Source organism: Oratosquilla oratoria, chromosome 34 (genome assembly GCF_046742065.1).
Source record: "Oratosquilla oratoria isolate Oo_2021 chromosome 34, ASM4674206v1, whole genome shotgun sequence".
NCBI lineage: Eukaryota > Metazoa > Arthropoda > Malacostraca > Stomatopoda > Squillidae > Oratosquilla > Oratosquilla oratoria.
In genome coordinates, this window is record NC_134810.1 from 42,425,928 (window position 1) to 42,498,016 (window position 72,089).

At 40.9% G+C, this 72,089-nt stretch overlaps 3 protein-coding genes across 5 annotated transcripts in view; 2 read left to right on the forward strand and 1 right to left on the reverse strand.

Moving 5' to 3' along the window:
- Positions 1 to 24,353: 24,353 nt before the first annotated feature.
- APC7 (anaphase-promoting complex subunit 7) lies at positions 24,354 to 46,169 on the reverse strand. Of its 2 annotated transcripts, XR_012965740.1 has the most exons (13): positions 45,981 to 46,169; positions 42,427 to 42,646; positions 42,076 to 42,257; positions 40,759 to 40,871; positions 39,508 to 39,691; positions 36,485 to 36,688; positions 34,826 to 34,966; positions 33,983 to 34,084; positions 33,357 to 33,485; positions 32,364 to 32,509; positions 32,149 to 32,263; positions 30,965 to 31,091; positions 24,354 to 24,855 (listed from the first exon to the last, which is right to left on the reverse strand). XR_012965740.1 is itself a non-coding variant. In XM_076173513.1 (12 exons), the coding sequence occupies exons 1-12, from the start codon at positions 46,044 to 46,046 to the stop codon at positions 31,023 to 31,025; spliced, it is 1,671 nt and encodes a 556-aa protein (XP_076029628.1). In that variant the 5' UTR covers positions 46,047 to 46,169; the 3' UTR covers positions 30,675 to 31,022. The 2 variants fall into 2 exon arrangements, 1 of the variants encoding a protein (XP_076029628.1); XM_076173513.1 differs by lacking the exon at positions 24,354 to 24,855 and having other exon boundaries at positions 30,675 to 31,091.
- Positions 46,170 to 46,509: 340 nt separating this feature from the next.
- LOC143018252 (UV-stimulated scaffold protein A-like) lies at positions 46,510 to 52,884 on the forward strand. 2 transcript variants are annotated; one of them, XM_076173512.1, is made up of 2 exons: positions 46,510 to 46,637; positions 50,564 to 52,883. In XM_076173512.1, the coding sequence occupies exon 2, from the start codon at positions 50,608 to 50,610 to the stop codon at positions 52,531 to 52,533; it is 1,926 nt and encodes a 641-aa protein (XP_076029627.1). In that variant the 5' UTR covers positions 46,510 to 46,637; positions 50,564 to 50,607; the 3' UTR covers positions 52,534 to 52,883. The 2 variants fall into 2 exon arrangements, with proteins under 2 accessions (XP_076029627.1, XP_076029626.1); XM_076173511.1 differs by lacking the exon at positions 46,510 to 46,637 and adding an exon at positions 47,487 to 47,649 and having other exon boundaries at positions 50,564 to 52,884.
- A 14,637-nt stretch (positions 52,885 to 67,521) lies between these two features.
- The window catches only part of LOC143018254 (uncharacterized), a 7,693-nt gene continuing 3,125 nt past the window's right edge, over positions 67,522 to 72,089 (forward strand). Inside the window, exons 1-3 of the mRNA XM_076173515.1 lie at positions 67,522 to 67,623; positions 68,960 to 69,013; positions 70,184 to 70,378. Of these exons, the coding sequence (XP_076029630.1) occupies positions 67,621 to 67,623; positions 68,960 to 69,013; positions 70,184 to 70,378 (252 nt within the window). The 5' untranslated portion in view covers positions 67,522 to 67,620. The remainder of the gene's footprint in view (positions 67,624 to 68,959; positions 69,014 to 70,183; positions 70,379 to 72,089) is intronic.

The following is a 72,089-nucleotide window of genomic DNA, read 5'->3' on the forward strand; positions in this document are numbered from 1 at the left end:
CCCGCCGGTCGGCTTGGAAAGCTTGATTGGAATGTTTGGAAATCCACAAGGAGGTCGGTCGGCCTGGAAAACCGAAGAAGAAATCAGGCCGACCGACTGGGAAGAAAGTAAGTTTTAGCGGATTGGAAAGGAGGCCGACTGGCTAAGGAAGTTAAACAAAGGAAAGATAGCCAGTCGGCCTGGAAGGTCGAAAAGAAACGATTAAAAGGACAGGAGAACGGTCGGCCTAGGAACGATATCGAAAAAAAAAGAAAATGAGGCCGACCGTTCGGGATAGCTGGATTGAAATTTTGAAAGGAAATATAAGGAGGTCGGCTGGCCTAGAAAGCGATATAGAGTGAGGCCAGCCGACCGGGTTATTGGAAAGACATAGCAGTTTGGAATGGAGGTCGGCCGACTGGCATGGAATGCGAAAATAGGAATGGAAGCCAGTCGGTCGACCGGGTAGCGCGGCTCTTCCCTCAGCTGAATAAAGTCTCTTGGTGCTGACCAGAATGATGCATATATATATATATATACAGATGTTGACTGGACGCAGTGGTGTTTTAATCCGTCGATTCAATATGTACGTGAAGAACTTCTGTTCGTCGGGTTCCGTCGATCGATCAGGAAACAAAAAAGTCTGCAGAGACATTACGCCAGAACCTGCCAGCTCCAACCGAAACAATTTTTTTTTTTTCCCACGGGGTTACAAAGCGTGTTGGAAGCTCACCGCACAACAACGGCGACCACGCGCGCACGCACACACACACACAACAATCTTAACTAGCAGGACCCGTGGAAATTCAACGGTTATTCAACTTTGATGGCTCCTAAAGGAGCCTTCTAGGTCTCCCGAAGGAGCATTCAAGGCCTCCCGATGGAGCCTTCAAGGCCTCCCAAAAAAGCCTTCGAGGCCTCATGAGGGAGCCTTCTAGGTCCCCCGAAAGAGGAGCCTTCGAGGTCCCACGAAAGAGGAGGAGCCTTCGAGGTCCCCCGGAGGAGGAGCCTTCGAGGTCCCCCGGAGGAGGAGGAACCTTCGAGGTCCCCTGGAGGAGCCTTCGAGGTCTCCCGGAGGAGGAGCCTTCAGGGTCCCCCCGGAGGAGGAGGAGCCTTCGAGGTCCCCCGGAGGAGGAGACCTCGAGGTCCCCCGGAGGAGGAGTCTTCGAGGTCCCCCGGAGGAGGAGCCTTCGAGGTCCCCCGGAGGAGGAGGAGCCTTCGAGGTCCCCCGGAGGAGGAGGAGCCTTCGAGGTCCCCCGGAGGAGGAGGAGCCTTCGAGGTCCCCTGGAGGCGGAGGAGCCTTCGATGTCCCCCCGGAGGAGGAGGAGCCTTCGAGGTCCCCCCGGAGGAGGAGGAGCCTTCGAGGTTCCGCGGAGGAGGAGGAGCCTTCGACGTCCCCCGGAGGAGGAGCCTTCGAGGTCCCCCGGAGGAGGAGCTTTCGGGGTCCCCCGGAGAAGCACTACATGTCCCCCGGAGGAGGAGCCTTGGAGGTCTCCCGGAGGAGTCTTCAAAGTCTCCTGAAGGAGTCCTCAGTCTCCCGAGGTGTATCATTGCCTATAGCTACAGTGACGGTGTATTCAAGAGACGGGAAGGTAGAAAGAATATGAGCATTTTTTTAATCAAGGCTCTCAAAAGTCCTTTATACTCAGGGATTTAGTTAATTAATTAGAGATTAAAACTGTAAACAGTCATGGATAGGACTTTGGATTGCTTTGATAAGCAAGGAAGACAGAAGAATTATGAAATAATGAAACTCCGCATTATCTTAGGCAGACGCAAGAAGAAAGTCACGATGGCTGTAGTGGAGGAGATGCCCAAACAGATAACCACTCAGGGTCTACTGACAAATAATACAAAATTAAAGCAACCGGTCATTCGACTGACAGATAAGGATATACACTTCGATGTAGTGGATAATATTCAACTATTAATAGGAGCAGGTTTCATCGGACGTTTCCTGTATGGAACTACTTTGAACAAAGTCTGTGTGATTCACATGGACTTTGGATCACGTGTTGGACTCGTGATCGACAGCTATTTCCCACCCGGAAGAGAGCTCATATATGACCGATCTATGGGTAATCATGTGACCTTACACGCACACACACACACACAACTCCCTTAAGGCTCCCTCGGGAGACCTCGAAGACTCCTTCGAAGACTCCTTTAGAAGCCATCAAAGTTGAATAAGCGTTGAATTTCAAAGGGTCCTGGTAGTTAAGATAGTTGTGTGTGTGTGTGCGTGCGCGCTCGTCGTTGTTGTGCGGTGAGCTTCGAACTCGCTTTGTAACCGCGTGGGAAAAAAAGAAGAGATTGTTTCGGTTGGAACTAGGCGGCTTCCGGCGCAATCTCTGCAGATTTTTTTTTTTCTTTTTTTTTTCTGATCTATCGACGGGACCCGACGACCAGAAGTTCTTCTCGTATATGATGAATCGACGGATTACAACACCTCTGCGTCCAGTTGACGCTCTTTATGTATATCATTCTGGTCAGCACCAGAAGACTTTATTCAGCTGAGGGAAGAGCCGCGCTACCCGGTCGACCGACTGGCTTCCATTCCTATTTTCTCATTCCATGCCAGTCGGTCGACCTCCATTCCAAACTGCTATATCTTTTCCATGACCCGGTCGGCTGGCCTCACTCTTTATCGCTTTCCAGGCCAGCCGACCTCCTTATTTTTCCTTTCAAAAATTCATTCCAGCTTTCCAGGACGGTCGGCCTCGTTTCTTTATCACCGTTCCTGGACCGACCGTCCTCCTGTCCTTTTCAGCGCTCCTTTTCGACCTCCCCAGCCGGCTGGCTATCTTTCCAGTGCTTTATTAGCCAGCCGGCTTCCATTCCAATCTGATATATCTTAACCAATCATCCAGGTCGGTCGGCCTCGTTTCTTCTTCGATTTTCCAGGCCGACCGACCTCCTTATTCATTTCCAATTCTTCGTACTATCCAAGCTGTCCAAGCCGACCGGCGGATCTTGTCGTCTCGGCTCCTTGCCATCGCCGGTCGGCCTCCAATCCTTACAGGTCACGAACGCCTCCCCCAGCCGTCGGGGAACCGGAGCGGAGCGAACGATTCCTGGCCTCACCGAGGACGACATCCGAGATGAGGCGACGACTCTGACCCGAAGACGGAACGGGTCCGTCTTGCGTACTCTTTTGCCTCCTGTCGCCAGGCGATTTTATTCAGCTTGAGTCGAGCCTCGCGGGTGTTTCTGGGTAGAAAGCTCGTCTCCTTTAACCCCTACAAGACTGAGGCTGTATTTTTATGTGTTTATGTATTATCTATACTCGTATATATTTTGACGTATTTTTGTATATTTACGTATATGTTTCTATGTATTTTTGGTTGGCGCCAGGCGATTTTATTCAGTTTAAGTGAGTCCTTCCGTAGTTTTAAGTGTGTGTGTATATGTTTGCGTGTGTATGTATATTTGTTTATATGTATGTGTTTGTGTGTTTATTTATGTGCGTGTGTGTATATCTTTGTGTTTACCTAATTGTATTTATCCAAATGTAGTGTACAGGCAAGAAGCAATGCTCGTGGGGTACCGTCCTTTATTTTCCAAACTACCTTCAAATGTGTGTGTGATTCACCCTGGTCTTGGATCACGTGTTGGACTCGTGATCGACAGCTATTTCCCTCCCATAAGAGAACTCATAGCCCATATATGACCAATCTATGGGTGACCTCACACACACACATACACACACCCAACTCCCCGCCCACGAGAATTGGAGTAATAACTCGCAGCGCAGCGATACTGATAATATTTCAGCCCTTGGCGGGATTCGAACTGAGACCACCGTAGTGGCAGCCGGGAACTCTAACCACTGCGCCACAAGATGTATGTGTGTGAGTGTGTGTCATAAGTAAGTTTGAAACTCACAAATTCTAAATTTGTGAGGCAAAAGACACTGCAGTTGGATTGTGTATATATATATATATATATATATATATATATATATATATATATATATATATATATATATATAACCTAACCTAACCCCAACCCCCCACTGAAAGCCTCCAAACCAAACCTATTCCTAGCTGGGTCGATGTGATGCACCATCTTCTGATAGAGTTTTTGGGGAAGTGGGAATCAATGGCACCTTTCATTGGTGATGGAACATCTCTATGGACAGTTTGCTGTAATGTCAAGTCCACTAGTGAGCGTAAAAAGTTCTTTTCTTTACGCCTTATTGAGAGCCTCTGACTTCAGGACTGCGTGGCAATGCGGAGCCGCTTTTCCCGAACATATTCAGAAACATCACATCTCCCATCGAGCATCATTTGGTTGACTGAGTCCGAAAAAAGATGTCGATATTTGCTGGAAGAACACTGACGTATTCATCTGTCATTCATAGAGCCAGCACGAAGGACCTGTGGACTCTTGATCATGTATGTCTACATGTTCGTCTCTGTCATCGTCCTTGCAAATAATTTGCATGTGCATGATGAGATTGTAATACCTATATAGTTTCCGTATACTATTCTGTTCCCTTTCCTTATTATTGGAATGATTATGCCTTTTCCATTTATTTAGAATTTTTTTCTTCTGTCCACATTCTTAAGATAAGTTGGTGTGTTTTATTCTTCAAGTATTCGCCTCTTTTCTTTAGCAACTGCCCCACTACTCCATCTTCTCCAGGCGCCTTATTATTTTCAAGTACTTTCATGGCTGCTCTCGCTTCTTTAATCATTGGTTCTGCTTCATTCTCATTAGCGCCACCACTCTCGTCTTTAAATGGTCTTTCCGGTTCTGGTCTGTTCAACAATTCCAGAAATCCTCCCAGCACCTTAATATGTCCGTTTCTCCAGTTTCTACAATGTGGTCAAGAATTAAATTCACACGAAACCTGTGCCCGTTTTTTACGTTTTTGTTTATTATAGCAATATGTTCTTTATCTGCTTAGGGCTTCAATGTTGTCAAGGTTATTGGTCATAAATGCTCTATTCTTCCAGAAGTTCCAGAAGATTGGAAAAAAGCAAATATAGTACCTATACATAAAGGGGGAAATAAAGAAGACCCTACCGACTATAGACCAGTCTCTCTAACAAGTACAATAGCAAAAATTTGTGAAAGAATTATCAAAAGTAAATGGGTAAAATATTTAGAAGAAAAAAAAAACAACGTGCTAAATTCAAGGCAATTTGGATTCAGACAAGGACGATCATGCGTCACTAATTTAATATGTTTCTATTCAAGGCTAATAGATATAATACAAGAAAGAGATTGTGCATTTCTAGACCTAAAAAAAGCTTTTGACAAAGTACCACATAAGAAGTTGCTCAAGAAATTAGAAACTGAAGGAGGAATACAGGGCAAACTGCTTAAATGGATGGAAGACTTTTTGCAAGAAAGAAAAATGAGAGTAGTGATAAGAGACAAACACTCAAATTGGGATGAAGTAATAAGTGGTGTTCCACAAGGAACAGTTCTGGCCCCAATAATGTTTGCTATATATATTAATGATATGGATGAAGAAATGGAAAGTTATATGAGCTTCTTTGCAGATGATGCAAAACTATCCAAAAAAGTGAACACGGAAGAAGATTGTGAGTCACTACAGAGTGATCTAAATAAAGTATGGGAATGGAGTAGGAAGTGGGAGATGAAGTCCAACACTAAAAAGTGTAGTATAATGGAATTTGGAAAAAGCAAAAACAGAATAACAGGATCATATAAATTGGGAGAAGAAGGAATAAAAAAAAAAGTAGAAAATGAGAAGGACCTGGGAGTCACTGTTATGAATAATATGTCACCTGAGAAACATAAATATGATTTTTGGAGAAACCTATAATTTAATAACAATCAAAGTGGCATTTACATACCTGGATGAAGAAATGGTGAAGAAAATCCTAATCACTCTGATAAGACCAAGATTGGAATATGCAGCAACGATGTGGTCACCAAGTACAAAAAATGTATAAAAAAAAATTGAAAGAATACAAAGAGCAATTACAAAATTGGCACCAACACTCTCAAAACTATCATATGAAGAGAGACTAGCAAAACTTGAACTACAGACACTACAGTAGAGCAAAGAAGAGAGAGAGGAGATTTGATAGCCATTTACAGAATCATGAAAGGCATAGAAATTATTGATAGAGATAGAAATACAAGAGAGCACAGAAAGAAAATCAAGAAAGACAGCTATAGAAGAGATCTGAAAAAGAACAGCTTTCCTCACAGAGTAATAGACAGTTGGAACAAGTTAGATGAGAAAGTGGTGTATGCAAAAACAATACATGAATTTAAAAATAGTTTAGATAAAATGAGATATGAAGACGGGACACTACGAGCATAGCTCACCTTCCCGTAAAATACAACTAGGTAAACACACACACACACAGTTGTGCAGTGGTAGATCCCAGCTGCCACTACGGTGGTCCGGGTTCGAATCCCGCCCAGGGCTGAAATAATTTCAGTATCGCTGCGCTGCGAGTCGTTACTCCAATTCTCGTGGGCGGGGAGTTTGGGATGTGTGTGCGTGTGAGGTCACAATATTACCCATAGATTGGTCATATATGGGCTCTGAGCTCTCTTCCGGAAAGAGAAATAGCTGTCGATCACAAGTCCAAAACGTGATCCAAGACCACAGTGGATCACACACACACACACACACACACACACACACACACACACACACACACACACACACACATTTGAAGGTAGTTTGGGAAATAAGTAGCAGTATCCCACGAGCATTGCTCCTTGCCTGTATATTACACTTAGATAAATACAATAAGGTAAATACAAAGATACACAGAAACTCACTCACACGCACACACACACACACACACACACACACACACACACACACACACACACACACATGCACACACATACACCCAAGCACACACACACTCGAAACTACGGAAGGACTCACTTAAACTGAATAAAATCGTCTGGCGCCAACCAAAAATACATACAAACATATACGTAAATATACAAAAATACGTGAAAATGCATACGAGTATAGAAAATACATAAATACATAAAAATACAGCCTCCGTCATGTAGGGGTTAATGGAGACGAGCTTTATACCCAGAAACACCCGCGAGGCTCGACTCAAGCTGAATAAAATCGTCTGTCGACAGGAGGCAAAGGAGTACGCAAGATGGATCCCTTCCGTCTTCGGGTCAGAGTCGTCGCCTCATCTCGGATGTCGTCCTCGGTGAGACGAGGAATCGTTCGCTCCGCTCCGGCTCCTCGACGACTGGGGGAAGTGTTCGTGACCTGTAAGGATTGGAGGCCGACCGGCGGAGGTAAGGAACCAAACCGACAAGACCTGCCGGTCGGCTTGGAAAGCTCGAATGGAATATACGTTTGGAAATCCACAAGGAGGTCGGTCGGCCTGGAAAACCGAAGAAGAAATCAGGCCGACCGACTGGGAAGAAAATAGGTTTTAGCGGATTGGATAGGAGGCCGACTGGCTAAGGACTCAAAAGGAAAGATAGCCAGTCGGCCTGGAAGATCGAAAAGAAACGCTTAAAAGGACAGGAGAACGGTCGGCCTAGGAACGATAATGAACCAAAAAATGAGGCCGACCGTTCGGGAAAGCTGGATTGAAATTTTGAAAGGAAACCTAAGGAGGTCGGCTGGCCTGGAAAGCGATAAAGAATGAGGCCAGCCGACCGGGTCAAGGAAAAGGTAAAGCAGTTTGGAATGGAGGTCGGCCGACTGGCATGGAATGAGAAAATAGGAATGGAAGCCAGTCGGTCGACCGGGTAGCGCGGCTCTTCCCTCAGCTGAATAAAGTCTCTTGGTGCTGACCAGAATGATATAAGTGTACAGAGCGTCAATTTGACGCAGAAGTGTTGTAATCCGTCGATTCAATATGTACGTGAAGAACTTCTGTTCGTCGGATTCCGTTGATTGATCAGAAAAAAAAAAAAAAAAACTGCAGAGAGATTGCGCTGGAAGTCGCCTAGCTCCAACCAAAATCATCACTTCTTTTTTCCATGTGGCTATAAAGTAAGTTGGAAGCTCCCCGCATAACAACGGCAGGACCCGTGTAAATTCAACGGTTATTCAACTTTTATAGCTTCTAAAGGAGCCTTCGAGGTCTCCCGAGGGAGCTTTTGAGGCCTCCCGAAGGAGCCTTCGAGGTCTCCCGAAGGAGCATTCGAGGTCTCCCCAAAGAGCCTTCGAGGTCTCCCCAAGGAGCATTCGAGGTCACCTGAGGGAGCCTTCGAGGTCAACCGAAGGAGCCTTCGAGGCCTTCCGAAAAAAGCCTTCGAGGTCTCCCGAGGGAGTCTTCGAGGTCTCCCGAGGGAGTCTTCGAGGTCTCCCGAGAGAGCATTCGAGGCCTTCCGAAGGCGCTTCAGAGGCCTCCCGAAGGAGCCTGCGAGGTCACCCGAGGGAGCCTTCGAGGTCTCCCGATGGAGCCTTCGAGGTCTCCCGATGGAGCCTCCGAGGTCTCCCGAGGGAGCCTTCGAGGTTTCCCGAAGTAGCCTTCGAGGTCTCCCTAAGGACCTTTCAATCTCCCGAGGTGTGGCATTGCCTACAGCAACAATGACGGTGTGTTCAAGAGAAGGAAAAGTAGAAAGAACACGAAAGAAAAATTCAATCAAGGTTCTCAAAAGTCCTTTATTCCCAGGGATTTAGCTAATAAATTAGAGATTAAATATGTGAACAGCATGAATATGACTTTGGATTGCTTTGATAAGCAAGGAAGAGAGAAGAATGATGAAATAATGAAACTCCGCATTATCTTAGGCAGACGCAAGAAGAAAGTCACGATGGCTGTAGTGGAGGAGATGCCCAAACAGATAACCACTCAGGGTCTACTGACAAATAATACAAAATTAAAGCAACCGGTCATTCGACTGACAGATAAGGATATACACTTCGATGTAGTGGATAATATTCAACTATTAATATAAGCAAGTTTCGTCGTAATTTTCTTGTATGGAACTACCGTGAACAAAGTCTATGAGATTCACCATGGACTTTGGATCACGTGTTGGACTCGTGATCGACAGTTATTTCCCTTTCGAAGGAGAGCTCATATATGACCGATCTATGGGTAATCATGTGACCTTACACACACACACACACACACACAACTCCCCTAAGGCTCCCTCGGGAGACCTCGAAGACTCCTTCGAAGACTCCTTTAGAAGCCATCAAAATTGAATAAGCGTTGAATTTCAAAGGGTCCTGGTAGTTAAGATAGTTGTGTGCGTGTGAGTGTGCGTGCGCGCTCATCGTTGTTGTGCGGTGAGCTTCTAAATTGCTTTGTAACCACGTGGAAAAAAGAAAGAAAGAAGAGATTGTTTCGGTTGGAGCTAGGCGATTTCCGGCGCAATCTCTCTGCAGATTTTTTCTTTTCTTTTTCCTGATCGATCGACGGAACCCGACGAACAGAAGTTCTTCACATAGATATTGAGTCGACGGATCACAACACCTCTGCGTCCAGTTGACGCTCTTTATATATATCCTTCTGGTCAGCACCAGGAGACTTTATTCAGCTGAGGGAAGAGCCGCGCTACCCGGTCGACCGACTGGCTTCCATTCCTATTTTCTCATTCCATGCCAGTCGGCCGACCTCCATTCCAATCTGCTCTATCTTTTCCTTGACCCGGTCAGCTGGCCTCATTCTTTATCGCTTTCCAGGCCAGCCGACCTCCTTATTTTTCCTTTCAAAAATTCATTCCAGCTTTCCAGGACGGTCGGCCTCGTTTCTTTATCACCGTTCCTTGACCGACCGTCCTCCTGTCCTTTTCAGCGCTCCTTTTCGACCTCCCCAGCCGGCTGGCTATCTTTCCATCGCTTCATTAGCCAGCCGGCTTCCATTCCAATCTGCTATATCTTGACCATCATCCAGGTCGGTCGGCCTTCTTCTTCGATTTTCCAGGCCGACCGACCTCCTTAAATGTTTCCAATTCTTCGTACTATCCAAGCTTTCCAAGCCGACCGGCGGGTCTTGTCGTCTCGGCTCCTTGCCATCGCCGGTCGGCCTCCAATCCTTACAGGTCACGAACGCTTCCCCCAGCCGTCGAGGAGCCGGAGCGGAGCGAACGATTCCTGGCCTCACCGAGGACGACATCCGAGATGAGGCGACGACTCTGACGCGACGACGGAACGGGTCCGTCTTGCGTACTCTTTTGCCTCCTGTCGCCAGGCGATTTTATTCGACTTGAGTCGAGCCTCGCGGGTGTTTCTGGGTATAAAGCTCGTCTCCTTTAACCTCTACAAGACTGAGGCTGTATTTTTATGTGTTTATGTATTATCTATACTCGTATGTATTTTCACGTATTTTTGTATATTTACGTATATGTTTCTATGTATTTTTGGTTGGCGCCAGACGATTTTATTCAGTTTAAGTGAGTCCTTCCGTAGTTTTAAGTGTGTGTGTATATGTGTGCGTGTGTATGTATATTTGTTTATATGTATGTGTTTGTGTGTTTATGTATGTGCGTGTGTGTATATTTTTGTGTTTACCTAATTGTATTTATCCAAATGTAGTGTACAGGCAAGAAGCAATGCTCGTGGGGTACCGTCCTTTATTTTCCAAACTACCTTCAAATGTGTGTGTGATTCACCCTGGTCTTGGATCACGTGTTGGACTCGTGATCGACAGCTATTTCCCTCCCATAAGAGAACTCATAGCCCATATATGACCAATCTATGGGTGACCTCACACACCTCACTGTGACCTCACACACACACACATACACACACCCAACTCCCCGCCCACGAGAATTGGAGTAATAACTCGCAGCGCAGCGATACTGATAATATTTCAGCCCGTGGCGGGATTCGAACTGAGACCACCGTAGTGGCAGCCGGGAACTCTAACCACTGCGCCACAAGATGTATGTGTGTGAGTGTGTGTCATAAGTAAGTTTGAAACTCACAAATTCTAAATTTGTGAGGCAAAAGACACTGCAGTTGGATTGTATATATATATATATATATATATATATATATATATATATATATACATATATATATACATATATATATATATTTGTATATATATATATGTATATATATATATAACACCTAACCTAATCTAACACCCCCCCCCCCATCGAAAGCCTCCAAACCAGACCTGTTCCTAGCTGGGTAGATGTGATGCACCATCTTCTGATAGAGTTTTTGGAGAAGTGGGAACCAATGCCACCTTCCATTTGCTCTAATGTCAAGTCCACTGGTGAGCGTGAAAAGTTATTTTCTTTGCGCCTTATTGAGAAGTCTCTGCCTTCAGGACTGCGTGGCACTGCGGAGCCGCTTTTCCCAGACATATTCAGAAACATCACATCTCCCATCTTCCATTATTTGGTTGACTGAGTCCGAAAAAAGATGTCGATATTTGCTGGAAGAACACTGACGTATTCATCTGCCATTCATAGAGCCAGCACGAAGGACCTGTGGACTCTTGATCATGTATGTCTACATGTTCGTCTCTGTCATCGTCCTTGCAAATAATTTGCATGTGCATGATGAGTGTCATGCCTATATAGTTTCCGTATAACATTCTGTTCCCTTTCCTTATTAGTGGAATGATTATGCCTTTTCCGTTTATTTAGAATCTTTCTTCTGTCCACATTGTTAAGATAAGTTGGTGTGTTTTATTCTTCAAGCATTCGCCTCTTTTCTTTAGCAACTGCCCTACTACTCCATCTTCTCCAGGCGCCTTATTATTTTCAAATACTTTCATGGCTGCTCTCGCTTCTTTAATCATTGGTTCTGCTTCATTCTCATTAGCGCCACCACTCTCGTCTTTAAATGGTCTTTCCGGTTCTGGTCTGTTCAACAATTCCAGAAATCCTCCCAGCACCTTAATATGTCCGTTTCTCCAGTTTCTACTTCTCCAATTTGGTCAAGAATTAAATTCACACGAGGTCTGTGCCCGTCTTTTACGTTTTTGTTTATTATAGCAATCTGTTCTTTATCTGCTTAGGGCTTCAATGTTGTCAAGGTTATTGGTCATAAATGCTCTATTCTTCCAGAAGTTCCAGAAGATTGGAAAAAAGCAAATATAGTACCTATACATAAAGGGGGAAATAAAGAAGACCCTACCGACTATAGACCAGTCTCTCTAACAAGTACAATAGCAAAAATTTGTGAAAGAATTATCAAAAGTAAATGGGTAAAATATTTAGAAAAAAACAACAACGTGCTAAATTCAAGGCAATTTGGATTCAGACAAGGACGATCATGCGTCACTAATTTAATATGTTTCTATTCAAGGCTAATAGATATAATACAAGAAAGAGATGGATGGGCTGATTGTGCATTTCTAGACCTAAAAAAAGCTTTTGACAAAGTACCACATAAGAAGTTGCTTAAGAAATTAGAATATGAAGGAGGAATACAAGGTAAATTGCTAAATTGGATGGAAGACTTTTTGCAAGAAAGAAAAATGAGAGTAGTGATAAGAGATCAGCACTCAAAATGGAATGAAGTAATAAGCGGTGTCCCGCAGGGAACAGTTCTGGCCCCAATAATGTTTGCTATATATATTAATGATATGGATGAAGGAATTGAAAGCTATATGAGCTTCTTTGCAGATGATGCAAAATTACTGAAAAGAGTGAAAACTGAAGAAGATTGTGAATCACTACAGAGAGATCTAAATAAAGTACAAGAATGGAGTAGGAAGTGGGAGATGGAGTTCAATACAAAAAAGTGTAGTATAATGGAATTTGGAAAAAGCAAAAACAGAATAATAGGATCATATAATTTGGGAGAAGAAGGAATAAAAAAAGTAGAAAATGAGAAGGACCTGGGAGTCATTGTTATGAATAATATGTCACCTGAGAAACATATAAATAAGATTTTTGGAGAAACTTATAATTTAATAAGAACAATCAAAGTGGCATTTACATACCTGGATGAAGAAATGGTGAGGAAAATCCTAATCACCCTGATAAGACCAAGATTGGAATATGCAGCAACGATATGGTCACCAAGTACAAAAAAATGTATAAAAAAACTTGAAAGAATACAAAGAGCAATTACAAAACTGGCACCAACACTCTCAAAACTATTATATGAAGAGAGACTACAAAAACTTAAACTACAGACACTAGAGCAAAGAAGAGAGAGAGGAGATTTGATAGCTATTTACAGAATCATGAAAGGCATAGAAATTACTGATAGAGAGAATCTGATAAAATGGGATGACAGAAATACAAGAGGACACGGAAAGATATAGATATAATACAAGAAAGAGATTATGCATTTCTAGACCTAAAAAAAGCTTTTGACAAAGTACCACATAAGAAGTTGCTCAAGAAATTAGAAACTGAAGGAGGAATACAGGGCAAACTGCTTAAATGGATGGAAGACTTTTTGCAAGAAAGAAAAATGAGAGTAGTGATAAGAGACAAACACTCAAATTGGGATGAAGTAATAAGTGGTGTTCCACAAGGAACAGTTCTGGCCCCAATAATGTTTGCTATATATATTAATGATATGGATGAAGAAATGGAAAGTTATATGAGCTTCTTTGCAGATGATGCAAAACTATCCAAAAAAGTGAACACGGAAGAAGATTGTGAGTCACTACAGAGTGATCTAAATAAAGTATGGGAATGGAGTAGGAAGTGGGAGATGAAGTCCAACACTAAAAAGTGTAGTATAATGGAATTTGGAAAAAGCAAAAACAGAATAACAGGATCATATAAATTGGGAGAAGAAGGAATAAAAAAAGTAGAAAATGAGAAGGACCTGGGAGTCACTGTTATGAATAATATGTCACCTGAGAAACATAAATAAGATTTTTGGAGAAACTTATAATTTAATAAGAACAATCAAAGTGGCATTTACATACCTGGATGAAGAAATGGTGAAGAAAATTCTAATCACTCTGATAAGACCAAGATTGGAATATGCAGCAACGATGTGGTCACCAAGTACAAAAAATGTATAAAAAAAAAATTGAAAGAATACAAAGAGCAATTACAAAATTGGCACCAACACTCTCAAAACTATCATATGAAGAGAGACTAGCAAAACTTGAACTACAGACACTACAGTAGAGCAAAGAAGAGAGAGAGGAGATTTGATAGCCATTTACAGAATCATGAAAGGCATAGAAATTATTGATAGAGAGAATCTGATAAAATGGGATGATAGAAATACAAGAGGGCACAGAAAGAAAATCAAGAAAGACAGCTATAGAAGAGATCTGAAAAAGAACAGCTTTCCTCACAGAGTAATAGACATTTGGAACAAGTTAGATGAGAAAGTGGTGTATGCAAAAACAATACATGAATTTAAAAATAGTTTAGATAAAATGAGATATGAAGACGGGACACTACGAGCATAGCTCACCTTCCCGTAAAATACAACTAGGTAAATACAACTAGGTAAACACACACACACACACACACACACACACACACACACACACACACACACACACACACACACACACACACACACACACACACACACACACACACCGACTCGGTGGCACAGTTGGTAGAGCGCTGAATTGGGAAGTAGAAGTGCTCCCAGTATCCAGTTCGAATCCTGCCCAGGGCCGAAATTATTTCGGTATCGCTGTGCCTCGGGTCGTTACTCTGACTGTCGTGGGCGGGGAGTTGGGTGTGTGTGTGTGTGCAAGGTCATAGCATTACCCATAGATCGGACCTACGAGCTCTGAGCTCTCTTCCAGGAGGGAAATACCTGTCGATCACGAGTCCAACACGTGATCCAAAGACCAAGTCAATACACACACACAGTTGTGCAGTGGTAGATCCCAGCTGCCACTACGGTGGTCCGGGTTCGAATCCCGCCCAGGGCTGAAATCATTTCAGTATCGCTGCGCTGCGAGTCGTTACTCCAATTCTCGTGGGCGGGGAGTTTGGGATGTGTGTGCGTGTGAGGTCACAATATTACCCATAGATTGGTCATATATGGGCTCTGAGCTCTCTTCCGGAAAGAGAAATAGCTGTCGATCACAAGTCCAAAACGTGATCCAAGACCACAATGAATCACACACACACACACACACACACACACACACACACACACACACACACACACACACACACACACATTTGAAGGTAGTTTGGGAAATAAAAAGCATTACCCCACGAGCATTGCTCCTTGCCTGTATATTACACTTAGATAAATACAATAAGGTAAATACAAAGATACACAGAAACTCACTCACACGCACACACACACACACACACACACACACACACACACACACACACACACACACACACACACACACACACACACACACACACACACACACACACACACACACACACACACACACACACACACACACACACACACACACACATGCACACACATACACCCAAGCACACACACACTCGAAACTACGGAAGGACTCACTTAAACTGAATAAAATCGTCTGGCGCCAACCAAAAATACATAGAAACATATACGTAAATATACAAAAATACGTGAAAATGCATACGAGTATAGAAAATACATAAATACATAAAAATACAGCCTCCGTCATGTAGGGGTTAATGGAGACGAGCTTTATACCCAGAAACACCTGCGAGGCTCGACTCAAGCTGAATAAAATCGTCTGTCGACAGGAGGCAAAGGAGTACGCAAGACGGACCCGTTCCGTCTTCGGGTCAGAGTCGTCGCCTCATCTCGGATGTCGTCCTCGGCGAGGCCAGGAATCATTCGCTCCTCTCCGGCTCCTCGACGACTGGGGAAGTGTTCGTGACCAGCAAGGATTGGAGGCCGACCGGCGGAGGTAAGGAACCAAACCGACAAGACCTGCCGGTCGGCCTGGAAAGCTCGAATGGAATGTTTGGAAATCCACAAGGAGGTCGGTCGGCCTGGAAAACCGAAGAAGAAATCAGGCCGACCGACTGGGTAGAAAGTAAGTTTTAGCGGATTGGAAAGGAGGCCGACTGGCTAAGGACGTTAACAAAGGAAAGATAGCCAGTCGGCCTGGAAGGTCGAAAAGAAAAGCTTAAAAGGACAGGAGAACGGTCGGCCTAGGAACGATAACGAAAAAAAGAAAATGAGGCCGACCGTTCGGGAAAGCTGGATTGAATTTTTGAAAGGAAATATAAGGAGGTCGGCTGGCCTGGAAAGCGATATAGAGTGAGGCCAGCCGACCGGGTTATTGGAAAGAAATAGCAGTTTGGAATGGAGGTCGGCCGACTGGCATAGAATGCGAAAATAGGAATGGAAGCCAGTCGGTCGACCGGGTAGCGCGGCTCTTCCCTCGGCTGAATAAAGTCTCCTGGTGCCGACCAGAATGATGTATATATATATATAAATACAGATGTTGACTGGACGCAGAGGTGTTTTAATCCGTCGATTCAATATGTACGTGAAGAACTTCTGTTCGTCGGGTTCCGTCGATCGATCAGGAAACAAAAAAGTCTGCAGAGACATTACGCCAGAACCTGCCAGCTCCAACCGAAACAATCTTTTCTTTTTTCCACGGGGTTACAAAGCGTGTTGGAAGCTCACCGCACAACAACGGCGAGCACGCGCGCACGCACACACACACACACACACACACACACACACACAACAATCTCAACTAGCAGGACCCGTGGAAATTCAACGGTTATTCAACTTTGATGGCTCCTAAAGGAGCCTTCTAGGTCTCCCGAAGGAGCATTCAAGGCCTCCTAAAGGAGCCTTCTAGGCTTCCCGAAGGGAACTTCAAGGCCTCCCGAAGGAGCCTTCGAGGCCTCATGAGGGAGCCTTCGAGGTCCCCCGGACGAGCCTTCGAGGTCCCCCGGAGGAGGAGGAGCCTTCGAGGTCCCCCGAAGGAGCCTTCGAGGTCCACCGGAAGAGGAGACCTCGAGGTCCCCAGAAAGAGGAGCCTTCGAGGTCCTCCGAAAGAGGAGGAGCCTTCGAGGTCCCCCGGAGTAGGAGGAGCCTTCGAGGTCACCCGGAGGAGGAGACCTCGAGGTCCCCCAGAGGGGGAGGAGCCTCCGAGGTCTCCCGGAGGAGGAGCCTTCGAGGTCCCCCGGAGGAGGAGGAGCCTTCGAGGTCCCCTGGAGAAGGAGGAGCCTTCGAGGTCCTCCGTAGTAGGAGGAGCCTTCGAGGTCCGCCGGAGAAGGAGGAGCCTTCGAGGTCCGCCGGAGAAGGAGGAGCCTTCGAGGTCCCCTGGAGGAGGAGCCTTGGAGGTCTCCTGGAGGAGTCTTCAAAGTCTCCTGAAGGAGTCCTCAGTCTCCCGAGGTGTATCATTGCCTACAGCAACACTGACGGTGTATTCAAGAGCTGGGAAGTTAGAAAGAAAAAGTGCATTTTTTAAATTAAGGTTCTCAAAAGTCCTTTATACTCAGGGATTTAACTAATTGATTAGAGATTAAATATGTAAACAGCATGGATATGACTTTGGATTGCTTTGATAAGCAAGGAAGACAGAAGAATTATGAAGTAATGAAACTCAGCATTGTCTTAGGCAGACGCAAGAAGAAAGTCACGAAGGCTGTAGTGGAGATGCCCAAACTGATAACCACGCCGGGACTACTGGCAAATGACAATAAATTAGACCAACTGGGCATTCGAGTGGCAGATAAAGGTCTAGACTCCGATGTAGCGGATAATATTAAACTGTTAATAGGAGCAGATTTCATTGGACGTTTCCTGTGTGGAACAACTACTGTGAACAAAGTCTGTGTGATTCACCATAGACTTTGGATCACGTTTTGGACTCGTGATCGACAGCTATTTCCCTCCCGGAAGAGAGCTCATATATGACCGATCTGTGGGTAATGCTGTGACCTTACACGCACACATACATCCAACTCCCCTAAGGCTCCCTCGGGAGACCTCGAAGGCTCCCTCGGGAGACCTCGAAGGCTCCTTCGTGATATTTCGAAGACTCCTTTAGAAGCCATCAAAGTTAAACAACCGTTGAATTTCCAAGGGTCCTGCTAGTTAAGATAGTTGTGTGTGTGTGCATGCGCATGTGCTCGCCGTTATGCGGTGAGATTCCAATTCCCTTTGTAACCATGTGCAAAAAGAAAAAAATATTGTTTCGGTTAGAGGTAGTCGGCTTCTGACTTTTTTTATCTGGTCGATCGACGGAACCCGACGAACAGAAGTTCTTCACGTACATATTGAATCGACGGATTACAACACCTCTGCGTCCAGTTGACGCTATGTACATTTATATCATTCTGGTCAGCACCAGGAGACTTTATTCAGCTGAGGGAAGAGCCGCGCTACCCGGTCGACCGACTGGCTTCCATTCCTATTTTCTCATTCCATGCCAGTCGGCCGACCTCCATTCCAATCTGCTATATCTTTTCCTTGACCCGGTCGGCTGGCCTCATTCTTTATCGCTTTCCAGGCCAGCCGACCTCCTTATTTTTCCTTTCAAAAATTCATTCCAGCTTTCCAGGACGGTCGGCCTCGTTTCTTTATCACTGTTCCTTGACCGACCGTCCTCCTGTCCTTTTCAGCGCTCCTTTTCGACCTCCCCAGCCGGCTGGCTATCTTTCCATCGCTTCATTAGCCAGCCGGCTTCCATTCCAATCTGCTATATCTTGACCATCATCCAGGTCGGTCGGCCTTCTTCTTCGATTTTCCAGGCCGACCGACCTCCTTATTCATGTCCAATTCTTCGTGCTATCCAAGCTTTCCAAGCCGACCGGCGGGTCTTGTCGGTTTGCTTCCTTACCTCCGCCGGTCGGCCTCCAATCCTTGCTGGTCACGAACGCCTCCCCCAGTCGTCGGGGAGCCGGAGCGGAGCGAACGATTCCTGGCCTCACCGAGAACGACATCCGAGATGAGGCGACGACTCTGACGCGACGACGGAACGGGTCCGTCTTGCGTACTCTTTTGCCTCCTGTCGCCAGACGATTTTATTCGGCATTAGTCGAGCCTCGCGAGTGTTTCTGGGCATAAAGCACGTCTCCATCAACTCCTACATGACGAAGGCTGTGCTTGTGTATTTACCTTTTTTATGTATTTATGTATTATCTATATGTATAATTTTCACGTTTTTTTGTATATTTAAGTATGTATTTTTATGTATTCTTTGGTTGGCGCCACACGATTTCATTCAATTTAAGTGAGTCCCTCCGTAGTTTTATAAGACATAAGAACATAAGAAATAAAGGAGACTGCAAAAGACCATAAGGCCTACACTAGGCAGCTCCGTATCCATCACCACCTGTCATCCCCATCCATAAAGTTGTCTAATCGTTTTTTAAAACAACTGATAGTTTCAGCGCTTACTACATGGTTACTAAGTTTATTCCATTCATCGACCACCCTATTAGTAAACCAATTCTTGCCTATTTCCTTCTTAAATCTAAATTTGTCCAGTTTATACCCATTACTGCGAGTCCTGCCCTGTGTGTGTGTGTGTGTGTGTGTGTGTGTGTGTGTGTGTGTGTGTGTGTGTGTGTGTGTGTGTGTGTGTGTGTGTGTGTGTGTGTATTTACCTAGTTGTATATTACGGGAAGGGGAGCTATGCTCGTGGGGTCCCGTCTTCATTTCTCATTTTATCTAAACAATTTTTAAATTCATGTATTGTTTTTGCACACACCACTTTCTCATCTAACTTGTTCCAACTGTCTATTACTCTGTGTGGAAAGCTGTTCTTTTTCAAATCTCTTCTATAGCTGTCTTTTTTTATTTTCTTTCCGTGTCCTCTTGTATTTCTGTCATCCCATTTTATCAGATTCTCTCTATCAGTAATTTCTATGCCTTTCATGATTCTGTAAATAGCTATCAAATCTCCTCTCTCTCTTCTTTGCTCTAGTGTCTGTAGTTCAAGTTTTTGTAGTCTCTCTTCATATGATAGTTTTGAGAGTGTTGGTGCCAGTTTTGTAATTGCTCTTTGTGTGTGTGTGTGTGTGTGTGTGTGTGTGTGTGTGTGTGTGTATGTGTGCGTGTGTGTGTGTGTGTGTAATATATATAATTATAGAAAATTATTAATCAATCAATTGCAGTTAGAGAAAACCGAATACATTGGAGAAGTATTATCGACATGTGGATTTTTGAAACTCGAAACTCTGAAGCTTCGAATCTCCTAAGCTTCGAATCGCGAGGATGAGGAGGAGCGAACCACATGTCAGTCGACACTCTGAAGTAAAAGGAGGCGGTGAACGTCGGAGCTGGAACGCATCCTAGCCGGCCGTGTCACTACATTATCAACACCACGAATTCGTTCTGCATCTAATCGTCTGAGTGATTTTGGAATGGTAATATGGTTCAACAGAAAGGTTAGGGGGTGCTGGCTTGTACGACACGAGACTCTGAACGTAGAACTGCAATACTGGACCAGTTGATTCACCTCATTGTTCGACCGTACACATGAATCCTCCCATCCAGTGTTAAGTATCGCCGCTACTAAATCAAGGTATTGACAAGTACTCTCGGCTCTGGAAGAGCCTGTGAAGCACTGATTCACAAATTTTATCTGCCAAAGTGTGTTACTAAGTGTGACTGTGTGACCAAGTGTATAACTAAATGTATGACAAAAAAAAATCTATGATTATTTTGTGTAGTGCCTTGTTACTGTCGCCCCCCTCCCCTCCCCACCCAGTTGTGAGATTCTGTTGTCCTGAGCAATGAAGCTATTCGTTAAACTCGTTACTCATAAGATCATTAATGTATTTATATATGTGCACGCACGTGTGTGTGTGTATGGCATTGATTTATCATTATTATTATTATCATCACCATCATTATCATTTTCAACATGATCATTTTTATTATCATCATTACCATCATCAGCTTGCAGGTTTTTGCTGTCAGATCCCTAACATCTGGGTTGACAGTTCATGAGTAATGCAAGGCCAAGAATTGTTAGGTCACCTTCTTACACAAGCAGGTGACCTAACAATTCTTGGCCTTGCATTACTCATAAACTGTCAACCCAGATGTTAGGGATCTGACAGCAAAAATCAGCAAGAAAATAAAACTACTCTAATACATACATAGGTGGTCCAGAACAGTTCATATATATACACGGTTTGTTGCTCAAACGGTGTCACTATTAAAGCAATGCTATTGTCATTAGTAGGGGCACCCCGATCTCAGGGAAAGGGGGCACCCCTCAACCGCCGGCAGTGCCAAGTGGAGAGTGTACCGCCAAGCTGAGGGGGTTGCCTCGGTGAGGGGGGGGGCTGAGTCCGAGGCGAAGGACAGCCGTGGTTCTACACACTAGAACAGTGTTTCCCAACCTTTTTTGGCTGCGACCCTAAATCCACTCTTAGCCTGGAGTCGCGACCCTAATTGTAATAATAAATTCAACCATTTCATGTTATATTTCTACGTACTTGCATAATGTTTATAAACTTTCGTTTTTTAGTTCAGTTTATATTTACTAGCACAATGAATTTAAATACATTTGAAACTTGAATGAAAAAAAAAGTTAAAAAAGAAAGGAAACTTTATTTCATACCCTCTGGCGACCCTCAAAAACACCCTCGCGACCCTAGTTTGGGTCGCGACCCTGGGGTTGGGAACCACTGCACTAGAAGGTAGTGGTGGAGGGGCTGTTGCGCCTCAGCCCTATAGAGTTTGCAGCATTGGTAATTGTTTCTTCCCGCACTTAGAACTTACCATCCATAGCGATATCCTAGGGAGATCCTGTGGACTGTAGATTCTGCCTTTCTTCCCAGAGGCAGGTGGACTACCTACCTTGTGACAAGGTAGGACCACTGCGTTGATTCAGTTCGCATTCACTGCATGGGTCTTCCAGGAGTGACGAGTGAGGTCTCCCTCGGCTTCTAAGGCACTCAAGAAGGAGGGCTTTACTTCACTCATCCATTAATTTATGCAGTATAGTGTAAATATAGTCATGACTGTCTTCATTTAATATATAGGTAAAAAAATTGATTTTACATGATGACTCCAACATCAAAAGTATTTGCATTAGTTCTTTGCTGTGATACATTCTCAAAAGGACTGTTTGTAATTAATGTCTATATACCAAGGGATTTTTCCCCCTTGGAGGAAACCAAGTAAAAAGGCATGCATCCACTCCTATCCACCATACTTACCTCACTCTCATCGTAGCTCCTAAATAAGACTAATATAAAAAATATATGTATATATAAGCAGCAATGTATGTAGTAAAGTGTAAATATAAAAATATGAATATAAAGACTGAACATGCTGTAGCTGAGTCAGGACTCGAAGGTGCTTTATCTCCCCATGGTGTGTAAATATGCTGCCCTATATAGTTAGTTAGTTATATAGTTAGTATAGTTATATAGTTAGTTTAAAAAAGGAGGTACAATGATGGTGGACTGGTTGGTGAGGTTATTTAATGTTTGCTGGAGAGAAGGTAGAGTGCCAGAGGACTGGAGGAGTGCTTGTATAGTTCCACTTTACAAGGGAAAGGGGGACAAGTGTGAATGTAGTAGTTTCAGAGGGATTAGCTTGTTAAGTGTAGTTGGGAAGGCTTATGGGAGGATCTTGATTGAGAGGATTAGGAGAGGAAGAGAGGGAGTAATTGGTGAGGAACAGTGTGGATTTAGGACAGGTAGAGGTTGTGTAGATCAGATTTTTGTGGTAAGACAGATATGTGAGAAAGCTATAGGAAAGGGGAAGGATGTTTTTTGGGCCTTTATGGATCTGGAAAAGGCTTATGACAGGGTAGACAGAAAGGCACTGTGGGAGGTTATGCGGATATACGGGATAGGAGGAAAGCTTCTGGGAGCTGTCAAGAGTTTTTATGAGAGTAGTAGAGCTTGTGTCAGGATTAGAAATGGAGAGAGTGAGTGGTTTGAGGTAAAGGTGGGACTTCGTCAGGGATGTGTTATGTCACCCTGGCTGTTCAACTTATACATGGATGGGGTAGTGCGAGAGGTAAATGCAAGGGTAGTGGGTCAGGGATTGGAGATGGTTAAAGAAAATGGAGAAAAGTGGGAGGTGAGCCAGCTGTTGTTTGCGGATGACACTGTGCTTGTGGCAGGATCGGAGGAGGGATTGAGGAAGTTGATGACAGAGTTTGGGAGAGTGTGTGATAGAAGAAAGCTAAAGATAAATGTGGGTAAATGTAAGGTGATGAGATGTTCAAAGGGTGAAAGTGGCAGCAGACTGAAAGTGAGCATTAACGGAAAGCAACTGGAAGTGGATAGTTTTAGATACTTGGGTGCAAATGTGGCAGGAAAAGGTAGAGTAAAGGTGGAGGTAGAATGTAGATTGAGAGAAGTGAGTAAATGCCTTGGTGGATTAAAAAATGCAATGAGGAATAGACATTTGGAATGGATGCTAAGAGGAGACTGTATGAAGGAGTGATTGTGCCAACAGTACTGTATGGAGCAGAAATATGGAACATAAGAGAGGAAGAGAGAAGGAGCTTGAATGTGTTTGAGATGAAGTGTCTGAGAAGTATGATGGGGGTTACTAGGCTGGATAGAGTGAGAAATGAGGAGGTGAGGAGGAGAACAGGGGTGGAAATGGAGTTGGGAGATGGGGTTGATGAAAGAGTATTAGGATGGTTTGGACACATGGAAAGAATGAGTGAAGAAAGGCTAGTAAAGGAGGTATGGAAGGCAGATGTGGAGGGAGTGAACATGAGGGGATGTCCTAGGATGAGATGGATGGATGGGGTGAAGGGGGCTTTGGGGAAGAGGGGAATGTCTGTTGAGGAAGGACGGGAGAGGACAGAAGACAGGGGTGAATGGAGAATGGTTGTATATGGAAGATGTTGTGATGCATGAGGTAGTGTGTGTGAGCAAAATTTTGACGCAGCCCGAAGGGATTTCTCCCCGTCTTCTCCTTTATATGGGGGGACAGAGGGGGGGGGGTTGCCGATTTAATGAAGTGGCCTTGCTGTGGATGTGCTGTGTCTTGCGACACTGCTTCTGACCCAGGGCAGTGGACAAGGTGCAGGGATGACCCGTCATCTAGGAGGTGCTAAGATGGGAGGGAGGGTGGAGGGGTGTGGAGTGTTTTCAGGGATGGAATGGGTGGGAATGATTTTATGCCTTTTCCTTTTTGGCTGCCTCCCTAGTAAGGGGGAAAAAGCCTTGGTATATGTATGTATGTATATAGTTATGTATGTATCTATATGGGAAGTTGTATATACCACAGCACCTGTAACAGTTAAGGTTGTCTCCACTATTCTCCTTTATTATGTACAGTAAGTCCTCGTTATACGGTACTTCTGTGTTCCTGAAAACCTTACCGCAATTTGAAATTACCGTATACCGAACCCATTATAACATGTAATAATAGGATATGGCAGATGTACTTTCTCCCTCCTCTTTCCTCTTCAAAATATCTAGTGGATACCGTATCTGTGAATTTTTCTTACCATAAATAAAATTGAGGGTAGTAATTACCAAACACCGTAACTGTGAATTTATCGGATAAAGAATTACCGTATAAGGAAGACTCACTGTACTCTGTTTTCATTTTTTTTTTTCTAATTTCACCAATGTTTATCTTAGGTTGAATGAAAATACTCTTGGCATTAACACTAGTTTACTGTTCGAGCAAAAAGTACATTACACATGATAATTACACTGTACAGGAATCACAACAGAAATATATTAAAAGTACTCATATTTCCACAGAAAATAATATATACAAACATTAATGCAAAGAAAATAAAAAAGTATAAGACTGAAATCCATGACCACTTTCACTTGTACAAGGCTGGGATCATCAGGATTGTCAGCGTGAGTAGTCACACAAGGATTTTGTATAAAAACATATTTAACTTAGGCTGAAACAGTTTGTTTCTTCTTTTCCACATCGATTTCCTGATAGAGACATGCAATTTCTCTCGTTGATCAACTTTGACAAAATTTTCAGCATTCAGGTCCATGTTTTCAAGGGTAACAAGAGCTTTCTTGATTAAAGAAAATGCTTCCACTAACACTTTGTAGCCAAACAGTGGAGTGAGGTGCAGGTCTCATGTTATGGTTTTCACTTAACTCCTTCAACCCAGTTGTTTGCTGACACCACTGTACCTGTAGCAGGATCAGAAGACGGATTAACAAAGTTAGTGATGGTTTGGGAAGGTGTGCAAAAGGAGGAAGTTGGAAGATAAATGTAGGTGAGGTGATGAGGTGTACAAGGGGAGAGGATGGAAGCAAATTGGAGGAGAGTATTAATGTAGAGAGGCTGAAAGAAATGGATAGCTTTAGATACATGTGGCAATAAAGGGAGTGGAGATGGAGGTAAAATATAGATTGAGAGAAGCAAGTAAATTCCTTGGTGGATTAAAAAGTGTAATGAGAAATAGATATTTGGGAATGGATGCTAAGAGGAGATTGTATGAAAAGGTGATTGTGCCAACAGCACCGTATGGAGTAGAATCATGGAACATAAGAGAGGAAGAATTTAAATGTTTTACAATGAAATGTCTGATAAGTATGGTAAAGGTTACTAGGCTGGATAGAGTGAGAAATGAGGAGGTGAGGAGGAGAGACGGGATAGAAAAGTTGGGAGATAAGGTTGATGAAAGTATTGGGGTGGATTACACATGGAAAGAACGAGTGAAGAAGATTAGTAAAAGAGGTGTGGAAGGCAGAGGTGGATGGAGTGAAAATGAGGTGGTGACCAAGGATGAGATGGATGAATGGGGTATAAAAGGGCATTGAGAAAGAGGGGGATGTCTGTTGAAGAAAGAAGAAAGAAGACAGAAGATAGGGGTGAATGGAGTATGTTTGTGTATGGATGATGCTGTGATGTATGGGAGTGGTTATGTGTGAATGATATTTTGATGCAGACTGAAGGGATTTCTCCCTATCTTCTCTTTTTCTGCATGAGGGGACGGGGTTGCCGATTAAATGAAGTGGTCTTGCTGCATTGGTTCTGACCCAGGGCAATGGGCAAGATGCAGGGATGACCCATCATCCACGAGAAGCCAAGAAAAGAGGGAGGGTGAATGGAAGTGGTGAATGGAAGTGGAGTATGTATAGATGAAATGGGTGGGAGTGGATTTATGCCTTTTGACTTTGGTTACCTCCCTTGTAAGGGGGGAAAAGTCCTTGGTATATGTATGTAACTCCTTCAAACTACTTGATTTGCAACTGTAAATAACCTTCCTCTCATTTTTGGCTGGTCTATTGGTAGAAGTACTAACCTTCCTTTACCCAGGGCAGTGGACAGGATGCAGGGATGACCCATCATCCAGGAGGTGCCAAGATAAGAGGGAGGGAGGAGGGTGGAGGGGAGTGGAATATATAGGAAATGGAATGGGTGGGAGTGGTTTCTATGCCTTTTTCTTTTTGGAGGAGAAAGCCTTTGGTATATGTATGTATGTATGTATGTACTAATCTTCCTTTTTATTGACATTTTAAGTGTTAGAGATAGAAAAAGGGGAATGCTGGCAAGAGGTACATATGGGACTGTGGCTTCTGTGAAACTGAGGAGAATAGTACCACTCCAGCTGTGGCTTTCCTCAGGGAGATGGGACTGCTCAGCCATGTAGTCCAGGGAACAACAACTGACTGCATATCCTTACAACAACAAATATGCACTCCTGTCACATAAGTTTACCATGACTGAGCACCAACTACCCCAGACATCAGTTCTATTGAAAAGTTCCTTTCATGATGAGCAAAGACCATAACCGATGCCTCTGAATTCAAGATACCATCCGGCCTTTAAAAAATACCAACAGAGCCAAACCATAGATACAATCACAGCACAGAAGACAGTGAATATCTCTTACATTGTCCTACTCTCAGTATAGTGTAGATATTTGACATGTTGTAGTGCAGTCAATGAGGGAGAGGGAATGGGTGCCCTTGATAAAGATAGTTATTCATAATGCTTATTTTTTTTTCCCCCATTTTCCGTTGTCCATATCCAGCACCTGCCATTCCTATAAGTATATTCAGTTTCTTACTTGCCTTCACTATGAAGTCTTTAAACATGTAGAATGAAAGTCATATGTATCAAAATATTTGTGTTTTTGTCCTATGGGAGAGGTTGACCATTCAATCTGACTGGGCATTTCTTACCAATTCATCTGTTGCTCCCAGGTAACTAACAACAGCTACTAGGCAGGACCATAAGTCACTCAAGAAAGAAATATTGTTATCAAGGCATTTTTAGTGTAGGGCAGTGTAGGATGAGGTGCTCTATGCTTTCTTTTTTTTTTTTTGGTGGCTGTACCTTAGGGAGGTTGATTCTGTGGCCAGGCCTATTGTGTGTTGGATGGTTTTCTGAATGCAAGCATGCCATTGTAGTTGTTATTCCGTTGAGGTGTTTTCTGTGGGGCTGATGTCTGAGGGGTTTTTGTGAAGTACAGAGTTTGGTGGTCGGTCTTCAAGAATTTTAACGATCTGGGTGTGAACAATTTTTATGTATTGTGTGATACAGGTAGGTTATTGTATACATTTGAGTAGTAATCTGCTTCTTTATGTATATAATCAGATGAGTGAGGAGTTGAAGGCTCTTGTACAGAACTGTGTTCCTTTAATTTTTGTGATGTTCTAGGTGGAGAATTTTGGTTTGTGTGATCCACGAGGTGCTAAGATAAGAGGGAGGGTGGAGGGGGGTGGAGTGTATTTAGGGATGGAATGGGTGGGAATTGTTTTATGCCTTTTTCTTTTTGGCTACCTCCCTTGTAAGGGGGAAAAAGCCTTGGTATATGTATGTAATGTGTAGGTGTAGAGTGAAGGGAACAAATGCCTTGGAGGAATGAAAATTGTCATAAATAGGTATCTGGGGATGGATGCAGAGTGGGAAGGAAACTGGCAGATAGGGTAATTCATAGAATGCTAGGATGGTTTGGACATTAAACAAAAGAAGAGGGGGGAGGCTAGCCAAGTGAGTATGGAGAGAATTTGAGATGACCGAAAATGAAATGGATAGATAAAGGGGGCACTGGGTAAAAGAGGAATGTCTGTTGAGCAGGGAAGGAAGAGGGCAAAAGATAGGTACAAGTGAAGAATGGTTGTGAACAGATGGTAAATTGATATGGCTCAAAACAGATTTCTCCTTGTCCTCTCTCATTACATAAGAACATAAAGAATGAAGGAGACTGCAAGAGACCATAAGGCCTACACTAGGCAGCTCTGTATCCATCACCACCTGTCATCCCCATCCGTAAAGCTGTCTAATCGTTTCTTAAAACAACCGATAGTTTCAGTGCTTACTAAGTTTATTCCATTACTCAAGAGTGGACAAGGAGGAAGGGTTTCCATATAGATGAAGCAGTGGAGGCTAACCAGCTTCGACTGTCGGGCCCCGTTGTGGAGGTGCCAAGTTTTGGTTCAAACCCAGAAAGTGAGGAAGGGGAAGGGATTGACCTTCATCCACAAGGAGCCAAGATACATACATACCAAAGGCTTTTTCCCCCTACATAGGGGGTAGCCAAAAAGAAAAAGGCATAGAAACCACTCCCATCCATTCCATTTCCTATATATTCCACTCCCCTCCACCCTCCTCTTATCTTGACACCTCCTGGATGACGGGTCATCCCAGCATCCTGTCCACTGCCCAAGATAAATGGGGAAATAAATAGGTGTGGGATGGGTGGAGGGTGAGTGCCTACCTTGGCTCCTCCTCATAAGGGCGAAGAAACCTGGTACAACGAGTCCTCCTTATATGGTAATTCTTTATCCGGTAAATTCGCAGTTACGGTATTTGGTAATTACTACCCTCGATTCTATTTACCGTAAGAAAAAATTCACGGATACGGTATCTGCTTGTGTTTTGGAGGTAAAATTAGATATTTTGAAGAGGAAAGAGCAGGGAGAACATACGTCTGCCATAAGTCTAAACTTGGGTTTGGTATACGGTAATTTCAATTTGTGGTAAGGTTTTCAGGAACGCGTATGTACCGTATAATGAGGACTCGCTGTACAAAGATATTTTCTTGTTAATTTGTGATGATATGGTTTGTCACAAACTTCCCTCCTATCGGAAGGCTAGGATGGTACCTCTCACAGGGCACTTCGTAGCGTGGAACTTAATGAACCATGTCCTTGGTTCAACTTCCCCGGTGGCAGGGTTCGAACTGCCATCCGGAAGTAACGACACCCTAACCTGCTCAGCACAGTCAATTTCATGTATAGGCTGAAAGTCATGAGTGAGGCCTAGAATTTTAGGGTTCTTTCTCAATGGAATGGTTTGGGTGTTTAATTTCACCGTTGTGTTTTTGATCACTTTTTTTTTTTTTAGGAATGTCCCCTGTGGGGCTACAGGGTGAAGGATGCCTGGTCCCAATCCTTCTTCCATTTTTGGAGTGTATTTAGGGATGGAATGGGTGGGAATGGTTTTATGCCTTTTTCTTTTTGGCTACCTCCCTTGTAAGGGGAAAAAGCCTTGGTATATGTATGTATGTTTTTGATTCATGGTTGTCAGGAATGAGCAATGTTAATGATTATATTATTTATGGAGCGAGGTTCCCATTCTATTATTTCTGAACTATTGCTCTAATGAAGTGGCCTTGCTGTGGGTGTGCTGTGTCTTGCTGCATTGCTTCTGACCCAGGGTGATGGATGAGATGCAGGGGTAGCCTGTCATCCAGGAGGAGCTAAGATGAGAGGGCAGGAGGGAGGGAGTGGTGGTGAATGGGAGTGGAATACCTTTTGACTTGGCTACCTCCCCTGTAAGGGGGAAAAAGCCATTGGTATATGTATATATTGCTCTAGTTTGTTTCAGTAGGCTTGGGTGTTTGTAAGCCTTGTTGTCATGTGGCTAGTTTAGTAACCACTAGTGCTAGTTAACTTACTAGGATAGTTTGGAGGCAAGTTTACTAAATTTCCATTGACAATGGGCAAATAGAGGGGTAGTTTACAAGTTACTAGCACCTACTTAACTTGCCCCATGTCAAAGAGGTTTTAGCTACAATTTTGTAGATTCTATGCAGAGTTATACATCAGGTCATCTATGTAGACAAGAGCTATGGGGTTAGATCACCTGAGAAGAGGTTCACAGGCGAGTATTCTTGTGGGACTCCATGAGATGTTTCTTGGATTTGTAGTAGTCAAGGGTAAGCAATGTCACTGAGGACCTCTGAGAGTATGAAGACTTTGTTTGCCATAGATCTTTTACTAATTTGTAGTTGTGGTGTTGGACTATTGTTAGGTCAATCAATCTGCTGCCCCAGGCAGCATAGTTGACGAGTATTTTTGCGAATTATTTTAAAATTTATTAGTGATAGTTATTTAATGAAGCAGCCTTGCTGTGGATGTGCTGTGTCTTGCGACACTTGCCTCTGACCCAGGGCAGTGGACAAGGTGCAGGGATGACACATCATCCAGGAGGTGCTAAGATAAGAGGGAGGGTGGAGGGGAGTGCATTTAGGGATGGAATGGTTGTATGCATTTCTTTTTGGCTACCTCCCTTGTAAGGGGGAAAAAGCCTTGGTATATCTATGTATGTATTAGAGTAGTTTTACTTTCTTGCTGATTTTTGCTGTCAGATCCCTAACATCTGGGTTGACAGTTCATGAGTAATGCGAGACCAAGAATTGTTAGGTCACCTGCTTGTGTAAGGGCTTTGATGTTATCTGGATTAGGTGAAGGGAGGTCACTTTGGTTATCAAAAATGGTAAAACTCCATGTTATCTTAATATACAATCTTTGTCCCCAACAGCTTGCTCTGTGACACCATTTTCTGTTGGTCAGAAGGTTTATCACTAAGGACCGGAGGTCTCCTGCGAGAGAGAACCTGGGCAATAGACTGATTACCACAAGGCGAGTTGAATTAGTGGCTGAAGCTGGTTTTCTATGGACTGCAGGTCTCTTGTAAGAGACCTGGGGCAACAGCTATAGTGATTTACTGCCTATGTTGAGTAATGCAAAAATGTTCAATATTTTCACTCCCGAGTTTAGGAAAATGAAGAACCAGATTTCCATTTTTTCCTTCAATTCTCAAGTTTATTATTCTTTCAACAAAGACCCGAGAGAAAGAGCAAAAATTAAATTAATGAAATTTTCTGGACATGAACTACCATCATGATACCCCCCTCTTCTAGAAAAAAAAAAGTTTCAGTATTTAGATAGTAAGAAAAAGAAATCTTCCAATACTACCCAAAATGTTAACCTTCACCATACAAGATTTTTCACAGATCTGTCTTGTCCAGACATATTAAGTTGGAAGCAACTTAATACTTGCCTTTTTAACCATAAATATCAGCGTCTTCATTTGGCTTTTCTTGTGTACAATAGGGTCTTCACTGGCCACTAAATGAAAAGTCTACATCTGACCAGACGGCCTCTAGATCACTTTCTTCTACCTCACCCTGTAGGGAATAAGATATACAAAGAAATGACAATTAGAGACAATATGCAATTCCTTAGGTTAAATTTCATTAATCATTTTTGAAACCATTGCTTAAGTCTACAGGCACCCAACGTTCATTGTTAACTTTCCACCAGATTTTCTTCAACCAGCCCAACGTTTGGGGGCCCCCCCGATCCCACTTCGCTGATCGCCAGCCACCACTTGATCTGCCATTTGATGCCCTACACTCGCTTACCACAGGTGTCAGCCAGTTTGCCTACCGCCACAAGAGCTGTGAGCGTCTCCACTTTGACCCAGCCACATGCTCAATGGAGATCACAAAATCCTCCACCTCAACTCCACTAAAGCTGACTAAGACCTCCACTGTCAATTCCATGATGCCCTGGGTGGCCTAATGTCCCACCCACTAACCACAACCATTTTCAAGTGTTTATCTTTTCAGGGAAGTTTTGTAACCACACTCTAATGCCGCCATACAATGTGATTCCAGGATACGAGATCCCCTGAGCAATGTCATCCCTGTGGCAAATGGACTGCCACCTGCTGGTGCCCCTCCAGTCTGAGGGCCAGCTCCACCCCTGCCTAAGGACAACTCCCTTAACTATATCTTGTCAAGGCTCTGCATGACTTCACTTCCATAGGGGCATGTTAGGAGTAGTCCTCACCTCGGCGTCTCATGACCTTACTGACCCACAAGACACGCTCACATCTCCCAGCTGAAATGCAACCCAATGTATTGGCCAGCCACGTGACGTGGAACACTGGACCTATTGAAGAATGCATACTATGTCTTTGTAAATCACTGGCATCAAACATTTTGTCTCTTGACTTCCCCATGCAGCATGCGTGATCTCACGCTAATTAGGGGCATGGGTCATGACCTGCCCATATATATATGAGCTGAACAGACGCTGAAGATTCAGATCGTCTCAGAGCTTCTGAGCCTGGCTCACAGCTCCTTGTAAGTAGGCAGATCACCCGGGGTCGGACGGACACACACAAAAAAAAAAAGCCTAACTGGCACACAATATCAGAACAGTAAACTGAAGATGTACCTCTGAATCAGCTATGTCTTCTACTTCCATGTCATATGGCGTTGTGTCTATGGCATCTGTTGCTGCTTCCATCTTCTGCATTCCTTCTATGACTCTGCTATTACCAGGATCCAGGCTGCAAGAAATACGAGATACAGTAAAATAGAGATAATAGAAGGGGTGGACAGATAAAAAAAATATATATATGAAAGAGGGTAAAAAGAGGGGCCACTTACTTTAGAGCAACACTGTAATGGTATGCTGCCTTTTCTTCTTCATGCACTCTAGACAAAAGGTCAGCAAGCATTTGGTGTAACCGACACGTGGACTGGACTGCCACTTGTTTACGTAACAACTCAATAGCTGCATCAAATCTCATGTCCTGAAACATATTACAATAATCCACTACAGTCTTGGATCATGTGTTGGGTTCATGACTGAGCTATTACCCTCCCACATGAGAGCTCAGACCTCATGTATGGCCTAATCTATGGATAGCAACCTTACACGCAATGTTTATCTCCGGGCAGAACTTGAACTCGGATCACTGAATTAGTGGTTGAGAGACCTGGGGCAACTACTTGTAAAAATCTAGTCATGAAAAAAAAAGTACACCAACCATTTTCACACAAAGAACATTCCAATGTTGCAAGATCCTTGATACCCATAGATAACCTGACCATTCTGTTTGAAAAACACAATCCCTGACTGCCAAGGATGGAGAGTTGGGAATTGTTATGCTAATAATCTATTTAATGTAACCAAAGATTTTCAATAAGATTTAGAGACATCTAAGTCTCCTAATCCAACACTTCCGCAGATGTTTGGGCCCAGGACATAAACACCACCAATTCCCAAAGTGGGTTTATGTCCTGGGCCCAAATGTCCACACAAGTGGAGGTTGGATAAATAGAACTTGGTGTAAGCAGATCCATTATGCCAAGATTTCATGGGTATGTATATGTACAAAAAATAAGTAAACAAATCTTGTACAATGGACTTTCATTAACCCCATAACCCTCCTGATATGTAGTCCAAAAAGGACAAAATTTCCCTGTCATGAAAGAATGCTGCATGACAGTCTAAGTGGTCACACATGCCTAAAATCTTGACATCAGTCAAAAACCCCATATGGGAATAGAGTCCAGACTAATAACTAATGACAATTGTAAAGATCCACTCCAAATTTCTATTCACTACTCGCTTACCTGACTGATTGTGGTACTGACCTGTTCATAGATATCACAGAGGAGATACACAGCAGGCAAATAGTATGGATCCTCCTTCAGGGCCTTCTCAAGCAAGCTCTTGCCTTTGCTCACAGTTAAAGTATCCTTGAGCAGTACAGAGGCATACAACTACAAGCAGCATGGAATAAGAAATATATTAGACACTTAGGTATCAAGAGTAGAAATACTAAACTTGTTGATATGGGTGTTCAATGTGACATCCCTGACGCAATTCCACCTTTACCTTTCACACTCTCCATTTCCAATTTCAACATAGGCTCTACTACTATTGTAAAAATTCTTGACTGCCCTCAATAGCTTTTCCTTATCCCATATATCTGCAAAACCTCCCACAGTTCCTCCCTGTCCTTCCTACAGACCAGAGCCTCACATTAATCAAAGTTCAAAATATCGTAAAACAAGTCGAGCCAATTTCACATTAACGTGACATTGTTTGATATTTTAAACTTTAACATGTGATGCTCTGGTTTGTAGGGGTGCCTAAAACAGTCTCTAAAGTAATGACTGCAGGTTACCATGCAATCAATAGCTCTGTATAGGGGAAGACAAGAAATACAAATGACAATCACTATATAATAACTACACTTAACAAGAAGATAACTTACAGTTAATGCTCTAGGGGTCTGTCCAAGAAGCTTACAAGCATTACTTGCTATAGTGACTGCTTCTCGGGAACGATGCATGGCCAGGTAGCAATCGACAAGGCCCTGGTAGAGTCAAGAAGCAGTAAAACTGTCATTTTGTTTGTATAAATTTATTTCATAACTCGGAACCAGATTGAATATAGAATGTGGTCTTGATTAATTAACAACTACCCCACAACACTTTCAATGTGATCAAAATGATCTGGCAAACAATGTGCTAGGAAAAAAGTAATGTTGAGAGAAAATTACGTGGATGTGCTCCGAAAGAGAGCTGATAATAATAACTTTAATAATAATAAATAATAAAAATTTATTAATAATAATAAAGTTTAAGAAATAAACAAATAAATAAATACTAATAATACATACATATACCAAGAGAGCTAGCCTATGTCAAAGGCATAAATCCACTCCCACCCATTTTATCCCCATATACTCCACTCCCATTCGCCACCCCTCCCTCCCTCTTTTCCTCTTGGGGTAGTTTGTGGGAAGATAATTGACAAAGCATTAATTGACTGAAGTGATGACAAAGTTCTGGATGAGGCAACAAATATTTAGCTGATTAATAAATAGTTCTTTTCTGATGACAAATTCTGATCTCAGATCACATCCAGTAGGAGCCAAGATAAGCCGGAGGGAGGGGGTTGAATGGGAGTGGAATATGTGGGGATGGAATGGGTGGAAGAGGATTTTATGCCTTTGTTTTTTGGCTACCTCCCTTGTATGGGGAAAAAAAGACTGTTATATGTATATGTAGATCACACAATTCCTATTTACTGTAAATATAAAATGCTCACAAACCTTGTGTGGCTCAAAACGATGCGGTGCAATCTGCATGGCTTCTCTGAAATGCATAACTGCTTCCTGAAGTTTCTTAAGTTCGAGTAGTAGCGTTCCTTTCAGCAGTAAACCCTCAACACTGCGTGGATTGATTGAACATGCCTTGGAAAGAAAATTAAATAATAAAGCACATGTATTGTATACCTAATTTGTGTATCAAAACAAATTCTCATTCCAAAGCACAGATAAGCACCTAGATTTTCCTCTAGATCATGCCTTGATTTAGTCAATATGGTGATCTAGCAAGAGTTCTACACAGAACAAACTTCTCAATATTTCTACCATCACTACAGCTGTCCTTGAAATGTATTCTACATTACCTCAACAACAGGAAAAGTAATTTGGCACTGCTAAATATTACACCATATTCTGTTAATCTATATACCAATAGACTTCATCTTTGACCTGAGGAAATCTTATCAATACACCTGTCTCTATACCCAAGGCTTTTTCCCCCTTATAAGGAAGGTAGCCAAATCAAAGACATGTACCCACTCCACCGCCCTTTCTCCCTCCTCATCTTAGCTCCTCATGGATGACGGGTCATCCCTGTATCCTGCCCACCACCTCTGTCCGAGGCAATGCAGCAAGGCACATCATATCCATAACAGAGCCACTTCACTTACATGGCAAGCCCCGCTTCCCCTCATTGTGAAAATGGAGGTGAAGAGAAATCCCTTTAGGTTGTGTCAAAAATATCATCCATCCTCCCTGCCTTGCTCAAAGCCCCTTTCACTCCATTCATCCATCTCATCTTCAGTCATCCCATTAAATTCATTCCATCCACCTCTACTTTCCATGCCACCTTAGTTGTTCTTTCCTCACTCTTCTTTCCACATGTCTAGTCTCCCTTAATACTCACTTCCAACTTTCTGCCATCCTCTCCCTTTGTATATCTCATCACCTTACTTTTACCCACATTTCTCTTCAACTTCTTTTGCACACCTTCCCAAACTCCCTCACCAACTTCCTTAATCCCTCCTCTGATCCTGCTACAAGCACAGTGTCATCAGCAAACAACAATTGGCTTATCTCCCATTTTTCTCCATTTTCTTTAACCATCTCCAATCCCCAACCCATTCATGTATAAACTGAACAGCCAAGGCGACATAACACATCCCTGGCGAAGTCCCACCTTTACCGCAAACCACTCACTCTCTCCATTTCTAATTCTAACACAGGCTCTACTTCTCATAAAAACTCTTGACTGCTCTCAACAGCTTTCTTCCTATCCCATATATCTGCAATACCTCCCACAGTGCCTTCCTGTTCACCCTGTCATAAGCCTTTTCCAAATCCATAAAGGCCCTCTTACCTTCCCTGTCTTGGGTATTGGCTGCATGTTATTGTGGGGTTAAGTGCTGCTCAGTAGCATGCAACTGACACTTTAGGGTCTATATGGGGTGCCCCTATGGACCAGAGTCACACATCATTTTGTCTGTGATAGAGGAAATCTCTATTCATAGAGAAATTATGCTACTTTATTATACTATGACTGTTCCCCAACTGTCCCGTTCCACTTCTCTGAATATCCATTTCCTTTTTTGCCGAACCCTGTGGTAGGGAAGAAAGGTTTAACTGAACCAGTTTATAAACATTTCCTATTTCAGCTACTATCACCTTATGTGCAAAGTAGATAGCTTTGGTGGGCCTTTTGGTTAAATGGCAATAGTAGCCAATGGTGATCCAGGGCTGGGGCGCTGAATCAGTGACTGAGGTAGCAGCCATGGACAAAGCTTCAAGCTCTCGCTGTTGTTTCTCACTTGCATACAAGCAGGCCAGAAGGTCAATGCCACGTAGATTTAAAGGATCTATAGTGTGAGCCTGCAAAAAGTAGATATTATGTCAGCCTACATGGTATGCAAATTTCTTACACGAGTATACAATATGTGTAAGCCCCTTTAAACACTTACACAGGAGGTAGCCAAAAGATAAAGGCATAGAAACCATTCCCACCCATTCCATCCCCTACATACTCCACTCCCCTCTACCCTCTTCCCTCCCTCTTATCTTGGCGGCACCTCTTAAACACTTGCAATTTGATTAATGATTTGCAGGGGTACTCCGTATTCTTAGTTTATGATTATTGTATACACATTATTCTTAACCTGAAATTATTTTCAATATGGTTAATAATTTGCAAGGATACTCTTTATTCATAATTTATGGTTACTGTATATACCTAAAAGTAATACATAACCTTCATATATTAACTATCTATGCAATGCATCATCACCCATAATAAATTACCTACCCCATACCAGAGTAATTCTTGTTAAGGTAGTCATGACTGCCAATGGGTTAACTGAGAACATACATGAAAAAGAAAACAAAGGGAGTGCTATACAAGAAAAAACAAGACTAAACTACCTGTGACCAAAGTTCAATGAAAATTTGAAAAGTAATCCATGTAAACATCCTACATATACTTTAGGGACCATTTTAGGGTGCCCCTATGGACCAAAACCACACATCGTTCATCTACATAGTTAATTCCCTATTCGTAAGAGAATGATAACACTTTTACACTGCTGCCCCTACTTTATAGTTCCCTTGAACCTGTCTGATAAAACTTTCAGATTTCACCTCTTCTTCATCATACAGTGAGCGAGTGAGTGAGTGTGAGAGAGTGAAAGGGTGAGAGAGTGTGTGTGTGTGTGGGGAGGGGTTAAAAAAAATTCTTCCACTTCACTCACATGCATATCATAAATAGTGACAATATGGGCCAGGGTGACAGGACTAGGGATTTCTCCCCATCTTTTTCTACACGAGGGGATGAAGTGGGGGAGAGGGTGTCACTGATTGAGTGAAGTGGCCTTGCTGTGGATGTACTGTGTCTTACTGCATTGTGTTTGACACAGGCCAGTTGGCTGATGCAGGGATGATCTGTCATCCATGAGGAGCCAATATAGAAGGGGTGGAGAGGGTAATGGTTGGGAATAGGTATGTTCCTCTGACTTAGCTACCTCCTTTATAAGAAGGAAAGAGCTTTTGGTATATAGATATAATAGAAAGTTTTGAGGACCCTATCTCGTGTTAAAACGATGTTTTACTGTAATGTATAATCATCAAAATGCTCACCTAGTGTAGTGATGCAAAAATCTTTTTTTTAATCTCATTAGAAAAAAAAAAGTGTTCTTTTAAATGTCCAAATTTGTTCAGATATTAAATATCAAGTATATGAAAATGGGTGTAAGTACTTGATTCATCCCTCCACATACGTGGATCTACCTTATCCAAAAAGACATCAGACATGTTAAAAAAAAATTTTTTTAGTTGCATCTATAGTGCAGTCCTAATCCAAAACTGGAAAATGCGTCAATGGTATAGTCCCCAAAGAATGAAAGATATAAACAAGATTAACACAATACAAAAGGCTGCAATTAAACTAGTGACCACCCTGGCAGATAAACTATACGGAGAGAGACTAACGGCACTGGATTTATCAGCACTGAAAAAAACTAAAGACAAAGTTGTGATGTGATTACACTATTTAGGTTGCTAACGGAGATGGACTAGATTGATAGGAAGGCTTCGAGAGGTCATGAGAACATAATGAGAAAGACTAAACGTGTAAAGGATGAGAAGAAATATAGTTTTCCATACAGAGGCATAAATACAGTGAGTCCTCCTTATATGGTAATTCTTCATCCGGTAAATTCACAGTTACGGTATTTGGTAATTACTACCTTCAATTCTATTTACGTGAGAAACATTCAGTTATGGTATTTGTTAATTACTACCCTTGATTCTATTTATGTAAGAAAAATTCAGATATGGTATCCGCTTGTGTTTTGAAGAGGAAAGAGCAGGGAGAAGGTATGTCTGCCATATCCTATTATTACATGTTATAAAAGGTTCGGTATGCGGTAATTTCAATTTGTGGTAAGGTTTTCAGGAACGCATATGTACCGTATAACGAGGACTTACTGTACTTAGAATAACTTTACAGGCAATACAGCCCAAGCTGGAACAATATACAAATTAAATTCTTGGTACGGCAACAAGGGAATAAGGAGATATGGCCCAAATTGGAATTATACATGAATTTGAAGCTAGCTAGGCATGACCATTAGAGAACATCACACATAATGATCAGCAACGGGTGCTTACAAGTGTTGGTCCTAGAAGACAGATATGAGAATCATCTCCTTGCTGCTCGTCTTCACCTGTCGACACCCTTGCCTCCACCTAGAGGTTCGGCTAAAAGGTGCCGACGTTCAATCTCCAGATCAAGCCCAAGATTTCGGTTGTGATTTCCTCCCTCTTTTTACCCATGTTCCCCCTAATATAAAAGAAATCGGAAGCTCGCTGGCTGAGCGGGTTAGGGTGTCGTTACTTGCGGTGAAGGTCGAGGTGAGGGCGGTTCGAATCCTGCCACCAGCGAAGTTGAACCAAGGGCATGGTTCATTAAATTCCACGCTACAAAGCCCTCTGTGAGGGGCACCGTCCTAGCCTCCCAATAGGGGGAGTGTGTGACGTTAAATCATATCATAAAAGAAATTGGTCCAATGTTCCTCCCTAAATAGATCTATGGGAAGGCATGAGAACTGTTCCTGGCCACTACGAGGCTTCCAGTCCCTGAAACTTGATAAAACAAATAACACATCAAGTAATATGGTTGCCTTTTCATGGTAACTTACCCTTTCTAAAGTTGACAGGGCATTTTTTGTGTCACCAGCTAAATAATGAGTTTCTCCTAAGGTTGCAAGGATATCTGCATTGTGCCTAAGAGGTGAGTTCTCTTCTAACTGCCTGAAGGAAGTGATGGCACTGGTGTAATCCCGGGCATGTAAGTGCGCATGACCTTTCACCCACAACGACAACCTGTAAGAGAAACGAGGAACGAGGTACTTTTACAATAAACCATAGACACTTATTTTACAAGTTCCAGTACTAACATGTGATCATCTATTTTGGCAGAACAATCACCAATTGACCCTTCTGAAGTGAATGGAGCCATTACATACATACATATACCAAGGCTTTTTCCCCCTTACAAGGGAGGTAGCCAAAAAGGAAAAGGCATAAAATCATTCCCACCCATTCCATCCCTGAATACACTCCACACCCCTCCACCCTCCCTCTTATCTTAGCCATTTTGAAGATTTATGCCTAGACTTAGGGGTTAGAATCTTTTATTAATTCGGCCTCAGGAAAGCTTCTGTGCTTAGTCTAAACAGCAGATTGTGTTTTCATTGTGACACAGTCTCAATTTGATTCAAGAGGTGTGGCGGTTGTCAGGGCCCATCACTCACCGGGTGCTAAGATCAAAGCCATTACAGGCATACATAAATATACCAAGGGGCTCTTTTTGTTATAGGAGGGTGTGGCCAAGCATACAACCATTTTACATCCTTCCCACACCCATCCAAAATACCTGTTCATTGTTAGAATTCATATTCATTTGCATTTTTTTTCTTCAAAATAACTACTTTAGTAGATCCACAGCCTAAATTTCTATTACTATTTAACTCCACTTAAAACCCACTATCGGAGAAATAATATCAGAAGCACAGGAGATCCATATATTTCGACTACTATCTGTAGTCCTCTTCATTCTGCTGAAGAGGACTACAGACAGTAGTTGAAATATACGGATCTCCTGTACTTCTGATACATTTCTCCAACAGTGGGTTTTAGGTGTACATTTACTAATGTGTTATAAAATTAGCTTCCCATATTTAACTCTTGTATATACTAATAAATTACTCACTCCAGATGGGTCCACAAAATTCCTTCACCGAGTGACTAATAGTATGATCTGGTGGTCATGGCTAGTTCCCTGCTGGAGAGAGCTGGGGCAACAGATTGACTGACTGATAAACATTATCCCATGTTAACACAGTCAAAATATCTGTTATATACAAAATATAAAATACAACTTCACTTACCATTCCGTGCACATAGTATTATTTGATACATTAATCATCAGTGAAGCAACTTCGGCACCCCGGACTCCAAGGCTAAGAAGACCCTGAACTGCTTCCAAGGCCAAAGGACATTCCTGTTTAAAGAAATATTAAAACATCAATGTTCTCAAATTATACTCTCAAATTTTGAAGGCAGATACAAAGCTCTTCCTACCTGCATTTGCTCATGAACCTTACAAATGCATTAACTGTTGTCTTTAGTTTCATTGACTCAAAGGTTGTGGCCCTAAAGTGGCTGACTACAGGCCTTGGGCCCTATAACTTTAGACTTTAGTCTCTATTACACCAAACTCAACACTCCACTAAAGTACACTCCCCTCCCACCATCAACATCTGTCCTACAGTCATTTCTCCTCCCATCACAGTCATCTTCCTAGATCCTACCATTGCTACAATCAATCAATCAATCCCTAATCTCCTCAGCATTCAACAACTTTATGAAATACTCTACCCATCTTCCTCTTACTGTCTTTTATATATCTATATACCAAGGGCTTTTTCCCCCTTACCAGGGAGGTAGCCAAAGTTAAAAGGTCATCTCCATGGTAACATTCTGTCTTCACTTCCATTAACATGTCTATCTGCATCTTTCACGTTTTCTTTTCTACCTGATTCACCCATCTTCCCACTCTCTTTACTTCCCTCCAAAACATCTTTTATTCTTTTCAAAATTTTCTGTATGTAAAGCGGAGGTGGATGGAGTGGACTTCAGTGGACAACCAGAAATAATATGAATGGAAGGGGTTTTGAGCAAGAGAGGTACATCTGTTGAAAAGGGGAGGGGGTGGCAAGGATGGTGGATGGGAGTGGGTATCTGCCTTTTGATTTGGCTACCTCCCTTACGAAGGGAAGGGAAGGGAAGGGAAGGGAAGGAAAGGAAAAATATAAAAAATAAATATACTCTCGGCTCTGGAGATCATACCAGCTTTACCTCTACATGGAAATGAGGGTTATGATGGGTTCTGAAGATGGGTAATAGGGAGAAAATTCTCTTTGACACCCATCTCACAAAATCATCATTTGCAAGTACACGCTACTGATCCCTCCATGGTCTAATATACTTCTATTATAACAGAGATCTTTCATTTTATATTCTACTATTTAAGTAATAGAAATAAAAATTAAGTTTTTAAATACGGGTTATTTACAAAAATTTACTCAAACCATACTAACTACAGGAACTGGGGAAACAAATCACAAGAGGAATCATACATATGGTATACCCCTCTAGAGAACACAAGATGATTTCAAACTATACGCATAAAACAGCATCCTTACTCTCAAAACTTCTTTGTATGCAGTAATGGCAGGGCGCTCCATGCCTATCTGCTGGTATAACCTTCCCAGGGTCATCATTACTTTAGATGTCCGATGCCTCTGGGGAATGGACTCCAATACGTTAAGGGCTTGAGTAAACTGGCGTACTGCCATATTACATTCGGCCATCGCATATTTCACGTCTTGAAAAGAAAAAAAATTGAAAACCAAATCAGCTACAGTTCATACATTTTCTGTCTACATATGAAATATTTCTGCATGATAAAAGTAAAAATCTAGATTACATTATCAAAACAAACTAATGTATATGCAGACATTACTGAAAATACATCCAAATGTTATTTGACATACCAACTTCTGACACTCCTTCCTTGAATAAATCTGTTGTTTTGCAGGTCTTAGTCTTAGTAACAGCCTTGACAAACTGCAGTGCCTTTTTGTACATAGCATCAGCTCTGCGGTGTTCTCCCTGTTGCTGCAAAGCCTTACCCATATACACCATTGTCTGGTAGCGCCATGGACTACTTAGTACGTCAGGTTGGTTTTCCGATACTGTAAGGACCAGACTACCCTGTAAAAACAAGAAGACTTTAAAACAAAACCTTACAATTTTAAAAATTGTAAATATTAGAATACAGGATCTTTTTCAAACAATTTCCAAGTACAGTGAAATCGTTACACATTCCTAAAATCACCATAATTACTTCACCATATGAATACAAACTATTACTCAAAATCCTTACAACTTTTAAACTTGTAACTAACAAAATACAGGATTTTTTGGGGCAGTTTAAAGTACAGAGATTGTACAACATTATTCCTCAGACCATAATGCCTATGTAATTCATCATCATATCTAACTCTGCTACAGTATTCAGCTTTACAAGAGATGCATCAAGTGTTGAGATAGCAAGGAGAGGAAGATCCCCAACCCCTTCCAGGAAGGAAAGCTACATTAACCCCTTCCATACGGTGCCGCACACGTAGGCGTCATGGTCGTAGATATCGGTGGCAGCAGGCAATGCCAGCCGTACGACGTGTCGTAATCATACTCGCATCATAAAATATAGTCACCGCTTATATCGATCGTTCTCTCTTCACCCGTGAATTTTGATAACCATAGAAAATGCGATTACAAAAGAATTAGAAAGAATGTCATTATGGAGGGGCGACTACAATAAATATAATCAAGACGCCGATATGGCAGCCTCGCGAATACACTCGCTCCCCATGACGCCTACGTGTGCGGCACCGTATGGAAGGGGTTAAAGATCTGTCACAGACATCATATGAACACAACACTATCTCCTCAACGAGGTGTGACCCTAAGGTGTTGGCATCTAGTCTCTCGGCTGAAAGGCTCCTTACACTCTCCCACACTGTAACCATCACCCACCACGCACGTGATCCACAGGCTTGCAACATAGCGAGACTCCCCTTCTTGCTAACCTTGCATTTCCCACAACATACCCCTAACGCAGCATATTTCATGACAAACAAGATAGATACCCAATGTCACCAGACTAACTTATCAAAAGTCCTTTTATTATAACTGCCCTAGTATATTATGCATAAACTAACAGATATAATATACCTAACAATATCCACTAATTATACAACTAACCCTTATATATCTAAACTGTCCCCAATCCATAGATAAAAGAGACTAACGCCTTTGCTTACTGCAACCCACTAACCATATATAATCTTTAACACCCATGACATGTTGCCAGAATTAGGCCCGAGAGGCTGGGTAGGCCAAGAGCCTACCGGCCAGTCGTTAGAGCTAGGCAGACCGAGCAGGCTACCAGCCTATTGTGCCCTAGGTCAAAGCCTGGCACTTATTGTAATCTGCCCACAGGGCCCATTTGTACCTTATCATATTTGTAAACCAGATTTGCCTCAATTGTTAATTAAAAGTAGAAAACTCCCGTTTTGGAGTTTATCTCGCCCGCATTAAGTCCTCCTTACGTAACCAAACAAACCTATTTAACGGTTACACACACAACTCCTGATCATATCAGTCTTATATTGTTTTTCATAAAAGGAGTACCTTGGATGACACTCCAGACTGCCATCAAGAGATAGTTCATCACTTGATAATCCCCGCCCATACACAGGCCGGCAATAAACAAGTACTGGCTGGAAACCGCTGAGAATTCATTAGGTTTGGGGGTCCTGGGTAGGGAACACCCATGCAAGGGGGGTTGGGGGGGGACTCCTTTGTAGGAGGTTAGGTTAGATTGGATAGGTTAAGTTAGGTTAGTTTAGGCTTGGTTAGGTTAGAAAATTTCTGGGGTCCACCACTACAATCAAACACACATCACAATTTCCTTTAGGTTCAATATACTATAGGAGGTTAGGTTAATTTAGGTTAGTTTAGATTTGGTTAGGTTAGGTTTGGTTAGAATATTTGGGGGTCCACCTCTACAATCAAACATCACAATTTCCTTTAGGTACAATATACTATAGGTGGTTTAGTTAATAACACTTTATAAAAAAATAGGTTTGGTTAATAGCAGTTTTTCCGCTAGGTAGCATCTTAAATGATTGATGGGGTTGGTAAACTGGAGTGTACATAATCATGCAAATTGGTTAATTTATTAAAATATTAACTTTCATATATAAGTACCATAGTGATGTGGAAAGTTAGAGCACATAATTATGCAATTTTATTAAATAAATTAAAATATTTTTGCACCTAAGAAGTCTTAGAAAGATAGGAGCCATAAAAGACTTAATCTTCCATTAAATTTAATTGGGTAAGCTTGAGATCATCCCCAACACGCCACTCACCACTGCCTCAGAGGTAAAAGCATAGCTTGTGGCTGATCCTCAGTCTCATCGTTAAAATATATTTATAAGCAAAATAAACCGTGGTAAATTTTTAGCACATGCCTACACGATATAGCAATAGGAAATTAATTATTAATTTTTTAAATTATAATACATCAATGTAATATGCCATTTTCATGGCGGAAATCAATAACAAAACAATTGCTGAAACCAATTTGTTAATGAACAATGTAGCGGAGGTTGAATGATACGCCATGCTTGTTTTGATAAATGCCAAGGTCGAAGAAATGAAAGGATGATAAATTCGTCTATTCTGACCTAACCTAACCTACCTTACCTTACCTAACCTGCCTAACATATATTTAATAATTTGGTACCTCAAATTCTAAAGATCATATGGGTTGTTGTCGTCACAGATGCTGACGGCCTGATTATTATTGTACCTCGGGCAATTAACAGACAACGGCAGAACCCTGTGTTCTCTCAAGAAGTCCAAGGAAGCCCTGGTGTCTTTGTAAAAGAGCGTATTATTGTCACCTAGAGTTGGAGAGCACCCAGTCCATAATGTGAAAGCCATCGTCTGACTGACTGGACTGACAATGACATGGCATACTTGGTTTACTTGGTGTTGTTCTGAGGTTGATCCCTCACAGTCACAGTGATCTGCCACTGAATCCGGTTTTGGAGTCCCTAGTTAGTAGGTCCACTTGATCCGGGATGGAGTTTGAGGCTGCCCGACAGATGTCTGTATAGCCTGGTACCTGGACTGTATGACCCTAGCAGCTTTGTTCGATAGTAGATTTGCTTGTAGCAAGGTTTTTTTGTTATTCATTTCCGCCATGAAAATCGCATGTTATGTTCATGTATTATAATTTACAAAATTAATATTTAATTTTCTAATGCTATTTCGCGTAGTTGTGCACAACTAAAATAATATCTAAACTGCTACCAAGCCTTCAGCAATGTTTAATCTTCAAGTAATACATTACAACCACAGAGTGCAAATGAAACAAAATCAGCTTTAGAATTCAAAGTTTGACAGCTTTTCATATGCGACGAGATTGAAGATATGATTATGATCAAAAATACGTATATGAACATCTACTTACCAGAGCAACAAGGTTTGAATGTAGGCCATTCTCGTGTAAGACCTTTATCTGTTCGAAAAGACACATAATAGAGTCGAGTATTCGATTTTTTCCTGGTTTTAAACTTTCTCACTACACTTATTACCTTTATAGTAAGGTTATCACTGTTTGTTCGACCGAATTTCGTTTTGTTATGGTTCGTCAACCCGGGAGTAATTGAACTACACAAAAAGTGCTAGGTTGCATTGATATTGGATTTTTCTTGTTCATATAGGGCATATAGAAATTTAAGCATTGCTGAGACGTATAAAATCAGCAAAGTTGAACAAATATTAATGATACAAATCTCACGAACTAGTGTAAAATATTACACTAGAATAGTGAACCAAACTGAAAAATTCCCACAAATAGGTGGTTTAACCTTTCCTATTACTTGAAATGACTATACAGCAAGGATGGTATGTTAGGGAAGTTTAACTCATGAAAGATAAATGTGATTATTTTCATTTTATCCTCTTTCAGTTTACCATAAGCCTGGTATTCACAAAAATATACATGCATGTATTCCCAGTTCTTCAACACGAGCTATTAGCAGTAATTTCTCGTCAGCACAACTGTCGCTGATTGTTACGACGTATGATGTAACGAAAGTAAACAAAACAACAGTGGTTAGCATAGGTAAGTGTCATTTAACTACTTTTCAACAATAGAATCATCATCATGGATTACTAAACCATACTAAAGTGAACTGAGATTTTCTTAGGGAAGTAGCGTGATTAAGATCACTCCTAATAGTAACACACAAGAGTCCTAGGCAGTAATAGAGAATTGCCCTGGAGATTGGTAATATATCGAGAATAAGCTTATCACTAATAATAAATATAATAAGCGAGACATTATATGTACCTACTGGTGCTTGTTGCTTGTCTCACCAAGCTTATCTCCAACTTGCATGTACCTGCATACATTGCCTGGTCATAATTTTTCTTGAATTCTTTGGATGAGTAAACTACTAAGTATTTCAGCGGCTTTGACCCATCGTTTTTCGCTCATATTTCCGAAATAATCATTCACATCAGCATGGTATATTAGCACAGCCTAATTCACACCCGGCCATAATTTTTGACGTTATAGTGTATTCACAAGTGTATTTAATTACGGTGTTTACTCTTGATATTGTGTGTGTCGTAGCCGACACCCGTGAAGTAAATCGAACAAGTGAAGTTGGGATACACGAGGTAGTTTGTGATGACGTCACGACTTCACCTGTTCGATTTACTTCACGGGTGTCGGCTATGACACACTTAATATCAAGAGTAAATGCCGTAATTAAATACACTTGTAAATGCACTCTAACGTCAAAAATTATGGCCGGGTGTGAATTAGGCTGTGCTAATATATCATACTGATGTGAATGGTTATTTCGGAAATATGAGCGAAAAACGATGGGTCAAAGCCGCTGAAATACTTAGTACGTCTACGTGATCAGGTATTCCTACAATCGACTACTATGGATAAAGAAGCTTTCATGATATATTGGTTCTTGAATGTTTTTTTAATATCCTGTATTGTCTTTCAGTTTGTTGAGGGAAGATTAAGTAATATGATTAAGGATATACCTCCGGAGGCTGGTAACAGGTTGTTGTGGAGAAGAGAATATTTGTATGTGATACAAATATTTAGATTTTAGGTATTATTTTGATGTTTCTTGGCATGTGTGGGTATTCTGCCATGTAGAGTAATTGGTGGGCTGTGTTTATGGAGGCTGCAGCAAGTGTTTGATTACTTACTTGGTTTACTTGGAGAAATTCCGAGGTCAGTCCTCACAGCCGTAGTGATCTACCACTGCTGCCAGTCCTGCTCTCCCTCCTCAGAAGGGCCAGTTGGTCTGTTATTGTGTTTGATGACAACCTACTGATGGCGGTATAGCCTGGCACTGGGGACTTGTCTGGCACCTTCCATAGAAACCTGTCCAGTACATGCTTAAAGCTATCCACCAAGCATTTGATTCTCTCTCTCACTTCTTTTGGGAGGGCGTTGAATATTTTTGGACCCTCGTGACCTAGGCTGGATACCAGTAAGGTCTTAAGTCTCTCTGGGGCTCTTGGTGGGAGCATTTGTCTCTCACATTTGCGTCCGTGCCTTACGCTGTGATACGGCTTGATTGTTGAGGGTGTGGGGGTCAGGAACATGGAGATCCTTGACTTTGAGGTGTTGTATCTGTGGAGCTTGTAATTGTCTTTAGAACTTTGTTTTGTATGGTCTGCAGGGTGTTGTGGTGTGTTTTAGTGAGATTAGGGGCCCATGTGGGGCTCACATAATTCATCGCCGAGAGTGAGTGTATGCATTGGTTGTATATTGTAGTAATAGATTCTTTCTTTTGTCAAAATATGGTTCCTACAATTGATTTAAGTCAGAATGTGCAATTTGTCTTATGTTTGTGATGACATGGATGTATTGTATGTTATACCATGAAGCTTGGGTGTATGTGTGTGTGGTATGAGAATGTTGTGGATAAAGAGGTGTGGTATTTATTTGTGATCCACCGTCCAATTAGTGAGAAGTGTGGCTGTGGATTTGGTTGGGGCTATTTTGAGTCTATTTGTAGTGAACCAGGTGTTGAGTGTGTTGAGTTATGGCTGTAGTATTTCTGCAGCTTTGTCTGCGTTACGGTGCATGTGGGTTGTGACTAAGGGTTTCCAGATATCACCATATTCAGTTCCCACCATCAATCACCGTTACCAGAGGGCTTTTGGTTGTTAGTTGAAGGAATGAGGGTATTGTTAGTGGGAGATGAGATTGATAGTGACTGAATATAATTTCAGTGTCAGTCACTTCCTCATTCCTGGCATGAACTTCCAGATGGGATCCTAACTCAGGAATACCACTTGGAGGTGGCAAGGCAGCAGTTGGTTTTCCTTTTACAGCACATCAATTACTCTTGACTTTGTCAAAAAATCCCTTGAAGATATTTAGCCCACAGATCATCCGCAATTTTCACATTATCATGTTGGTCAGAAACTTTAGTGTACTGTGTAATTCAATTGTTTCTTCATATTTCCTCCTCTGCGGATTTGTATCCTGTTAGTAATTCTTTTTTTCTTTTTTTTTTGTGGAGACAGTTAAACTATAAATCTTGTCTGCCAAATGCTCCTCACAGTCTGTCAGTATCCAATTATAGATACCATTGGGTCCTGAAATTTTTCTAACATCTAGTATTTACCTTGTATTATATGGGAAGGGGAGCTATGCTCGTGGTGACCCATTTTTGTATCTCGCAAGATCAAGTTTGTTCTTAAATTGTTGTATTGTGTTTGCACACACTATTTCTTCATCCAATTTGTTCCATACATCTATCACTGTATGTGGGAAGCTGTTCTTTTTCAGGTCTCTTCTGTAGTTATCCTTTTTGAGCTTCATTGCATGTCCTGTTCTTCCTCTGTCCCGTTTGAACACTTCCTTATTTTTTATCATAATGTTGTCTCACAACTCCCTCTTATACAAAATCACTCTGTAGTGAAAACAGGTTAGAAATTTTTACTTATTATTATTTCAGCTTCAGTTAGTGCCTCCTCAAATACGTCACCATCCGCTACCAGCTTGGAGGTTCCTACCGTCTTTATTTGTGCATCCTCATTATTGAATGATTCTATGAAAAGAAATATATGAAAATATTATATGAGAGAGTGGTTAGTGAGTGTAAGTCATCATTGTGACTTCACTCGGATTACGTTTCGTTGTTTCAATTTCAGCTGATATAACCATTTTAAAGATTTGCATTTGGAAAAGCATGAAAAGATATACAGGTAAACGTCGACTTACGATGGCATTAGGTTTCGATAGAGCCATCGTAAGACGATCTCATCGTAAGTCGATCCCCACTCTGTTCCGTGGTCACTGTACCTAGCCTACCTGTATATTAACCACCAGAGATACTGAATATAGCCTATTAAACATGTACAGTAGTTTATTTAATTATTTTTATCCTTTTTACCATATTCAAACACTATAATATGTATTTTCAGTACGGAACTTAAATCTCGCGGGCAGCAGCCAATGCCAGCCATACGACGTGACGTAATAATACTCGCATCATAAAATATAGTCACCGCTTATATCGATCGTTCTCTCTTTCACCCGCGAATTTTGAAAACCACAGAGAATGGGATTCAGGGCACATTTGAGAGAATGTAAAAACACAGGGGCGACTACAATAAATATAATCAAGACGCCGATATGGCAGCGTCGCGAATCCACTTGCTCCTCATGACGCCTACGTGTGCGGCACCGTATGGAAGGGGTTAAATTATCATGTCGTCGTCATCGTAAAGTCGAACAATCGTAAGTCGCGGCCATCGTAAGTCGACGTTTACCTGTATGATGTTATCTCAACATATTTTGTGTAGCTACTTTCATATATACTTTCTTATTTTTCCTACAGATTTCTTGTGACTTCACTCAGATTATGTTTCATTGTTTCAATTTCAGCTGATATAACCATTTTAAAGATTTGCATTTGGAAAAGCATGAAAAAATATATTATGTTATCTCAACATATTCTGTGTAGCTACTTTCATATGTATACTTTCTTATTTTTCCCACAGATTTCTTGGCTAGGCTGCCTTGGTCAAGAAGAAATCGGGTAACCATGGAGAACGATACTCGAAAAAGACACTTGTCCTATCTCGTTTTTGAATTGACAACTTCAGGAAAAGATCATCTAGATGAAAACAAGATGAAACAACTAAAGAAAATATGCAAGCATTCTGAATTTTATGTCATTATATTGTGGGAACATTTACAGAAGCAGTTAAAGAAGCAGCATGCAGAAATTCGCCTGAGTGCATTTCAAATTTGTGATGAGATTTTCCATAGGTCTCACTGTTTCAGGGAACTTCTTCTCAAAGATTTTACTGATTTTGCTGCACAAACTATTGGGTTTGACCGTAAAAATCCATTACCCAAGCCAAAACCTGTTGCAAAAACAATGCAGCAAAAGGCCATTGAAGCAATTCAGAGATGGTATGACAAATTTAAGGATGGCTATCATACCCTTAGAATGGGGTACAAGTATCTGAAAGAAGTTAAAAAAGTTGACTTTGAAGAATTGACTGCAAGGACAGAAGAAGAAAGGCAGCGTATTCTGGAAGATGAAAGGAAAGCTGAAGAGACTAAACAGAAGAAAATTGGTAAAGTTCGGGAGGAAATGGAGCAAAATTGTGATGACATCAAGGATTGCCTAACTCAATTTCACAACAGCTTTAAACTTCTCATTCCTGATCTACATGATTTTTACATTCCATATGATGATGAAGGGACAAGTGAGGGAGAACATAGTAAAGAATCAAGTGTTGCATCTATGAACTGTGTTAAAGATGACGGTGATAATAAAGAAGAATATGGGTCGAGTTACATGAGAGAACATGGACTCACAAAGGGAACCAATGTGAAAATTGACATGGATGAGGTAAAGAAGATTCAGGAAACTAATGATAATGATATCATTATTGCAAGTATTCAGGAGCAGTCAGAACTTTTAATGTCCAAATATTTTCCCCTCGTGAAGAAATGGGAACAGTCAATCATGCAGTACAGTGCTGGGAACACAGAACTTATGAAAAGAATAATTGAAGAAAAGAATAAGGTTGAAAGAGCTCTGAAAATATATAGTTCAATGAACATTGTGAAAAGCAAGGCAGTTAAAAAAGATAAAGATGATAGTGACAGTGATGATGATTTCATTGATGTTCCAGAAAAGACTTGTGAGACACCAGTACCAGAATCTGTTCTTCTTGGTATTGGAAGTAGTGTCCGAAATGTTAGTTCTGTGTACGGAACCACAAGTAAAAGCTCGAAGACAAGCACTCGTCATGATGATGATCCTTTGAACCAGCCTTCTACTTCGGGTTTACAGAATATGACCAAGAAAGTCTCACCAAAATCCACTAACAAAAATAAAACACCACAGAAAAAGTGCCCTGATAGTTTCCTTGAAGAAAATTGGGTGCCTCCAGCTAAAATGCAAAACAATATGGCCGGTCTGAGTCAGGTGTGGGTAGCAAATGATGATTTGCATGAAGAAGTAGAAGGGAAGAGCACTGGTATTCTTGGTATTGACACCTGTATTGTTGATTACCAATTGGAATTTGAACCCGTAAAATGGGAATGTAGAGCACCTCTTCCATCTGGCAGACTCTGTCCCAGGATGGACCGTGAACGTTGTCCTTTGCATGGTCCTATTATTCCAAGGGATTTGATAGGACAACCTGTTAGCTCGGAGGATATCAAGAGAGAGAAAGAGGAAAAAGAGAGACAAGAGAGAGAGAATCCTGCCTGGCAAGACCCGGAGCTTCTTGCTGCAATACATGCAGAAACGGGAGTGGATTTGGACATGAAGAAGGCAAAGTTAAGGAAGCGAAAGCATCCAAATCTTACAAATTTGAAAGAGCTTGGTAATACACCAAAAAGAAGACTTGCAAACAAAGTGTTTTCCAAAAAAGCACTCAGACGAGTGAATGCTGCCCTTGCTAAGGCTAACAGTGCAAACAGTAGAGGTCACTTTAACTTTGGTTGAAGTTTGAATGTATTTATAGTATCACAAATCCAGGCAGCTGCTTTTTTGTAGTTTGAGTAATGAACATTTTAAAAAGAATGTAGTGATTTATTGCATATTTATGTAGAAATCTTGAACAACTATATCTAGCAGAAATCTTAGTACAACTAATTGTACTGAATTGCAATATTTTTTAAATTGTCATTATTATAAATCATAAATATTGGCTATCTCCTTTATAAGGGGTAAGAGGCCCTTAGTACATAAATATATTTATATATGTATTTGTGTACATAAGCAATAGTATATATATGTCTGTCCAGTTAAAAAACATAGAAAGTGCACTAACATTGTCAAATAAATATTAATAAAGAATAGAAAATATAACTGGTTATTTCATTCGCCATTAATATTTAGTTGGACACCCTTTCCTCTTGATAACCTCCTGCAGGCACTTTAGGACAGGAAGGGCAAGGTTATAGAGTGTATCCTGTGGTATCCTTCCCCAAGATTCCCGGATCTCCCTCTTATCTTGGCACCTCCTGGATGACGGGTCATCCCAGCATCCTGTCCACTGCCCTGGGTCTGAAGCAGTGTTGCAAGACGCAGCACATGCACAACAAGGCCGCTTCATAAATTCAGCAACCCCCCCTCTCTGTCCCCTCATGCAGAAAAGGAGATGGGGAGAAATCCCTTCGGGTTGCGTCAATTTATTTCTCATACATACTTCCTCACCCCCACCCACTCCCCCTCATGCATCACAACAACATCTATACACAATCCTTCTCCATTCACCCCTATCTTCTGTCCTCTCTCGTCCTTCCTCAACAGACATTCCTCTATTTTGTAATGCCCCTTTTACCCCTTCCATCCATCTCATCCTAGGACACCCCCTGTGTGTATATATATACATATATATATGTGAGAGAGGCAGAGGGGAAAACACACAAATAGAACGAGAGTTTATTCTTTAACTAGTTTCGCACTATGGTGCCTCTTCAGAAAAAATATTCTTTCTGAAGAAGCACCATAGTGTGAAACTAGTTAAAGAATAAACTCTCATTCTATGTGTTTTCCCCTCTGCCTCTCTCACAACCTGTCAAGATGTCATCATATATATATACACACACACACACACAGCTGGGGAATAATAGACATGTCTACTGGAGAAGAGACTGAGAACCTTAAATGGGTGGTGGAGTAACGGTTGTTGTGAGAAATTACATGATGGCGAAAGAAGTATATCTGAGTGAAGACAACACTGAAGCAATCCACATGAATATTAGAACTAAAGCGCTGAATAAAAGAGACCTCGTGGTATCATAAGTCCGTCCCCACCCTCCCACCCTAAGACGAGCTTGGAATAAAACTGAATATCAAGAAATGTTGGGTACATCTCACTCGATGAAAAGGGATGCTTGTCTTGCTTTTTGCTCACACGTATTGGTACTAGACACCAGAACTGGGGCCAAAGGTAATATAAAGTGATGACAGTATGTTCCAATGTGTCAAGGTGACTAGGACCAGGGTACGGAAACAACAAGCACTAAGGAGATATGATCAACGGTACACACACAAAGTAAAACATCAAGACCATGTGATCTCCATCGTAATATTACCATGAGCCTATCACTATTTGTAAACAATAAAACATGTATTTGCCACAACTAAAGTTGGTGAATTGCACAACTTTTTTTGTGGTGGTTGCACTATAGAAAATAAAATAAGAACATATTTACAATAATCACAAGAAATGACTAAGAAATAACTAAAGCGGAAAGACAGTTGAGAGTAATCCAAAACAACTAATTTTCTGGAACAAATAAACTACACAATGGTATTTCCCAATCCCAAAGAGCAATAATTTAACCTATGGTATTCAATCTCTTCTTAAGTAACCTCCCTGCCCATGACCCAGAACTTAAAAAAGAAAAGAAAAAAGATTACTTGCCAATTATAACTCGGCATAGAAATTGCAAAATAGCAGCTAAGAACACTTAGGCCTACTTAAATCAACTAAAGCAATGTCTCAGGAATAACTAATTGGAAGCCTTATTAAAAAGAAATCTGTAAAATCGCTCACTCTAGACAACAGGGACAGATGGCACGTCCTACTGTGAAATTAAATGGCTTAGACCAGGTATAGGCAACCTTTTCAAACGCGCGTGCCAATGTAGTGGTGGTGCACCGACCGCGTCTGAGACACCCGTCTCCCATGCAGACCGAGCCGGGACTGATGACGTCACCAACGCGAGCGGAAGCACGCACACTCACCAGGGCTTGCAATTGGCCCACAGCCAAAGGGAAGGCGGCCAATCAGAGGACTAGTCAGAAACCTGACAGTGAGCCGCCACCAGGATTTAAAAGACGGCCTCTTGACAACGGAGGGCAAAACAGCCACAAACACCTGACACAACACATTACACCTAGACCACACCGTACAGACTATCTGTCAGGTGCGCCCGTCCCACGTGCGGTGTACACGATAAGACATGTATAACCGTACCTACTAATAATACATCCCTTCACCAGCTTTGACTGGTGATAGCAATAATGATGAAATAATAATAGTAATAATAATATTGCAAGCACATACAACTCAAACCCAACCTGGGGAAAAGCAGGCTACTCAGGCCCCACCTGTGGCTTAACAGGAACGCGCTCTACACACGGAAAGTGAACTCTACTCACTTCCCGTAAGATACACACACACACCTCTCACGAACATAGCCACGCCACACCCACAAACATCTACACTTACTTTTTCTTCGACTAAAATTCGCTTCCTTTCTAACTTTCTCTTATACTACATCTTCTTATTTTAGTTTACCTCACACTAAAGATTTTTCCGTTTTTCCACCTTTCTCTACTACTACGCCTCCTACCATTTTCAAACTTTTGTTGGTGACCCTAATCCTACTCCCGGCGTCGGCGCCGCCGTCCAAGCTCCCAGTCCATTTCTCCCGAGCCACGACCACCAACTGCCCCAAATCGCTCGCTAGTTCGCCCGGTGGCAATAGCCCTCTTTTATACGCTACTATCTTTTCATTTTCTTACAGGCATTCTTCCCCTCCCACAGAAACCGAGCCCGCGCAAGCGAGTGGTCTTTCCTAGGAATTCAGAATAGCCTCTACTACTACGCCTCCTACAATTTTCTCAACTTTCGGTGATTCTATTCCCGGCTGTCGGCGCCGCCGTCCGAGTTCCCTGCCCATTTCTCCTGAGCCACGACCACCAACCGCCCCTAATCGCTCGCTCAATCATCCGGGGGCAAAAGCCCTCTTTTATACGCTACTATATTTTCATTTTCTTACAGACATTCTTCCCCTAGCACAAAAAACGTCACCGCGCAAGCGCGTGGTCTTACCTAGCAAGTCGCAGAACAGCCTCTTTGATCGCAACAGCAACATCCTTCAGCCCCCTGACCTTTTCTCTCTCCTAACACCGGAACGAGGACCTACGGAGTCCCGTCCATCCTTTGTACTCACACTTTTCTAGATGTTGAATAAATAGATAAAAGATAAAAAAAAAAAAAAAAAAATCACCTTCCCGAGCAGAGTTTTAGTCCTTGGTTGCTCATCCTAGAACAAAACACCAAAATCGACCAATCATAATCATCGATGCAAAAAGTTTCATGTGCCAACAGAAATTGTTGGGGACATATTATTATCTACTATTTCTTAAATATTGGGGATCCTTTTCAGATACTAAAAAATCACACTGGAAAGAATCAAAGAATATTGTATGTGTGATTTGTGAGTCATGTTAGATTGAATGAAGTAAAATCTTGTAACGCAATATTTTAATTAGAGATTGTTTTTGCTTTTATGTGCAATTCTAGCTATCATCTAAAACCACACAATTCAAGAAATCAAAATTTAACATTAACAAAAATGTAGATATTTTTTTACGTTTATGGTAAATATATCGAAAAGCAGACATTAACCACTTTTGATGTAATATGCGGCTACTAAAAACAAGATAATCGTTTTGGATAACTGGATCCTATCATTTACGAAACATGAAAGAATAAATAAAAATTGTCACGCCAAGCCCAGCGAATGATGCAACTAGACAGGGCAAAAGCAGTGTAATCAGAAACTTGTATAAAAACTGTCTATCCATGGCTTCAAATTAGCCTACTCTCCCAACTGCCTGGAGATGCGTCATTATCACCCTCTTCCCCAAACCAGCAAAATACAAAACCTTTCTAGATAACTACCACACAATCGCACTTACAAAATGTTTCTGTAAATTACCAGGGGAAAAAATCTCTTTTCGACACTCATAGCAATTGCAACGGCATTCTCTCATACCACATTTTCAAACAGGATTTCCCGAGCGGGCTACAACATTAATGGAAAGAGGGACAATAACCCGCAATGTATTTACCAACAAATGCTGCATTTCTTTATTTGCAAAAAGCATAAAACATGGCCCGGAAATGATGGATCGTCCACAAGCTTTACCCCCCCCCCCCCGCCCTAGGACTACGCATGACAACAAACCAGTCCTCATCACATAGGCAACAAGAAGGAGCCCTCAAGGAAGCGTCTTCAGCAATTTTCTTTTCACCCTAGTTATTGATAACATAGCACAACAAATTCCCTCGAAAATATCTGTTAACTTGTATGTAGATGATTAAGCCCTGTTCTGCTTCGGAACCAACCCTGCTCATAAAATACCATACCCCGAGTGGACCAGTTGACAGAAGACCATGGATTTCGTTTCTTCACCTCGCAGTCTCCACTTACCTCTGTAGACGACGTTGCTACAAGGAAACGCCATTGACCTGCCTATCTATTTACCAAGAGTCTTCATTATGGGAGGTAACCAGCTAGCGTATGCACATCACCCCAACCCTTTCCATTACCATCCATCACCCATTTGTTTTCCTTTTATCTTAGCTTCTTGTGGATGAAGGGCCATCCCTTTCTTCCGCCCACTGTCCGGATCAGAAGCAATGAAGTAAGACACAGTACATCCACATCAGGCCCATCCGCTTTATTTACAACTCGACTCTCCCTCATCGTCCCTTCGTGCGAAAGTAGAGAAGACGAGGGGACACGCACCAAACAGGAAATGATGACGGAAGAAAAAAATGTGTACATTTTTTGAGAGCTATCAATCAGAATGCAAGGAAATTGTTGAAAAAAAAAACACAGGAGGGCAGTAATGCACAGGAAATACTACAAGGAAACTTAACATAGCATATGCTAGTGGAGATGGTTTATTATCGGCCAGGATGGAGATAAATGATTACTTGGGGGTAAACGAGCCTGGTATTTTGTGCTCAGTAGAGACCATATATATATATATATATATATATATATATATATATATATATATATATATATATATATATATATATATATATATATATATATATATAATCTACAGCTAGAGAATAAGAGATATACCCCCTGGAAAAGAGATAGAGAAGATAAAATAGAAAGAGTGGTAATGGTTGTTATGAGACAGAAGGCAAGACTGAAGCAACCCACTTGAAAATTAGAGCCACAGGGCCAAATACAAGAGACTTCATGGTGGTGAATGTCCCCTCGAAGGCAAGAGCTTAGAATGAAGCTGAATCAAGATATGTTTTTTGGACACAACTCTCCTTAAAAAAAAACCCTATTGAACAAAGTAACAATTTAGTCCATATTGGAGAATTTAATTGCCATGAGGTACACTGGGAGGAGTGGAAAGCAAATGGTAAGGCAGATTCCTTGCGGGAAATACCCTGTTCAGTATAGTGATGAACACATTGACCTGGTGGGCAAAGAAGTGACTCTAGTAAGAGAAGATGACGTTCTCACAAGATTAGATATGCTACTACAAAGAGCCAGACATTATCAGTTCCGTGAAATACATTTGTCCCATGGGAAAAAATCGACCATGTAACAAATAAATTTCAGCTGGAGTATGACGAAATAAAGCCAAGGAATAAATTGCACAGGCAAGTGTGACTCAATTCTGCGAAGGCAGATTACTCAGACTTGAAGAAATTCCTTGAAGAAGCACAATGGGAGGAATTCATGAATACCATAGGAATAAGGAGAAAATGGGAAATATTTTCATGGACATTACAACTTAGTAGAGAGCAAATGTGTATGTACCTAAGATTATTGGAAGCAAGAGGCAGAAACAGGATTGGTTCAACTAAAGGTGTGAGATTGAAAAAATGTCTGATAGAGACATAGCTTGGAAAAAATGGAGGAAAAGAACAATCAGTAAAACAAAAGAAGCTCACAAACAAGATGGGGATGACTATGCAAGAATCCGCAGGAAGAAAGTAATTTTGAAAAGGGTGTAGATAAGGGCAGAGGTGACCTGAAACTGTTTTACAGGTTTATCAGTGATAAATTGAGACAAGGATGAAATAGTGGAAGGTAAAATCTTACAGGAGTCCTCAGCTCAGGCAAAAAATAATAAGTGAAATGTTCTAATTGGTCTTCACAGAGGAGAATTTTTTTTAGAAGTAGGAAACAATAATTCGTGTCAAGGAGATCTAAATGTAGAATTAATGGAAGTGCTCAATCATTTAATGTGACAAAAACTTCGGGACTTGATAAGATCTCAGACTGGATAATTAAAGAATGTAGGAAACAACTGGTGGACAAGACTCAGACTTATTCTGTGTCTATAAAAAAAGAAAGAAAAAAACATAGTGCCGCATGATTAGACAAGGGCAAATGTAGTACCAATTAACGAAGATGAAAGTAAGGAAATACCACTTAATTATAGGTCGGTACACTGACCAGCACGATAGTGAAATTATGCAAAAGGGTTGTGAAATATTGAAATATCTTGAAGAGATGAACATTCTGAGAGACACTCAGTTTGGCTTCAGATCTGGAAGACCACATTTCAAGGCAATTGTAATTGTTATTTCGAACTATGTGTTCTTTTCATTATCTGCACTTCATGTATATTGATTCAATGCCAAATAAAATTATTATTATTATTATTATTATTATTATTATTATTATTATTATTATTATTATTATTATTATTATTATTATTATTATTATTATTATTATTATTATTATTACTATTAATTATTATTATTATTATCATTATTATCATTATTATCATTATCATTATTATTATTATCATTATTATTATTATTATCGTTATTATTATTATCACTATTATTATCATTAATTATCATTATCATTACCATCATCATTGTGATCATCATTATCATCATCATCATCATCACCATCACCATTATCACCATTATCACCATCATTATCATCATTATCATCATTATTATCATCATTATCATCAACATTATCATCATTATCATCATCACCATCATCACCATTATTATTATCATTATTATCATTATCATTAACTATTATTATCATTATTATCATTATTATCGTTTCTATTATTATTATTATTGTTGTTATTATTATTATTATTATTATTATTATTATTACTATTATTATTATTATTAATTATTATTATTAATTATTAATTATTATTATTATTATTATTATTATTATCATTATCATTATTACCTGTCCGGGCCCGATCTTGGAACGCAACACAGCTGCACCAGTTCAAGCGATAGTCATGATCAATTTGGGGGGCATTATAAGCCAGGGAGCGCGTTGCTTCACTTACAAGCTGGCGCCAGTCACCACGGACTCTCAGAGCAAACTCCCATGCAAACATTAAAAAAAGAAGAAAAGAAAAAATCAAAGCAGGGTTGTCTCTTGTGGAGACAATCCTGCGAGTACGATCAGCATCGGGGAAACGTTCCACATGCCCATATATCCGGTGATTTTCACCAATTATGCCGGTAACTGGCCTAGACTGAGTCTCACAAAACGAGCTCTGGTTTGACATGAAGTCATTCCAACGATACCCAGTGATTCTCGGAAGGTACTTAGTACCAACGACATCGAGATGCCTCTTGAAGTCAGGATTTAATGTCCATGTCTCACAGCCGTACTTGACTTGACTTGAAGATTCGAATCTTAGTCCTAGTGCGTAAATAACGACAACGTCATATGATCTGATTAAACGATTCCATAAAATCGTGGGCAGTGTCACTCCTTCGAAGTACTTCGTGACATGACCCGCCACTGTTATGCACTACACCACCAAGATATGTAAAGCTTTCCAAGATCTCAATGTCCTCGCCACATGCATGGACAGCAGCGGCGGCGCCAGGAATTTTTAGTTGGGTAGGCTAAAGGGGGGCTGAGCAAATTTTTTGGAGGGCTGAGCAAATTTTTTGGGAGGCTAATAGTAATGTGATAATACACATATATTATCCTCATTTCAGAAGGGGAGGGGGTTAATGGTTGGGCTAGCACTGATGGCTGACAAATCTTTAGCCCTGACAAAGATTCCACTTGATAGAATTATTTCAATAAATGTTTTAAATTTTAAATTTGCTCATTTTAGTTGGGGGGGCTAATGGGGGGCTGGCCACTTTTTTTTGGGGGGGGGGGCTAAAGCCCCCCCAAGCCCCACCCCCACCCCCCACCCCCCTGGCGCCGCCACTGATGGACAGACTGAACGGTGTCTTCCAGTAAGCCCCCAAACTCCTGGATCTTGATCTTAGTCCAAGAGTCCTCAAGTCCAAGCGGTCTCGTCTCCCTGTGCTGCCTCTGAGGGATGCAACCAAACCCTCCAACAAATCCGCAAAAAGGACAGCATCATCAACAAATACAAGGTCGCTGACCTCGGTGTTGCCAATAGATGGTCCGCAACGACATTGATCGACAAATCTGTCCAATACCCAGTCTATGCAGGTGTTGAAAAGTGGTGGGGCGAGGACACACCCTTGTCTAACTCCTGAACTAACAGGAAAGAAGGTAGACACGCCTCCTCCATAACTTTACAACACTCTTTGTCCCAGAGTATAAGCCAGATATCGGGTCAGTAATCATTGCAGGATTCTTACAGATCCACAGAACATCCCACAGCACCCCACGATGCACCAATTCAAACGCCTTCTGGAGATCAACATACACTGCAAGAAACCCCTATTGAAACTTATGTCGGCGCTCCACAAGAATACGAAGCGCTAGTACCCGATTAGCTGTTGACTTACCTGTCGTGAACCCAGACTGTTTATGCCTCTGAAGCTTTTGCAAATGTGAACGAATCTGTGTTAATAATAAGTAGACAAGCACCTTACCTGGCACACTGAGCAGTGTAATGCCAAGGTAGTTCTTGTATTCTTTCCTGTTCCCTTTCTCCTTCCAGACAGGGATGACCAAACCCTTTTTCCAGACAAAAGGAATAGTATCAGACTGTCGGACAGCAGATAGCACCGCATGCAACCCGCGGATCATGACTTCACCCCCAGGTTTCAGCGACTCCGCACTGATATTGCAGATGCCAGCTGCCTTTCTACCCTTCAAATTATTCACAGTTTATTTGATCTCCGTCAGAGAGGGCGGAGATTCGTTTATCGGTGAATCAGGAACCACCACCTGAACACCATCAAGGGGAAGCTGTCCTCTTGGAGGGTCACCCATGAACAATTGCTCAAAGTCCTCGGCAAAGGAGCTACACATCTCCACACCTGAGACTAGCTCGACATCAACTGTTCGGATTGTCCTCCTCTGGCTCACAGACTTGGAGCGGATTTTTTTTTTTCAGGGGTCGGTAAGCAGGCATGGGATCATTTGCAATAGAATGTTCCTCTACATCAGTGGTTCTCAACCTGTGGTTCATGGAACCCTATTGGGCCACGAGGGTCAATAAAATGGGCCACCAACTGAAAGCCACTAGCAGTTAGTGGATGCAAGACGATTAGATTTAGTGTTGAAGTCATCTCCAAGAGGTTAGATAATAGCAGTGCATAAGTGCGGGGTATACGTGAAAATAGGTTGAGAACCCCGACTCTATATCCTCAGCGACTCCCCTGGCGTACCCCTCCTTCTCCATTCTCATAAGAGCTCTAGTCCGCCGTTTCTAAGTCCTGTATTGATCCAGGTCCCAAGTCATTCTAGTACCACGGCCTAACTCTATATTCTCCAGTGTCTCCCGCGACGCCACGCCACTCCTCGACATTGGGCGCTCTCCAATGCACTCTTCGGCAGCTGTCAGCGTTTCACGTTTAAAAATATCCCACGGTTTTTCAGGGTTCTCAAGAGAGCTAAGTGTCTCAAACCGATTAGAGATTGCTACCGCATACTCCTAGGCACAGACATCTGATATACAGGCCGAGGGGGCAGTCACAAGTGAATAAAGAGTGGGGACGAGTTTCGATGAGTGGCCGATGGAGCGTGGGTGGCGCTGCGATCGCGGTGCGTTTTTTTACGGTTTGGTGATCGTATAATCGAGCGCCTACATCGAAAAACGAGCGAGTGGTGTCAATTCAAATGGATCGTATAAACGAAATATCGGATATTGAACCATCGAATAGCGAGGGAAACTTGTATATACGAGTATATAACACACACACACACACACACACACACACACACACACACACACACACACACACACACACACACACACACACACACACTCGTCGGATGGACGGCGAAGATTGGAGCTCCGAAGAAAAAGTTAAATTTTCGTGGATCTCAACGTCAAGGAAGTACATTTTTGTATTTACAGGGAAGGGGAAAGCTCGTGGTGTAGTGGGAAGGTGATGAAAAAGGAGAAAGGGAGGGATTACTGAGGGAAATGGAAGTGAAGAAGGAGAGGACTTGGTCCAGGCAGGCAGACGCCATATAAACAAACGCGGCCCAGAATTCAGTGACGAGGAAGAGACTAACGAAAGTGTAAAGATTAGAAATATAGATAAGAGCAGCACAATGGAAAGGGAAGATAACAATTTCCAAGGATTTAATGTGTGTGTGTGTGGGGGGGGGGGTGAAGCCAACCCTCCCCGATTAGCAAACCTAGAAGAAAAACTTGAAAAAATCGTCCAACATTGGGAGGATAGGTTCGGTGAACTCACAAGGATCACGCAGAGAGTTGAAAAATTGGAAGAATTAGAGAGGGTGAACCAAAAACTAACTAAAGAAATAGAAGTATTAAAAAGACAGTTAAAAGAAGTAAAAGATGAGAATGAGGAATTAAAGAGGAATAATAAAGATAATAAAGAGTCCATACCAAAAGAAGCACAGGGTCGGAAAAAATCCAAGAAAATAGTAAAGTTCCATTTACTGACATAATAAAAGAGCAAATGAAAGAACAAACTGAAGACTCAGCTATTAAAGTGATGAGACAGAAGGAGAATATAGTAAGAGACTTAGCAGATAAAAAGAAATGTATGATTATATTAGGAATGGAAGAGAAGTATAATCTAAATAGAACCACAAGAATCGAACAGGAAAAAGAAAAAGTAAGCAGTTTACTAGAATTAGTTCAGGAAGATGAACCTGAAATCATGAAACAAATTGAAGAGATGTATAGATTCGGAAAATATAGTACAGATAAGACCAGACCAATTAAGATTAAATTCAGGTCGCAAACGACAGCAGAGAATATCTTATCCAAAACAGGAAAACTAGCAAACAGTGAACAATATAAAAAGGTATGGATAAAAAGAGAAATTAATAAAGAGGAAAGAGAGGAGGAAAAAATGAAAAGACAAGAAGCTAAGGAAAAAAACGAGAACAGAACAGAGTCAGAAAAAGAGAAATTCTATTGGAGAGTAGTGAATATGAAAGTGAGGAAATGGGACATACCAGAGAAAAAGAAAAGGGAAACAGAAAATACAATGGAAGTAGCAGAAAATTAAGAGTGTCTTACACAAATATAGATGGATTAATAACAGGATTGAATGAACTGAATGATTATCTGAAGGAAAAAGAACCGGATATAATGGGAATTGTAGAAACAAAATTAAAAGCTCCACTACCACCCAAATGTAGGACAGGATGCATATAATTATTGGATTAGAAACAGAGAGACAAAACAAGGGGGTGGAGTTATGTTCCTAAGAAGGATATAAACGTGAGGTGTGTCACATATGGAAATAATACAGTAGAGATGATTATGATCGAAGTGTAAGACAGAGATAAGAAGAGTAGAAAGTTTGTGATAAATTGTGTGCCTCCAAAAACAGTCTCGTGGGAAGAGAGTGAACATAAAAGTATGTTAGAAGACACAAGGATAACATTAAATAAGATATTGGAAGATGGAGGAAGAATAGTTATGATGGGCGACTTTAATTACAAAGAAGTTTGGTGGGAAGAGATGACAGTAAAAGGTGGAGACGACTCATGGGGAAATGTTCTACTCGAGATGATTATTGACCATACAATGACACAATGGATACAAGAGAACACTAGGTATAGAAATGAAGAAGAACCATCGAGACTAGACCCAATAATGACATCTGAACCTAAAATAGTGGAAAAGATTGAATATTAGACACCAATAAGTAAAAGTGACCACATATTGATTTAACTGGAACTAAACGAGGAAAAATATATGAAAATAAATGAACAATATAGAAAAGGAAGAATGATGTATGAGAAAACAAATTTTAATAAAATAAGAGAATTCTTTCAAAAAGAAAACTGGGAAAGAATACACAAAGAAGGAACAACAGTGGAAGAGAAATGGAATATTTTGACAAAAAAAGTATATATATATATATATATATATATATATATATATATATATATATATATATATATATATATATATAAAAGAGTGGAAAAGTATGTCCCAAGACAAAAACAAGAATAAGAATAGGTAAAGTGCTGGTACAACAAAAGTTGTAGGGAGTTGAAAGACAAAAGAGATAAAGCTTGGACCAAATGGAAGAAACACAAAAGACCTGAATATGGAAAATATATACTTGTTATAGAAATGAATATGTACAAGTGTGCAGAGAGGAAAAAATAAAATATGAAAAAGATATCATAGAAAAATGTAAAGATCAACCAAAACTATTCTACAGATTTGTAAACAACAAACTGAAAAAAAAACAAGAATTAGAGAAATTAAGACAAGGAGTTGAATACACAGAGGAAATAGAAATGACAGAAATTATGAACAAGCATTTTAAATCAGTGTTTACAAGGGAGAACATACAGTCTGGAGAGATCGAATGGGAAGAGAAAGTCCCCCTTATGAAAGAAATAGAAGGAACAAAGAATGAAATAATGAAACACTTGAGTAATCTTGATGTCAGAAAATCGCATGGACCAGATGAAATAGCAAACTGGATTTTGAAAGAATGTAGGAATGAACTGGCAGACAAAATACATAGCATAATAAACAGTTCCTTGAAAGAAGTAAAAGTTCCAAAAGATTGGAAAAAAAGCAAATATAGTACCTATATATAAAGGGGGAAATAAAGAAGACCCTACCAACTATAGACCAGTCTATCTAACAAGTACAATAGCAAAAATTTGTGAAAGAATTGTCAAAAGTAGATGGGTAAAGTGTTTAGAAAAAAAAGTGCTAAATCCAAGGCAATTTGGATTCAGACAAGGACGATAATGCGTCACCAATTTAATATGTTTTTGTTCAAGGATAATAAATATAATACAAGAAAGAGATGGATGGGCTGATTGTGCATTTCTAGACCTAAAAAAAGCTTTTGACAAAGTACCACATAAGAAGTTGCTTAAGAAATTAGAAACTGCAGGAGGAATACAGGGCAAACTGCTTAAATGGATGGAAGACTTTTTGCAAGAAAGAAAAATGAGAGTAGTGATAAGAGACAAACACTCAAATTGGGATGAAGTAATAAGTGGTGTTCCACAAGGAACAGTTCTGGCCCCAATAATGTTTGCTATGATATGGATGAAGAAATTGAAAGTTATATGAGCTTCTTTGCAGATGATGCAGAACTGTTAAAAAAGTGAACACGGAAGAAGATTGTGAGTCACTACAGAGTGATCTCAATAAAGTATGGGAATGGAGTAGGAAGTGGTAGATGGAGTTCAGTACTAAAAAGTGTAGTATAATGGAATTTGGAAAAAGCAAAACAAGAATAATAGGATCATATAAATTGAGAGAAGGAGGAATAAAAAAGTAGAAAATGAGGAGGACCTGGGAGTCATTATGTCACCTGAGAGACATATAAATAAGATTTTTTGGAGAATCCTATAATTTAATAAGAACAATCAAAGTGGCATTTCCATACCTGGATGAAGAAATGAAGAAAATACTAATCACTCTGATAAGACCAAGATTGGAATATGCAGCAACGATGTGGTCACCAAGTACAAAAAAATGTATAACAAAACTTGAAAGAATACAAAGAGCAATTACAAAAATGGCACCAACACTCAAAACTATATGAAGAGACCAAAGAAGAGAAAGAGGAGATTTGATAACTATTTACAGAATCATGAAAGGCATAGAAATTATTGATAGAGAGGATCTAATAAAATGGGATGATAGAAATACAAGAGGACATGGAAAGAAAATCAAGAAAGACAGCTATAGAAGAGATCTGAAAAAGAACAGCTTTCCTCACAGAGTAATAGACATTTGGAACAAGTTAGATGAGAAAGTGGTGTGTGCAAAAACAATACATGAATTTAAAATAGTTTAGATAAAATGAGATATGATGATGAGACACCACGACCATAGTTCCCCTTCCCATAAAATACAACTAGGTAAATACACACACACAAACATTATACATATATATATATATATATATATATATATATATATATATATATATATATATATATATATATATATAGATATATATAATATATATACATATATATATATATATATATATATATATATATATATATATACGTACACACAAAGAGCATTTGGTAGAGTACTTCAAGAACTAAATGTTGAGCAAAGCAGTTGAATCTAGAGAATTGAGAACACAAGCAAAAATTAATAAGTGCAGAATCTGTTATCATATTTAGTTATACTTATTTGAAAGATTAGCTAATTTGAGGAAAGGACAAAGGCCGGGGGGGGGGGAGATACAATATGAGGAAACGGGCAGCTGCTCTGCTTGTGATTTCACAAAAGTTGCACGTTTCAGGGCAGACGACGGCGGTGATAAACGGTGGAATGGGAGTGGCTTGTAGAAAACCGACCGACCGGCCGACTATGTCCTTCGGCTACTGTATTTAAGAGGTACCAGTACCTAGTCGATAGGGTTGTGTCTAAAACGAGAGCAGAATGGTAAGTGAAGAGTGACCATTGCAAGCATGTGGAGCCATTGCCAAAGAAAGCATTATTTAACGATACGTAAGAGTAGAAATGTCGACACAAAGTGAAAATTAAATTAAGAAAGACGAAGTGTCCTGAGGTGAAGTTCTTTTAACTAAAAGGAAATACATAGATGAAAAAGAGACGTTGTTTAGAATAACGAGCAAAGAAATGCCAAGTTATCGTCATTATCAACCTCGTCTTCAGATTCAGAAAAAAACGGCTTTAGATCACATGCATTTGGAAATTTCATCCTCCTGAGTGCCACACATAAAAAAAGAGAGAAAAAAAAATGACGAGATTATCAACAGTATGTTTTTCTGTGGTTTACAAAAAATCAAAGTAGGTAATAGTCACGTATTCACTTCTAAGGCCGTTGTTTTAAAACCTTTCGCCTGTCCTGGCAAACGCTTTCCACCATAACAAAATGAAATTGTACATCACTGGATATATGCACAAGAAAATTACCGGTAGATTTGATCAGTAAGCCAGATAACCTGAACTAGATGATCAGTAAAATTCCATTTTCTAATGATAGAAAACGTTTGCCAATGCTGCCAACAGACTTTCTTCGTCTCGCCTAGAAGATTTTTTTTTTTTCATTATACGAGTCACGCGGTACGATTGACTACGAAGCATCTGAAACGGACGCGCTGCGACCTGAGCACACACCTGCTTGTGACAGCATGATCCGATCTAACCTAATCCAATGTAATTATCCCTTATTACTCGCATCGAATGCATTCCACACTCTCCTTTATCATCAACACACGAAATAACTGGAAGGCTTATCCGCCAGACCAAAATGTTAGAGAGTGCTTCTGGTAACCAGTATTTTGAAAATTTCGGAATTTTCGCTACGGGTATTGGTCATTTCTAAATTATGCAGATTACCAAAAGAGAAAACTATCTGTACATCGTCTATGAAACAAAAGTACTCATTATTGCTTATTTCTGAATTGTTTCACAACAGTCTATAAAATGTTTCTGCAGGACATTGTACATCTAGTTATGTGCAAGTTTAAACTAGGCGGATCTTAGCCTCTTGCACATCCCCAAACTTTTTCTAGGTACTGTTGTCACTGATACTATATTGTTGCAAGACAGTCGACAAACACGTGAGAGATACGACATATGTAGTCGTGTGATTTGAGGTCTGCAATGGTTTTGTTTTGCATCTTATATGACCTAGAAAAGAAAATTGTTAAGTTTCAGGTCACCTCACATGCACTTTTCTGTACATTTATGAAAATAACAGTTGTATTATCAGCGTCAACAGAAATCAAAGTTATTTCATTTTATGTTTCAGAAACTTTTTCTCTTCACCACAATACTCGCCTGCGCGCTTGCCGGACGTGGCGGGGTAAGTCGTCCTTTCTTCAGAAATTATAATTGTGAAATGCACAAGATGTAAAGCTCTTGAATTATCCATAAACAGTCGTGTCTGTACTAATGTGTGACCTTTCATGTTGTTACCGTTTTCATAGTCTTGACTTCGAATGTCTTTCACCTCTAAAATTATTTTCTTCGTACTATCTAATAATGTTTTACATAAATCTTCTCCCGTGTTACTTTCAACTTGCATAAACTTTATGAAATATTCATAAACACCTGGAGGAGTCAAATTACCATCAGACATGTACCTGATCGTTAATTAAAGACATTTGCTCTTGGTGACTCATATCAGGTATGCAGTCTAAGATTATGGTGTAGTACTTAACTGATTTTCTGTGTTTCAATATCTCATTCAAAACAGCCCTAGCCATAAAGTCTAGTACTTCAGTCTGAGTATCTTTTCCTAAATAGTGATTATGTGTGTGTGTATCCGTTTGTGTGTATGTTTGTGTTTGTATGTGAATGTGTGCGTGTTTGTATATGTATATATGCGTGTGTATGTGTGCGTGCGTGTTTATTTACCTAATTCTACGTACCTATTTGTAGTATACAGGAGAGGATTAACGGTATTGAGGTACTATCTTTTACTCTCCAATTGATCGTACCTAGGTATACATGTATGGTTCCAACATGGGCTATACACACATTCATCAATTATCAAATTTAGATTTGAATTAAAATATTGTTCAGCCTGGGCATTTTTGTGGGAAGTTGCATATCTTCATATCCTTCAGACATTTAGCCTTTCTCAATTTGTTCTCATGACCTCTTAAAGCTCTCCCATCTCTACCCAAGACATCTCTTCTGTCGATGTAGTGTGTCCCCTTTAGCAACCTGATTACTGTAATCATTTCACCCCTCTCTCTCTTTGTCTCTTTGTGTGTGTATGTGTTTGTGCGTTTGTATGTGTTTATGTGACTATGACTGGTCTTTCAAAACCTAGTTAACCACGGAAATTAAACGAACTAACGAGTGTTCAATGTGGAATATACCTTTATTCTTTTCTGTCGTTTCTAAACCCAATATAACTATTTCTCATAATCAGCTCCTTCCCTATTCCACTCAACTCTCCCAGTAACAAACGAATCAGAAGATACCCTTGTTCTTTACTGTGCCTGCGTGACCGTCTCCCCTGCAGGACGTAGGGACCAAGTGCCTAGACTTCATCAGTGAGCAGTGCCCGGCAGAGGACGGGATGGTGCCGGTCTACATCGCTGACCCGGAAGAGTGTGCCTACTTCTGCGAGTGTGACGACGGAGTCGCCTACAAACAGGACTGTCCCGGGAACCTCCTCTTCGACGACGTCTTCAACGTCTGCAATTGGGCGGAAGAGGTGGGTAGATCAAAGAGCGCTGCCTACGTGACTGTCGGCTCAACGTCACAGGCCGACGTGATGTTTCTTCCTGTCCTTACAGAGTGAAAATTTAAACCAGCTTGGGGTTCCTAATGGTGGATCTAATTTTTCGTGGTCCCTTCTAATATGTCTTTCACCGTAGCAGTAGGCCCCTGATAGCCATTACAATTTTTACATACATGCATATTATATATAGATATACATATATGTATATATATATTATATGTACTATATATATATATATAAATATATATATATATATATATACATATATATATATACATATATATATATATATATATATATATATATGCATGTATACATACTGTATACATAAATATATGTATATATATATATATGTATATATATGCATGTATACATACTGTATACATATATATATATATATATATATATATATATAAATATATATATATATAAATATATATATATATAAATATATATATATATATATATATATATATATATATATATATACTAAATGATTGCATTTGACAGATGAGTGAAGGAAGGACAAACGAAGATAGACTAAAACTCTTTATTGCTTAAACGTTTCGACCAACTCGTTCTGGTTCATAAACCTTTCTACCGACAACGTGAACCTTAAATTTATACTACACACTCGATGTCGGAAACTTGGAGAGGTCACCCCGCGGGCTGTCAGGGAAATCCCTTTTCTCGAAGCCTTACCGAGCATAAGAGGGACACGAGATCATACAGGACATCCAATCCACTCGTTCAGCAAACTGACAAATCCGGACACAAATCCGGACACAAATCCGGACACAAATCCGGACACACACACACACACACACACACACACACACACACACACACACACACACACACACACACACACACACACACACACACACACACACACACACACACACTGTGTGTACACACACACACACACACACACACACACACACACACACACACACACACACACACACATATATATATATATATATATATATATATATATACGTATGTATGTATGTATGTATGTATGTATGTATGTATGTATATGCAGGAAAAACACTGGAATCGTGTGTTCTTGAAAATGCAAGGTTGACCACGAAGAAAAACTATTGCTTTAATAGTTTTTCTTCGTGGTCAACCTTGCATATATATATATATATATATATATTTTATATATATATATATATATATATATATACATGTGTATTGCATGCAATCACATCACCGTGATACTGTCTAAAAGTTTCCTTTCTCCTGTGGTTATTTTGCATATTATATATATATATATATATATATATATATGTATATGCATACAAAGGATTACAAAGGCGGAGCATGCCGACAGGAGACCTTTTGGTCCATATCTAGGTCGGATGCGAAAAAAATCATAATAATAAAATAATAATTATAAAAAAACTATAATAATGTATGCAACAAACAAAATACATAAATGCATAGGTATAGATGAATAACAAACAAACAGGTAAACAGTAAATAATAATAAATTGACACATAACTAATAATAAATGAAAACCAAGCAGACAAATGATAACAAAGCAAAAACAAATAATATAAAATAAATTATAATCATTACAGCATCTTGCTTAGGTGTTTATCTAAATGAGTCTTAAAGCTTCGAACTGAACTACATTGCACTACCTGTGCAGGAAGTTTATTCCATTCATTA

What these genes read in the sequence shown, in the direction of transcription:
- APC7 (XM_076173513.1), bottom strand. Translation starts at nt 46,046, where the DNA reads ATGTGTCTTTTCGAACAGATAAAGGTCTTACACGAGAATGGCCTACAT. An exon ending in ATTCAAACCTTGTTGCTCTG is followed by an intron (nt 42,647 to 45,980) that starts GTAAGTAGATGT and finishes TTGTTTTTACAG; the next exon opens with GGTAGTCTGGTCCTTACAGT. An exon ending in CATACAAAGAAGTTTTGAGA is followed by an intron (nt 40,872 to 42,075) that starts GTAAGGATGCTG and finishes TTCTTTAAACAG; the next exon opens with GAATGTCCTTTGGCCTTGGA.
- LOC143018252 (XM_076173512.1), top strand. Translation starts at nt 50,608, where the DNA reads ATGGAGAACGATACTCGAAAAAGACACTTGTCCTATCTCGTTTTTGAA.